Source organism: Rhopilema esculentum, chromosome 20, assembly GCF_057945365.1.
Source record: "Rhopilema esculentum isolate cy_ngs chromosome 20, ASM5794536v1, whole genome shotgun sequence".
In the NCBI taxonomy this organism is placed as follows: Eukaryota; Metazoa; Cnidaria; class Scyphozoa; order Rhizostomeae; family Rhizostomatidae; genus Rhopilema; species Rhopilema esculentum.
The window spans coordinates 9,853,377-9,906,594 of record NC_142834.1 but is presented as its reverse complement, the minus strand read 5'-3'; the positions used below and the strand labels follow the sequence as shown (position 1 = coordinate 9,906,594).

Here is a 53,218-nt window from a genome sequence, read left to right as displayed (position 1 = left end):
GTTACACAATCACTGTGCTAGAAAGTTAACCAAAACAAGGTGAATCATCAAGAATTAAATTCAAAACTGCTAGGCTCTAAAATGAAGATATCTAGGGAACTGAGCTTTCGGGTTACAAGTTGATTGAAGTTTACATTACAATAATTTTGGTCACTATCCCCTTGAGGAGTGTCGGACTCAACGAGCTGTAATAATATTTGCTTACTCGTGTGCAATATTGAAATTTGTTGGTACGAAAGGATGACAGCTTATTTTGTTTAATCAATTGTATGAAAGGTTGCTTTACAAAGATCAGAAAAGAAACTATTTGTAGATATGTTATAACAGCTGTATATAGACTCGGTAACGCAATCGAAATTAGGTTTATGGCTAAAGCTGATCAAAAAGCATTTACGAAAGGCACAGTGTCGTACTGTCTATTGGTCTAGCTAAACAATAGAATTAGTTTGAAAACAATGACTTTGGTCTACAAAAACAATGACATTGGTCTACAAAAGGCGTTATTGGTCTACAATAACAAAACAATGCGTCATGCGTGTTCAATTTCGTTGTACATTGAAATTAAACCCACAAAAGAACAACGAAGATGGCGAAAGTGCGTCTTAAAACTGCAATAAATCATAATTGACTATATGATCATCATAATAATCATAATCATAAAACCTAATGCCCATGCTTTGTTGATTCTAGCTGAGGAATGAATCCCACCAGGATTAGGCATTTCGAGTTACACATTACCATAAAAAATTAAGTAAATTGAATAAATGAATTAAGTAAATTAAGTAAATAAATTAATAAATAAATAAAAATATAAATAAATAAATAAAAAATAAACAGATAAATACATAAATATATCACAGCAACAAAAACATTGATTAATTAGAAAAACCTCTTACCTGAATAAAAACAAAGAATAACACTGACGTAGATCGAACATTGAAAAATAATAAAGTTAATAGACATCATGCATACGTAAACACTTACAAAGAACATTTTTTGTACATCTTCGGTTTGACTTCAATATCCAAACAATATCCACAGTGATGTAATTTTTTCCCTGTTTCTTCTGAATTTTGTTTAAATTTGTCGGTCATACCTCCTTTGTTTTCGTTGCATGCTTCTTTTTTCTCACTATTTGTTTCAACAACGCAACTTTCAGATTTGCGTTCCTTTTTAATTTCACTGTCGGCCATAAATGGCATCTTCTCATCCAAATAATGCCCATAAACGGGTTTCTTCTCTTCTAAAGCATTGCTTTTCGGTTCTTTTGGCTCTTCTTTAGTGTTTGTCTGCCCAGTTGAACTCCTATTTGTTTGGCTTTCTCTCTGATGATCATGGGTGATTATAGATGGTCTATTTTTCATTGCTTCAAACAAATCAGGGGTCATTTGTATCCCTTCTACCCATCTTCTTAAAATTCGACACAATGCTCCTCCAAATCTTGTGTATAAAGGCATATTTGCGACAGCCTTAGGAAACAGACAGCATTGATTAAATGTTTTAATAGCACTTAAATAAAGCCATGGATCGTTTCAAAATCTATCCAAAAATGTCTTTTCATCATTTCAGAACATGAAAATTGAATTTTTTTTTCGCAGACTTGAATTAATTTTTAACGAAACTTGCAAGGCAAAGTTGTTTTACATTAGAAAAGTGTTTATTTCTTGGCAAGAGAATAAAATTTTACCTTCTTAAAAGTGTCCACATGGCCAGGCTCACCAAAAAATGTTCTAAAGGTATCCCTTTAACAAAAAGCGTCACATAAAAACAAAACAAAATATTGCAGCCATCTTGAACAAAGCCAATAAACGAAATCACGTTTGGTACAAATTTCGCAAAATAACACAAATTCAACATTTTATGCTTTGAAAACACATCAAAGATCAAAAGTTGATCTGCAATTGTCGAAATGTCAATTTGTACCTACGTTGTCAGTCATGTAATAGCTATTGGGGAATTGATCCTAATCGGGCCACTAATGACACACTTTGTAACGTTTCCATGTCAATTAGTAAGGTAGGTCTCATTGAACAGCTAGAATTGCAGCAGTATACATGTCTAATTCAATATAAAAGTTGCATTTGACGATAACTTAGAAGTTGCTACTTGGTTTTGCTTCGTTTAAGAAATCAAGCTTGTAAATACCTGGCCATAGATATCAAATGCACAAAACCTCTGCACTAAATAACAAACAGGCATTGAATAACAGGGTGAGCATTGAAAAGATAGCAATAGACAAAAAATTGACACAGACCTTGTTTCTATATTGTAGAAAGGATCCTTTCCTGGAAGCAAACAAGAGAGAATGCTTAACTTATTCGTCTCTACAATTACAACAGATCTTATGGTTATACTGTCTTGAAAACTTCCCAGCGAAATTGTAAATGCGAGGAGAAGTCAATCTACAAATTTTAACAGAGAATTTAAATTTTACCTCTCGCCAGTGAGCCATGCTGGAAAATTTTTTCTCTATTACTTGCTATTGTAGCTATTTGAGGAACGAGGTTCTTTGCAACTGAATATTTTGCTAAAAAGAAAAATAACAAACTTTCTTTTATCCTCAACGAAACATAAAGCCAAATGTTATTATAAAAACTGTACTTTCTGAAAATGAAAGTGCACGTTGATACACGCCCCCCCCCCCACACTAGGAAATGTGTTTTATCGCACGCCTGTTTTATATTTATTCGTTTGTTTTTACCAAAGCGCGGGAAAATAATAGGGTGACCAAATGGATTTGAATCAAGTTATTTAGTATGTTAAATTTGCAGTGCTTGCACTTTTTGCTCGATAAATTTTCCGAACATATCGTTCTATTTGCTTACAATTCCTTCCAAATGGACGAAAATTCTTCTGATTTCCCTGTTACTAGATTTATATGGATTAAAGGCCTTCATTGGTTATTCTCGCTTTCAACTGACTCAAGAAATTGTTTCTGGCGTTGCCTTGAACACGCAAGCTTTATTTAAGGGGGGCCTATTATAGGGGGACCAAAAGGATTAAGCGCGAAGATGTGGCCGCGATAGCAAAGGCGGCCACATAAGGGGTAATTGAAATATGAAATAATTAATTTTCGGGTAGAAAATATTTAGACTATTTAGATTATTTGGCTCTGAAATATGAAATAACTTTGGTTCCCAATATGAAATAACAAAATAACTGAATACATCTTTTAATGTTGTGTTTGAATAATCTATTTGATAACAGCATTGACTCAAGTGACTTTTGATATGTAAAGCTGTCAAGATACCATATTACGCCTGGGTTGCTCTTTTAAATTTTTCAAACTTTTTCGGGGCATTTTCTTACAGGAGGCGCTTAAAAGAAGAGGCAGCTTTTCATACTTCATGATTAGTAAAAATGCCAATAGCATAGAATCTACCGCAAATAGTTTTGGGTTATATTATTTCAACAAAATAGACGAAAATACCAGACAGCATCATAAAAATGTTTTTATCTACATTAATTGTTCCACATCTTTATACTACGAATTCTTTCTAATACAACTAAACAACAGTTTTGTAAACCATTTAAGTTGCAGGATTTATTTGCTGATAAAATCTGTCTTCTAAATCTTCAAATCTCCAAACAGATATTGTTCATTTTTCAATTTTTTTTATCTGAGGCTAGACATATTTTCCGCGAGGTTATTCTTATTTTAAACAAAATAGACGAAGACTGGCCCCTTCAGGTTGTACCCTCCACGCAAAAGACTTTAGACTATCAGTTTTGATACGTGTATGTTTTTCGAGTTTCTTTAGTTGTTACCCAAAAACAAGTTGAGCAAAACAACGATAGATTTATCATCCAGTGTCCTTAGATTCCCCTCAAAAGTACCAAAGGATCATCACAGTTCCAAAGAGAATCAATTCCCTATTTTTACCTAAGTACGGGGCCCTTTGGCTATTCAAGAACACATTCTTTATACATTTTCAATATTTTTATCTGCAAAGTTTGGTTTTGAAGACTCAGTCAATTTTGTATGTGAGTCGGTCCAATGTGTCCTGACATCTCCTTAAAAATATTCTACTTTGGGGGTAGGAATGGAACATTTGACAATTTCGAAATACTTTGCTTTGGTAATTTGAAATATGAATTTATTGTAAGATATCATCATAAATTATGAGATAATGTTGTCCCCTCTTATCGGGCCTCGCAAAACGTCACGAGACACCAAAAGCCATCTATTAGAAAAGGGGGATAAGAAGTAACTGTTTCTAATGGTCCTCACTATATTTCGCAGCAAGCTATCGTTGTATCAATCCAAACATTTTTAAACATCTCACATCAACGTGTTTGTACCCAAGTATTTTTCACATTCCCACATTTTTTTGTAATACCTAACTTTTGCTGAGCCGCAACATTTTTTAATTATTAAAACTCGCATTTTTCTTGCTTTGAACAAAACTCAAATAAACCAAAAACTTGATTCCTTATGAAGCTTGAGCGTTGCATTATTTTTAAACTATTCTTAAATTTCAGCGATTTAGCGCCTTAATATTCTTGTAGACTATTTTCTTATAAAAAGTGTGTACCCTGAATCATTCGAATGGATTAAAAATCGAAAAAAAGCTAGCCCTACTCAAGCTCTACTAAATGAATCGGTTATTAAACCTCACTGCGCAACCTAACTGTGCCCTGACTCTGAGCCGACACAAAGAAGATAAATTATCTGTAAAATTATCCTCTGAAAATTCCCTAGTCATGAATATTACGTCAACCCCTTTTATTATGAATAATTGGGACTGACCATCCCATGAATCATTCTGAAAACTGTACGTAGATATTTTGTCCGCTTTGCGGAGACAATGTTCTTCGAAAACATTTGACAAGTGTAAAAGAACCCTATGACACCATATAAAACTCCCGAATATTTCTTGGGAACCCTATTTGTTTGTTGGCCCAGTGGGAAGTACGGCCCTGCTTACACGGCCATAGAGGTGCCAGTTACACTATATCACTATGTTATTCTACCTCTTTGGTATGGGCACTATTGTTTACATTTCCTCTCCCTCTCTTGTTCTAACTGACAGCAATGACTGACAGTAGCTTGTCCATTCTTACGTTTCTCCTATTCGACATGGGGCTCTATTCAAAACCTTTGGTGTAAAGTGAAAAGCCTTGTCGCAGACCGTTATTTCATTTGAAAGCCGCAATCGTATTATAGAAGCCGTAAACCGTTGCGAATTTATACCGAAAGACGCACCTTTTGTTGAAACCGCGGTCCGTAGATAAACCATGTTTAAATCAGGGGCAGATCCAGAGCAAATTTGAAGGAGGGGCAGTTGGTAGTGGGGGCGCTGAAAAAATTTCAAAAACTGGTGACGAGAGTACGCTGTATACAGCAATTTCAGATACATTTTCGGAAAAAACAGCGTAACTTTGAGGTAATCCTTGAAGAAAATTAACCTATCGGTCTCAGAATCTTTTCCATCTGATTCTCATTCTTCAAAAGGGGCGTACAATTTCCAAAAAAGGGGCGCCTGACTTGCTTCAACTCGTTGAGGGAGGGGCAACTGCCCCTTGCTGCCTCCCTAAATCCGCCATTGGTTTAAATCCGGGGCATATCTCAGCCAAATTTTAACACATTAAGTCATTTTGAACAGAGATCTTTCAGCTTATGTAAACCAGATTATAAACTGTAAAAACAGCTATGTGTACTGTTATAACATTGAATCTGCCAAGTCAGTTTACTTGTCATAGCTTCCATAAACCTTGAAGTTCTTTCTATGCAATTTTCCTGCTTACTGACTGACAACCCTATTTTATAATTCTTAAATCAGAAACTTAATCATCACACGATTGAATAAAAATCCAGCTCACCTTTTGCAAATTGGTCTATTAAAAATTCTTTTGACATATCAAAGAATTTTCTTTTTGAATCCATCTGAAAAGCATTGAAATAGAGCTTAAACTTAATTTTGAAACTCCCAAACTGCAGAACTAACTTCTAATTATGAAAGTCAGCAATTCATATTAATGCAGCATTTCATCACAAATTAAGAATTATTTCATCTAATGACAGTCAGAAACTCTTCCCAAAGTAGATACCCCCAATAATGGTTACATCAACTGTTCGCATAGACACTATTTAAAAAAACAAGGAAAACGTAAAATAGTCAAAACAAATATACATCACCATACCTTCAATGGAAAGTCTCTTATATAGCCAAACTCTTCTGAAAACTTAAAAAACTCATCAACGAATTCAACCTTGTCATCTACACTCTGAAAGGACAAAGCAGAATATCCAATAGAGGACCAAGAAGAATCTGAATGTGTCCAAACTTATGTCTGAGATTACAGAGAGCTGGCAACTCTCCACCCAGTAAAAGTTTGATCATGGCTGGGGCACAAACCTAAGACTGTATCTGTGGTGTTCAATAAAAGCTGGCATAGAATCATCTGTAGTTTGTTTGCATGCTGGCATGGAATCGTGATTAGTTTATAACTAAAATGGTATACAAATAACTGAAATTTAATGGAAAACCTTAAGTATATATTTCCAGTAGTTGGATGTGCCTAGTTTTCACTGCAAGCTTTGGCAAATCAAAAAAGCGTAGAAGCAAGGAAAAAAATAATGAAATGACACTATATAGATCAAAGTTTAAAAATAGGTTAGAGCTATCTAATTCAAAATACCTTTTCATGCCACATACTCCTAAAGGCTTGGATGTGTTTCTGAAAATATTCATATTCAGTTTGAGACATATCCTCCTCAAAAAGTTCATAGTCATTGACCATGATAGGAAAGGGCTTTCCAGACGATGCCATCATTACACCTGTTAATTGAAAAAGGTAATATGTAGTAACTTTGAATTTCCATGATATTCTCAATATTATTAAATCCTATTTCAGTTGAATCAATTTTGTTTCTATCATCTTTGTTAATATCTAAGCATTTGCATTTCCAGAAGTAGGCCTTCTGAATGCTGGAATAGCAAACCAAGTTGTCTCTAAATTTTCATGGGAAGAAACTAGAGTTTCTCAAATTTCTGTGTTTCAAAGAACCACTAACATTATTGATGAACTGAAAAGCATTTAATTTTAAATTCAGCATGTCAAATCTTCAGTAAAAACATGTTTAATCAGAAGGCAATCAAATCATAAATAATGTCTAGTAATTTGGCTACTATTATTTCCAAAATGTACTTTAAACCATGCAAAAATCACTCTGTTCTTGGTTTAGCCCCCACAAGTATTTTAGCCCTCCTCAATATATAATATGCAGCACAGTCCTTGAGTTTCATGAGCAGAATGCTTTGACTGCTAGTCAAAATCACAATTTCTTACTTCAGGATTGGAATTATGGAAAAAGCAACAGTTTGAAGGTAATACATTGTTAAATTTAATTATCAAATTAATTTTTTAATCAATATATAATTATACAATTAATATTTTAAAAAAAGTTACAAGCAATATTTTATGTTCCATGAATGAGTAGTGTTTTCTACAAAGGTATCATCAGGCAGTTTTGAGACATACAAAGCAATAATTATAAAAATAGATATTTTCATATTTATAAGCCAGTCTGCAGAGTATGGCATGTGCACACCAGAGATATTTTTGTGCAAAACCTGTTGCACACCGGGTATTTTTGGGTGTGGCAACTAAGATGGGTGTGGCTTGGTGTGATCCCATAGAAAATGTCAGCTGATAAAAACAAGCACAGTTGTGTATGAACAATTTGAGATATCATGAATCTTACTTGACAAACATACAAATAAAAACTTGCGCTGTCTTCAACAGTATACTTCACACGCATTTTTACGGTGAAATGCAAATTCACAAACTTTAACCACAACAGAGGAAAATAGTCGGTGCACACCAGCACACCAGCACACCAGACATTTTTGGTGGTGCACACCGGCACACCAGGCTTTTTGCTTGTGCACACCAGAGATTTTGTGGAAAAGTGCCATACTCTGCAGACCGGTTTATAAGGTGGCTAGAAGACTCCATTCTATGCTGACAGTATCAGAAGAGCATAGAAAGGAGCTTCCTAAGCCTCCTTTGATATCATTTAATCGAAATAAGAATTTTAACGATTTACTAGTTATGGCTAAACTTTAAAATGAGGGGGCAGGGACCATGCATAAAAGGATGAATGTAAAGTCTGTGGTGTACAATATGTGGGTAGCTGTGCAATCGTAAGCTACATGGTCTGTTCCGTTTGTTGATTAATTTTTTTGGATAGGTAGCCAAGAAAAGAATTCGAAAATTGATTTCCTCTGCCACGGGTCCCGTTCATTTCACGTTCTACGTTGAACGTTATTTTACATTATTTGCAAACTGTTGTTTTGACGTAGATTGTCATAAGTGGGAACCAGGTTGTACAGGGCAGGGGGCACGTGCCTACTATTCAGAAACAGTGGTAAGTTCAGTTTTCCTTAGTACCAGCTTACAGAGGTATACCCCTATTTACACTACACATGTGCCCCTCACTTTGATTTTCCTACGTATTGTAGCTTACAGAGACATTAATGCTTGGAGAGATCATTTGACCATTTCTTTTGGTTTGAATAAACTTACTCTCTGACTTCTGTTTTGTTTTGTCTCAACTGTAATTGTAATCTTAATCCTCATTAACAAGTTCTGTTGTTGTTTGTTTTTCTCACAACAACTTCGTTTTCGTGTCGGGTTCTAAAGGAGGCCAGGGCCATGTTGTCCATTTGCTAACAGCAGCAACCACATGTAAAGGAGCAGGGAGATCGCGAACGAAATTCTGACGGTGGTCTTCTTCCTTTTTTCTGACCAGAGAGTCTTTGCAAAGTTGGAAGCCGTACAAGTCAAATTAGAGATTCCAGACATAGGATTTTATTGAAGCTAGACTGGCTGGCTATAAGCCTGAATAAGTTTTTCTAAAGGCCTACCTTGTTGTCCTCGCTCGACCGGTGGTTGCTTTGTTTGACATAGGCTAGAGAAAAGATCGAATTTTTTATCATCTTCCCCCTAGATGTTAAAAAACAATTTGCCAGTAGATGAGTAATAACACGGATGATATAGATGATTTCGACGTGGACTTAGAGTCGACTTGCCTTGTGGAACAGAAAAGAAATGGCACTGTTAAAAAGGTGATGCGTAATTAACTTCTTTCGAGTTTGTGTGACAAAGTTAATCGATAATTTTTTCGCTATTTTATGCAATTTTGTTATTCTCGGTAGATTAAATTGTCACAAGCAAATGGTACAATTTGCCAAAGTGCAAGAGAAAGAGAGCTGATTTTAAAACGAATGTACGTCACTTCCAGATGTGGTCCAATGGAGGAAAGTTTGCTAAACTGTGCATGTGCACACAGGGAAGACGTTCCGTGCACAATTTTCAAATCTTTGCGTGTGCAAATTAAATTTTTAGTTCAGAAAGAATCAAATGCTTTGTTTTTTGCAGTTGCTCAGATCAGAATCGAATTCAAAACCTTATCAAATTTTGAATCCAAAGGCTTAAACTCCAAAGTCCACGAGCAATGTGTCAAGTTAAGGCATTAGGATAAGACCAGACTAGAAATTATGTATAGGGCTCTATGCGCAGAAAAATTTAAAATTGGTATTTTGATTAACATGTTTTCAAAAGCATATTTGAGTGTGATCAGCTGTTTTATTAAAATTGAAGGTTGATTATACACATGTTGTAATGGACTGACCGAGAGGTATGTAATGGACTGATACGAGAGATAAACCACACAATATAATGAAATTTTATTATTTCCATTAACTGAAACATAAGATAAGGCTCTTAATAACCTCTAGCTTGATCCCCTCCTACTCAAAATCATTACAAGCATTCCTTTTATATACAAACAGTACACAAAAATAGCATGATTATGATTACAAATACATCAAATATGATTACAAGCTCGTGATATCTTGTTGACAACTGAGCAAAGTGAATATGTTATGCCCTCAAGATCAAGAAACAGAACCAAAATTAACCTGATACGTAATGTCTAAACACAAATAATCACTCACTAATCTAATATTAAACTGTTAACAGCGAAAGCATGGCTGGAGAGGAAATAGAGCCCAACATTCATCACACAGGAAAGGCTTCTCCTGAGAGGAAGCATAGACAGTAACAAAGACTGCTAAGGAACTTTTTCTTTTTTATCATTAATTCAGTGTAAATGGTCATTCAAAGTTATCATCAGCTTAATAGTGAAAGGAAGCACTTTCCCATTGTAACTTGTGACTCAACATGGCATAAAACTGTTTGTCTTTTGATTATCGAACAATGGAAATTTGTTTGCAATGCTAGAATCCACTTTCTAAAAGAGCTGCTGTGAAGTCATTTAACCGCTGTCTTTTTTGCTGTATCATAAGAGGTCAAACAAATCGATGTATTCTAAAGTATGTTTGAAAGCTCTGGTCTGCCATTAAACAATATTTTGACCATCTTTGCTAAAAAATAAAAAAACTTCTGGGGGCCAGACCTTTGCCCCCTACCACCATCCAGTTAGCTCCTCTCACAAATTTTTGCATTACTAGTACCATCTTACTTTGCATGCCAGCAACAACTCCTCAGTACTATTTTTAAAATAGTTTAAGATGAATATAATGAACTGTAAATGAAAAGAAAGCAATGATTTCCCATACAAAAGTGATGCCCTGTACCTGATTCCTAAGCCTGGTTTCGATTTTAACTGTTACATGCCTTATCTACTTACCTCCCTATTCTACCAGTCCACTGGAACTCATGCTTATTAGCTATCATGTAAGCAGAAAATTCCTTATTGAATAATGCCAAACTGTCCAGCATGAGCTATGATAAAATGCTAACCAAGTTAGCAATTCATTGCTATGTATATTTGTAGGCCATAGTCAATGATTAATCAAGACCATGTATCATCTTGTTATACAAAATTTGATGCCTAACACTGAGCTAAATTGACAGCTTTCTTCACAAATAATATGTCATTTGAACCACCCGGAAAACTCTCCTGTTAAAAGAACACACAGATCACCTGACATTTGTGACTGCAGGCCTCCTAGTTTGAAGTGGGTGATTGTGTGTCCCTGCCTCAGCATCTGCCTAGGTGAGACAAGGTGCATATTTTGTCATGCATCATCATGCATCTGAGAGAAAATAGAAAATAGAGAAAATATAATCTTTGCAACAACAAAGCTTAAAAATTGCACTAAAAAGCTGTAACATCAATAGTTCTGATATTAAAATTTTTACATGAGATTTAAACTTGAATTTAGAATCAAGTGGCTTCAATGAAAAATTTTGTTTTGAGGCACACAACCAGCCACAACTGAATTCTTAATGTATAATCCTTTGTTACAGAGATTTCTCTTTTTTAATATGTCAGAAATACATTTGCCTTTTAGACAGAGAATGGTGAAGTTGAGCCATTGTTAAAGACACTGAGAAAACCTTCTGACCTGCAACTCAAATTAGGTAAGATTTTTTTCTCAAGATTGTTTTAAGAAGTATTCATATATTGGATCGCCCCAATGGCTTTTGAAAATTCAAAGCAGAGTAAACTGTAAGTGAAGAGAAATGAGAAAAAAGTTTTTCTTTATCCAAAACCCCACATCACTTCTAACAACTGCATTGAGGTAAGTTATGAGTGACTAAGAGTTAAACATTACATTGTGTAACATGAATAAAAAAATTTAAATAATCCAAAAGTTAGTTAATTGAAAGACAAACTTGTTGATAGATGAATCCTTTCAAAGCAAATTAGCTGAATCCTAAAAATCATTCCTGAACTTTAATAATTATTAAATTAGCCTCTTAGTAATCTAGCTAAATTTGATTAGGCATTCATCATTCTGTCAATTATTCTGATTTACTTAATGATAAATTCTTAGAAAGGCAAGTAGAAAAGTCAAGACAAATATCACAAGGCAAAATGGTGTCAAGAGGCAGGTGTGTTAATTTTGTCTTTTGTCACTTGCGTGTGGAATGTGGAATATATGTAAAGGATTTAAAGAAAGACCTTTTGTGTAAGAGAATAGTTCTTAAATATCACATAGAAAGATATGATTTTGATTAAAGAACATAAAGGAATATCAATGAGAGAAATGGGCTGTTCTTTCTGGTAGTTTAACAAAACTGCATAATTATTGAAATTCAGAATATCATCTGTTTAAAGATTAAGAAAATTACTGTTTATGGGTCTCCCATGTAGAGTGTATAGTTTATCAACATGAAAAATGTTTTGAATGTTTTTTTATTGTTTTGCAGCTTGATTGTACCTGGTAAAGGAGGATTCACTGACCTTAGGCCTGAAGAGCCCCCACTTGTAGCTCTATCTTCATCTAGGTAAGCTTATTTACTATAAACTGGATTTACTCATCCCAAAGCATACTTCATAACCATGTCACGGTTAGTAATTACACCAACATTTAAATTTTTGATTTCACAGCCTTTTTCTTCTTAACTTTTTTCAGCATTGATGAAGATTTTGAAGATGTGGAATTGGTATCCCCAACAGATATTATATTTAAACAACCCCAGAGCCCTTATAAGGTGAGAAAATTTGAAGTTAATTAAGGATAATGAAATTTAGAGAAAATGAAAGAAAAATATTATGATTTAGAATTTCGTGATAGCGTCAAAATTTTGTGATAGAGTTAGAATTTTTAGAATTATTATCTGCTCAGAAGGTTAACACTGCTGCCAACAAGCTTTCTGTAATGGAGGTATTTCTAAAGAAATTTTTACCAGATTTCTCCAGTAAAAACTTACCCGCCTTTTTGAACTATTTTTCTTAGCTACCATAATGCTTTGTTTACTTTTGAAGGGATGTTTTTTGGTGTAGAATGCCTCATCTCTGCTCTCTGAAGAATTTCAAAATAGTATTACAATGTAGATTGTATTTCATTTCATGTCTTCTCAGAACCGGGGTTCTTCACCAAACAGCACTTTCTATTCTTCTTTTTTTCATTTAGTGACATGCCCCCTGTTGCCCTTTCCATCTACCACTGTTAAAACTGCTATTTTGTCTTTGCCCCCTCAACTTATAACAGAGACAAAAAACAGATTTGCTGATGAACTTAGATTTTTGCTAGCTTTTTGGTTTTCCCCATCATTTTGACAACTTAATTTGAGAGGAATGACTGGTCAAACAACAGGTTTCATTTGCACCTTCAGGACAGTTGCTTTATCTACTATTGCATCTTTACCTTTTTAGATTTCAGTATTCATACTTGGATAATGCCTGTGTTTTTAGGATCCTGTATGAAGTCCTGTATTTGGTGTAATAGTTTTGTCATAGATAAATGGTGAAACATTAAAATTGTTTGTCTTCATTACACAGCATGGTCCAGAAGATTGCACCCAACAGTTGCTTAAAGATGGATACAGGTTGTTTTTCACTTTTGTGAAGGCCATTTTGCAACATTGCTTGGTTTTTTAACATTTTATAGCAATTTTCTTATTGATCCAGGCATTTGACAATTTTTTTGAAAAATATTGCTTTTTTGTCATACCTTCCTGATATCAAATGTTTGATCAAACATCTGATATACATTAATTTATATTCAAAACATCACATTATAAACATCAAGTTATAACACTGGAGTAGTGAATCGTTTTTTGCAAACAACATCCCCCACCTTGCTGTTTCTTTGAGACTGTCTTATCGACTTGAAAGGCTCTTTAGTTATTGTTGTTGCTTATTTTTCATCGATTACATCAATATGCCTACACAGCTGCTACTCTCATATTAAATGAAGCATTTTTGTGATATGATTTAGTATTGATCTTTGCTCGTCTCTTGCTGCCGACCAATCCTTTTTATTCTAAATCATACAAGAGGAAAACAAGACCTTCCAATTTGTCTGAGTGATTCTTAACGCACAACTTGGTTAAGGGCTACTAGCTTCTTGTGCAGTTAGAGATGTAATGTTTCTCTCTGACTTGCAATAACACGGTTCATTTTTATCAGGTTGGATGAATTATCAGATGACGAGGATTTGGATTTAATTCTTCCCAAAAGACAACCACAAACTTGGTGCTCTTGTGAGAATTCTTGCGTTTTACAATGATACACACATTTCGCTTTTAACATGATATGATTTTGACGTAAGACTTCTTAGTTAAAGCTTCTTTTATTTAATATTGCAAACAAACCACAAGGTAGGGTTTCAAAATAACATAATCTTTTTCAAGAGAAAGTAAGAGTCTTTGTTGCAAAATACCTTTTTCTTATGAAGTTTTGTTGTTTTTTACCCATCCCCCTTCACATTTTTTACATCTTAATACAATGCATTAGGAACTGCATTAGAAATATTAATTCGTCCCGGATAAGATCCTTAACGCACTTTACAAGATGGCATTATACATAGCGTAGAATATAATTGTAGAGTTTGAATTTCGACTTTTGTATACAATGCACAATGAAATTTCCTGCGATTCACTTTAAACACCCTCCCCCTTCATTATTTCCAAATGTCAATTGCTTGAAAATCATGTTGATTAAATGCCTTAACGGCAAAAATGCAGACCATAGATCATACATTATGATGAAAAACTTCTGTTTTTGTTATATTAATCTCGATAACATTTTCAGCGTCTTGTGAATTGATAAATCCAGAAATTTTACGTAAGTAACCTAATTGTATTTATTTGCAACGCAGTTAGTGGTATTATTCTATACAGCCTGCAATTCATCCAACCTTAATCTTTTCATAAAAGTAATCATTATAATATCTAGTTAGTCATAATATAGCAGTTCAGAATTGTAATATTTGTTATGCGTCTCTACTTTAAGTTTCTCAATCTCCAAGAAAATGTTTTGTTTTCGGCTAGTGCTCTTTGAATGCTATGTGATTTTTCCTAATAATTGCTTCTTGTATAGCTGTTACAGAAAGTTTCTATCGCAGAAATATCGATAGAAAATGATGATGAACCTTTTTGAGGAATTTATCTTGATTATGCATTAGCAATTATGTAATGAAGTTTCAGAGTTAACATTTGGCAATAATTTGTCTAATACATTTCCTTTCTTGTCGTTTGCCTTATTCTGTTTCTTGTTTCCTGTTGTGTTTTGAGGCTTAGATGGACTTTTATAATGAAGAGTTTGGAGTAGGTCTCAACGTTATTTGCTCCTGTTATTAAAAGGTTGACATCCATTTTTTCTCTTGTAATGAGGATAGTAACGATTTTCTCGTGTGATGCATTCTTGAGATAACCGAAGTTTTTCAGTGATTGTAAATGGCTTGTATTCTTTGAGCAGGCTGGATAATAACCGTGATAAAGGGGATAGCGAGCTACTGGAGTGGGTACACACGACACACCGACAGGTTTAATCTAGTGTAATAAAAGTAATTTTAGGTTGCCATCTGTCGTGCATAACGTGATATCACAACAATAGGAATATTCAATCTGTACGGCCGCCCCTCCCGCCAATGCTCAGATAATTGGTCAAAAGTGCTAAACTGTAATAAAAGTAGTACATTAAGGGGGGTTGTGGTGCTAAACATAAAATTTATAAATGAACAGATACCAGTCCATTTTATATTAGATCTTATTTTATAGGCATTGATGGGTGTGCTCGACTACAGGGTCCGGGGCATGGTCCTTTGAGAATATTTTGAATATGTCTCTTCTTTGGCTCTTGGTTTTAGATGCATCAGAACAAAGGAAATTACATCAAGAATATTAGAATTTTTGAACAAGAATGTTGTTCAAAAAGTACGCATTCGATTATAACTCTGTATTGACTACATATTTCAGGCTTCTGGCGACTACATATTTCAGGTTTTAAGTTGACCGACCGTTTCAAACTCACGAGGGATGTTTCTCATCCGTACAAGGGCAAATAGCGTTCTGCCTTGCTGGAGTATCTCTCCAATTTTCTGCCCAAGCATACCTTGAATTAATTGTATAAACTCTATATGCGGTCTCATCTTATCTACAGGGATGTTATTTACTACATTCCAGTAACTGTATCAACCACGTAGCTGTAGGTGTCGGCTAGGGGGGGGGGGGGGGGGGGCAAACTCGAGCAAGAACCATACCTCAGGGGGGCAGGCTTTAAAACAAGAAAACAGATATATAACAAACAGATATATTTGGACAAAATCAAGGTCATGGAATTATAAATATGCCAAATTTTCAAAATATAATTTGGAAAAACTGTAGCCAGAGGGGTCAAGCTGTTGTCAAAATTTTCATTTGGGGGCACAGCCCCCCCCCCGTGCCCCCCTGCAGCTACGTGCCTGAACTGTATGTGAATCCAGTGTTTGCGGAAATTTCAGAATCTGTTCTGTATTAATTTATAAATGCTTGAGCTAAAATGGCAACATTGGGAGGAACCCCGAGAAAAAGATTGTACAACTTCTAAGTGAATTATTTAATCACCGAAATGGAACAGGTAGATGATTATCTCGCGCAAGTTTAAGCGAAGGATCCAAGGCCAATAAAGACAGAAATTCAAATTTATTCCCACTATTGTCTTTATTCCAACACCTCATTCAGTTAAGAATTGGTCGAAGCAACTCAGACTTTGCAAATTCTAGCACAATTTCAAGGATACCATAAACCCAATGTGCCCCTTGGAACCACGGCATTGGTCTTTGGGGAACCCTTAAGTCGATATGCATTTATTTAAGGAGGCAACTTTAAGAAACTCCAGATTAATATTTCCAAAAGTTAAGGAATTTTGGTACAATATATTGTTAGGGTCAAATAACGAAGAAACCTTTGATGCATGCTTAATTTGATTTTCATTCTGCAATTTCCGTGACTTCAATTTCTTGCCATACAAAGTTTTATCTTATTCGACTAAAATATTTTGTGAATCTTCACACGGGAAATTTGTCAATAGCAGTAGTTTAATAGATGAGAAATCCTGAATCTTTTTTATTTTGAATTGGAAAAAAGTTTCCCTTCTTGGGACTATTTCCCATCATTCTTTTCGGCCACCATTCCCATGCTGCACTTCGGTAGACTTGGAGGCCAGGTGTTTGTTATATACAGTTCTTCATATCACAGTTCAGTATAAAGAGAAAAGCGTCATTTTACGAAGTAAGTCGACTTTCGTGTCCTTGACCGATGCGTCTTAGGTATCACAATCAGTTGCAGTGTTTCTTTGAAATCCTTTTCGTTGTTTTTTTCTACAGTGCAACGAAATCAACGCACTCATATCGTACCATGGCCTAACCACCAGGCCGTTAGGCTGACCCAACCTAGGAAGTTGTCGTGTTTGTAAATCCCTTTTGCGATAGTAACCTACAATAAACAAAATAAAAAAACTGGAAAAGTGAGCTACAGTTTTTGATGAAGTAGTGGAAGTTGTTCTAATTTCAAATCAATCCTCTTTTAGGGATACACTTCGAAACACACAATGCAAGGTATTGCTAATTTTCAATTTATTTTCAATCCATTATTAGTCGATAAAAATTGTTTAATTTATATTAACATTGAAAAAAAATTATTGTACAGCAAATGTATGACAGCATCTAGCCTGTAGACATGAATAAAAGGGAAAGCTGTGGGTGAAAAATGCTATAAGTATTAACATCTAGAGTCCTGTTTATAGATCAGGGGTTGGCAACCTATTTGGAGAGTGGGCAAGATACTTCAAATCTTTTGTTAAGCCGGCCAAAGGTAAAAAGACAAACTATTATAATAGTTGTAAGTAAATGATTTTGATAATAATAATGAAAAAATCTCATTTAATTTCAACTACCAGTTACAAACCTCCCTATTACATACATAGTTTGCAACTAGCTAGCCTGTGTTTACAAGCTAAGACTATTCCAATCATAAGTAAAAAAGGGAAAACTGATGGAAATAGAATTACTATTACTAGAAAACCATTTACTTCAATATATTTTAACACAAATTTATCCAATACAGCCCCCCCCCCCTCCAGTGCACCAGCAACTCAGATATGACATAATAAGGAAAAACGTGATCCCTGCTTAACTTCCATGAGTGCAACCTGCAAGAATCTTTTTTCTTGCACTTGTTAACTTTCCTGTTTTTGAGTAGGAAAAATTTGTCACCACAGACAGTTAAAACATCATACTTGACAACCGAAAACAATAACATTGAATTTTGATTTATCATCTTTCGGGCAGCCACAAAAATTGTCTTCCCAGGGCCGACTCTGGCCTGCAGGCTGTAGGTTGCCCACCCCGATGTAGATTATGCCAGAGATATCCTTCATAGACTTATGATTTCCCATTGTATTCTATTCTACCCTAGTACTCAGCAAAGAGAACTAAAAGGGGAGGATTTCCCATCAAGTTTCTTTATGTGTGATTGAAAGGCAGTGAAATTCATCAGATTTTGTGCCTAGACACTCTATACAGTGTTATAATGATAACACATTGGATTGCCAATGGTTACTTTGATCAATTAAGTAACCTCAAAAATAGGTTGTTTTTTTGGAAATTGATCTCGTAAAGATGTTTCTCAAGAAGTGGTTGTTGCAAAACTTTTTTCCTTAACATTTATTGACGAAATTAAAGTTTAAGCCAAAATGATTTTTTAATTAAGTGTAAATTACATTGATTTTTCTGCTTGTGGAAAAATATTTTTAGATCATTAAAGCATGTTTGTTAGTGACCACAACAGTTCTTTGTTAAGACGTTTTGGTGAATATTGATTGAGACAAAAAGTATTTGACTAGTGAACATAAGACGCTAATAACAAATTCATGCTGTCAATCCCAATATTGTTTAAAGCACTAGGAGAGCTCTTCTATCTAGTCAAAAGTGTTGTGTTCCTACCAACCAAAAAAATTCTCTTGTTTATGAATTTACGTGCCAGTGTGATTCTGGCTACGTAGGATGCACAACCCAAAGATTAGAACATGTTCATTCCAACATAAGAAGCAAAACTGCCCCTCAAAGAGAACATCCTCCTCGATCTTGTAGGTCTACAAACATTGTTAAAACAAGTGATTATGCCATGGGCCAGATTGTGCAAAACTATAATGACAACATGTTTCAGATAATTGGCAGAGCCCAGCTATCTTTCCATCTAGCAGTTTTATAATCGATTTACGTGCAAACAAAAAAGCGGTCATTGTGTGGACAGAAGGACTTAGGCATGTGACACTAATTGGTCAACTATACCAGTCTTGTGCTTGCGTTTTCTGATTGGCCAATTCGATCCACAACTGGGTATATATTTTCCATCGTGTTCTTTCGGATTCGTATTCTGACGTTTTATGCTCTGAGTCCAGATGAAAAAGCTTTTAGCCAATATGATATGAAATTTTTGCTTTTTTCAAAGCCATTTTCAAGTTCTGTACGGCAAAAAACTGTTCAAATCCTTTTTTATGATATTTAAAAGAGGAAAAGGAAACATAATATGCCAAATACTACAAATGCTTATAAAATGCATGTCAAAAAAGCTTTAAAAAAATTACTGTCAAATTATGCAACCCTAGTTGACAGAATTTTGTTCCTCTACGAAAGCTGTAATAAAGTTCTCTAAAATTACCAATTTTCACAGTTTGTAATTTATTGGATTTAACTGAACTTTTTCAAGTGTAGGTAGTAGAAATAAAAAAATATTCTTTTGCGCCTGTCATTTGAAAGACAAAAGCTATATGATACTCATGTACCACAAAGTTTCAAAATCACATGGAAAAGCAGCAAACATCAATAGTACTAATATTACCGATTTTGCTTCAGCCTTGAACACCTTCTGAAATCTTTACATAGGGGCCTGGGATTATGGTGAAACAGTTGCACCTTATAGGTATGCCCTTACAGGGTGCAAGTGGAAAGCTTTTTGGTGGTTCACAGCAAAACTTCATATCTAAAAAAACTGTTCCTAAGAGAGTGTGAGTGATTAAGTTGATTTACACTCTACTAAAAAACCATTAATATTATATATGTACCAATTTAATCTAGTTTTTCATTCCTATTATGAAAGTGTTAAGCATTTTATTATTTAGGCATTATAAACTCATATATATGTCCTATAACCTACAAAATTCATGTCCTTATTGTTTCATTTTTCAACATTAATTAGTAAAGTATTTTTTCAATATTTTATTTGTTATGGATCAAACTTGGTTGAACAGATTTTTAGTTTCTTTCAAACATTATAAGGGCTGCACTTTAGCTATCATTTTGTTTTTAAATCTGGTTGTAGCAATTTTCTGTAGACAAAATCTTGAATCAGAAATCATGGCTTACTTATCAACACTTTAGTAGGCAAATCACTTCTTGTTTATGAATAAAAAACTTAATGTTGTTTGAATAAAAGACTATAATTGGCATCATCATCAAATGTTCAAAATAAATAGCCTGCTTTCTTTGTTATATTTTTTAGTTTGAATGTAAACATTTTTTGTTACTTTCCTATAAAGCTTTCTCGCTGGCTTAATATTTCTTCCCTAGCTATGTATTGTAGACACATTGAAAATCATAGTAGAAGATAACAGTGCTTCATTTCAATGGCCTTTCTGAGTTCACTAAGAATCCTTTCTTAAAAGTTTGCCTGCAATGTGGACAAGCACTTCAAATGCTGACACAAACAGAAGACAAAATTGCTAAAATCACTTAATTTTATGGAAACCGGACCATACTGATTTCAAAAGACCTACTGAAACCAAGCATAAGTCCACTTTTTTATTGATTTTCACAAAAGCCACATTGCTGAAAATGTTATAGACAGCTCCCATCAAAGCTGGCTAATTGCAGCTGTTGTCTCTGTTTTTTCTTAAGCCCTCTTCCCTAATAGTTAAATAAGTTAAAATTATTTCTCAAACAAAGTTGAAGCTTTTAATAACATTTCCTACATTTCCAATTAAGAAATTACCCGTTTTCTTTGGCGCCAAATATCAATAAGCAAGGAGTCTTGGAAAAAGAGGGGATCAAGAATAAACTAAAAATTTATCAAAAACAAGAATAGGATTATAATGAAAGAAATGGCTTGGATAGATAAAGATACCACAAAAATATGTTTTGTCTTTCTTTGAACTTGTTCAGTATAATGATAAAAACAAAATAAGGAAGTTTAAAAATCTGCTATGAAATTGAATAAATAAACTCTGAAAAAATTAATAAAAGTTAGTTTTTAATAATGCTGAGGGGCTTGACAAAAATCTGAAATTTGATAGAGGACAACACCAGTTTGACATTGGAAAGTACACAATAATCTTAGTTTTTATTATGTATAATGTTTAGGATTATATGGGGCATTGCGAGAGTGGTAGAAAATATCAACATTCAAACTTGATGGTATTGTCGTTAATAATACTGTCAGTAAATATTAATGGTATTTAAAGAATTTTATTAACGACAGATGGCAGTAAAAAATTAATGATAAATGCAGTCATTAGATAAAATTTAACAACAACAAATGTGCTGATCACTGGTGGATTCAGGTATTCCTGTTACACAGAAGTCTTCTAATATTTCTTTAATATTAATTTAAAAGTTAATGGATATATGGAACAGAGTACTCATTAAGCAAAGTCTGTAGTTTGCCAGGTTTTTCTCATTAAGTCTGCATTTTTTATGAGGGTTTATGTCCTTGTGAATTCTGCATTAAAGAGTAGAATATGCCACTGATTTTGTATCTTGCTTCTACTGCCTGGTCTCGGGATAGCTGTCTTAGCTGATCTGCAACAAAGTCCCCAAATATCTGTGCTGAATCTCGCAAGACTGTAATATTACTGTGGATATCAGGTGTTATTATTGTTTGCCTCTCATCATCTGATTCTCTGATAATTCCAACTGCTTCTCTTTGTTCATATTGCATATGCTTAGGTTCATCTTCATGCATGTATTGCCTTTTTGGCCCTGATGCAAATCTTGGATGGGCTGTGTTTTTTGGAACCTTTGCTTGCTGTACAATGCATGGTGAAAACTTTCTTCTTGCTGGTACCATTGTATGTGGTACAGATGAAGATGGAAAATCAATTTCTGAGTCAGCCTCACTTGCGCAATCAACCCCTTCCAGTATTTCAACATGATTAGCTGGTTCATTTTCATCAACTATTCCTACCATAGAATTCTTGTTGTGTCGCATGCTGACAAACCTCGTTCTTGGTTTTATATGTTCATCCAACCAGTGCATAAAGTTCATATTGCTAAGTCTTGCCTGGACTCTAACCATTGCTATTTGTGATTTTCCAGAAGTTTCCCTTCTTTGGATGGCCATTTTTGCTCTTTGGTAGCGGTCACGCAAAAGACGAAATTGTTTTTCTGCCTCTTGACCTAAAGAGATACAGATCCTTTGTGTTATGTTATCTGGTTAACTGATGAAATAACAGTAGAAAATCGTGTATATGAATTTAAAAAGGTGTGGCACCTGATACCTAAACTGCAGTTATAATGTAGAAAGTGGTATTATAAAAGTAAGTCAATTGAATGTGTCTATGCATTAAAGTAAACAAATCTGAAAAGACTTGAAGTCAATAGTTATGATTTTTATCTAAGCATCAACTGCAAGTTAACAATTCTGGATATATTACTGTAATTCTCTAATTATTGTATTACAATATATTCAGGGAATTACTTTCAACTTCATAAAATTCAGGGAATAATCGCATGAATTTTATTTCCAGGCATTTCAAGTGTGCCCCCCTTTTCTCTTGATTGTCTAGCAGTTGTTTTGAGCATTTAAGTTTGCTTTACTGTTATTTTAGGCGAGAAAAACCATGCAAAACAGATTTTCTATATTTTCCTAACATGATCTTTGAAAGTGCTTCGCGCTATATGCACACACATGTAAGCTGAGATGTGAAAGGAGAAGCACGGGTGTGAAGTTTGTTTGTTTGTTGCATGTGCAGAGATGGGTGGGGTCCCAGGCAGGCTACATCACATTCTTGAATTCGAGCGTTGTCCATAATATAAAGGGTAGTAGCTCATCTTTTTTTAAAATATGGAAATCATTTTTGGAAGCAAAATCAATTTTCTCCTGAAATTTTCGGCTTCAAAGAAAACGTTGCTAGTCAAGCGAAATCTCGAGAAGTCGGTAATATAATTGGTATTTTTTAGCAAGACGCAGAATAATTTTATGAGTGTTTTCGAGCGAAATAATAGTATTTCCACGGGGAAAATAATCCTCGACAACTTAGTTACCCTTCAGGATACCTGGATAAATAAAGGCAATATTATTCATGACTGCGTAGCCGTTTAGGTTGCCAGACACACTATTGTGCGTCAATTTACATAAAGGAGCACTTCGAGTTTGCGGTTGGTGCAGTTTGCTAAATTTGACTTGCAAGGACTAACACGAAACCTAATCCTCGCCATTCTCTATAATTTATCTGGTCGAGAGAAAGAATCACATTGAAGGTTGACCGAGGATGTTTTGTTTGAATTTTTGTTGTTCTCACTGAAATTTCCATACGTACCCGAAACCAATCCGACTTCTCGCGCTACAGCTTGCCATGCGTTATCCTTTACGTCCCTTTCATGAAAGTCTTTATATGATTTGTCGTAAAGAACTGGGTGCCTCCGCACTGTGGCTGCCAGCATTTTGTCAAAATTTAATCCATTTGATGAGCTCTCGCTTTCATTCTTGTCCTCGCCAATGCATTCATCTTTGATTTCGGCCATATTGCGGTTGCCGCCGCTGTTGTTTTTCTTGAGTACGCAACTTGCCTTTTATGCACCTTTGGAATACTGTTTACGCAGTTAACTGCAAACTATTTGGCACTTTTAAGGTGAACTAGGAAGTCTTGTCGACAAGTTGAGCTTCCGTTACTCACTTGAACACGAACTTTGTGTCTGGAAACACGTCGTCAAGTTTTGCGGAGACTTCAGTTGTAATGGTAATTTGCGCACGGCTGTTGCAGTGATGAGATATGTCATCCCCTGCATCTTACTGGTGGTTTTAAATAGAGATAAAGGAAATGATAAACTTTCTTGCGTATTGCGTTTGAAAAGATTCGAAGGGGATTCCCGCAAAGCTTTGTTACAGATGTTGGCGGTTCGGTTCTCGGCATTCATGTTGGCCGCAAAGCAAACTTTGGTTCCTGCTTGACATCAATCTATTTTGATCGTGAGTTGATGGAGACAGCGTTTGCAAAAATGTTTTTCTGATAAAGACATTCTGTTTCTTTAGCTCGGAAGTTTCTGTTACGGCTGGTTTACGTGGCCATAAGCCCTCCGATTTGCGGTTAGGATGTGTTGTTGTACTAAGCAACAGGTAGTTTCAGCAAGGACAGACAAAGAAGTAAAAACATTTTTTCGAACCCGATCGAATTGCTTAAATTTGCACTGAATTTTCTATTCGTGACAATTGCTTGTGAATCTTTATCTGTGAATCTTTTGAGAAGTCGACGGTTTTCCATTTTTTGTCTAGTTTTTCTTATCAGATTTTCTGTGAAAATTTGAAAAAAATTTCATTTCTTGCATTTTTGTTAGAAACTTAGCTCGGTACACTTTTTTTTACAAAAGCAACCCTTATAAGACACATCAAGCCGAGATTTGCCCAAAAAGTAAGAGCAACACAAGGAACAGGGTAGGGTATTCAGCAAACATCGGAGCCAAATGTTCTTTAGAAAAAGCGCGTATTAGTACTCAGTTTGGTAGTTTCTCGATTAACTTTGGTACGAAAAGCCCCTCAAAAGTTTCTTAAATATCAATGTGCTTAGAAATATTTTTGAATAGAATAATAACACACATAAAAGTAAGGTGAGAAAAGCGCTTCCAGTGTGAGAACAAAAGGTCTTCTGGAAGGTCTAGATGCGAAGAGTATAAAACACTAAAAAAGGAAATAACATAGCAAAGCATAAACACGTAAGATGTAACATAACATAACATAACATTAAATAAGATAACAAAACATAACATAACTTAACATAACATAGGATAACATACATAACATAACATTACATAACAAAACATAACATATCTTAACATAACATAACATAGGATAACATAACAAACATAATATACATAGCATAGCATAGCATAGCATAGCATAGCATAGCATAGCATAGCATAGCATAGCATAGCATAGCATAGCATAGTATAGCATAGCATAGCATAGTATAGCATAGCAAAACATAGCATGGCATAGCATAGCATAACATAACATAACATAACATAACATAACATAACATAACATAACATAACATAACATAACATAACATAACATAACATAACATAACATAACATAACATAACATAATACAACATAATACAACATAATACAACATAATACAACATAGCATAGCACAAACATAACATAATCAGGACATTAACAGAACAAACCAGACCACCTAGTCAGTCGTAAAGAGTTTTTCGTTCTATTTTTTATGTAAGTTGAACAAGAAAATATTCATTTTTTGTGTTCACCAAAACGATGGTTTTATATTTTTTATCTCAGGGGTCGGTTGTTTAAAGACGGCCTCTTCTTGAAAAATATTTATAACGAGAAGCGTCGAATTGATGTAAACCCTTCTCTGTCAGGTTTTTTAGTTTCTGTTAAAAGAGGTCTGCTGCAGCATATTCTGATCTCATTGTGGAATGTCATCAAATGCATGTTTAACATAATAATTTTTTTCCTTTAAAACCGCATCAAAAACATATGTGGCTGTACACACAAACCGAAGTTTTGCATAATAAAACGCACCGCAAGAACATGTTGGTATTAAGAAATTTATAAAGCGTACCGCAAAGTGAGAATACAGTTGTATCCACGAACTCTTTAGCACGGGAGACCGTGTGCCGAATCTCGCCTAAACTTCTAAAACCGCGTTTCGAAGCATGCTACATAAAATCGTAATGAAATATTACATTGATTTAAAATTAGCTTAAACGAGAATTAAGCCCTTCCTGTTATCTGATGAAGGGCATCAACTACACATCTTCGAAAGGAACTGACGTTCACTCGAGGTTGTAGATACTATTCTTCTTCCTTCACTTATTCTAAAGAGCGGCTGGCCGTTCCTTCCAGTTCTTGCATAAAGTAATTCTTCAGATAAATAGCAAATATACCTCTATTAAAATTTTTTATACTGCATGAGTATTTAATAATAAATATTTTAAGTTACTTCTTCCTATTTTAACCCAAGCTCGATTCCCTGCAAGATCAACACGCTGCTACCTTCCCTTACATTGCTTATAAGATTGGCAGGTCTTTTTTCAAACAAGAATCAGTAAATCTTGCAAAGATTATATAAACAATAGGCCAGTCCGAAAAATTAATTACCCTCTCTTATTTTTTATCGTAACATTCTAAATAGTCAAAGCTTAATGCAGTGGCGTAACGGAGATGTCTAGGGCCCTAACAAAACAGAGACGATGCCCCTATTTACGAACGGCGAGAATGTCTCACCCAACGATGTGGAGTAGATCAAAAACCATAGCAAGATGCAAAATTATAATTTTTCTAGTTAACTGTATAATGAAGGGGGGAGGCTGAGTTAAAGAATCTTCAATGGAAGAACTTTTGAAGTTTTTAAAAAAACGGTGAACTTGGGCGAATATAGACTGATATTAAAATCATTTGGTGCCCTAACCGAGTCGCCCTAAACTGCGTTACGCCAGTGGTATTCTTTAGATATTTGAAAAAGAGCCTTAAAAAATCCCAATATGTTCTTAAATTGTAATGATATAAACCTCCATTTTCTTAATAAACTTCCAGAAAACCAATCACGCGCTAAATACATCCACTTGCAGTACTATTTACATCACTGCAAACTATGGTATGCTCGTAGCATTTGTCCAACTGAAGATCCTCGTAACTTTCACCTTTCTTAAAGGTCGTTGCTGAGTTTCTGAAGGCAAAGTCTATCGCTAGTATAGCCCTTTCAGCCAAATATCACAGTAGCATGCCATTTTTTAGTGTTTCAGGTTTTTCATTCCAAATGCTGCTGCATAAGCTCTGCTTTATGTATAAACCTACACCCTTCTCGAATTCATTTGTTTTAGAGAAAGCATTTCTCTGTTTCAGGTGTTAAAAGGGAATTAGGAGATGCTGGCAGTTCTGGAATGGGTGGAGCAAAAAGACCTCGTCAAGATAACAGAGGCCGTGACATAACCCTCCGTTTTTTACTGCAGAGCAAAGTAAGTTTTCGTTTGCTAGCACTTATTCCAGCTATGTAGTCTTAAAATTACTAGGATATTCTCCAGCTATGTACATCAGAAGTTAAAAAGGAGGGGCTAGACAGGTTTAAAGGTAAAATAGGCGTGATGCATTCATTTGCGGAGCTTTGTTTTAGCGACGGTTCAAACAGTCGTTGTTTGTTTCGAGTGGCCATTGCATTAATGGTTTTAGGGCCTTTTTTGATGGAGCGGGCTGGCCCGACAAAGCAAGCAAGCCTATTGATCAGGGCTGGTTTGTAATGCTTTCATGCCGAGGCAGGTTGGCCCTGGACATTGGCACCCAGATTAAAAGAGCTACTATGTGGGAAGAAACGTGATGTTATGGACAAGATGCTCATGGGAAGATTGCAAAATTTCTCTTTGTAGCATTGAGAAAAGAAATGGCCACTATAAACAATAAGCTGGAAATGGCTTTTTGTGAACTTTAGCAACGAAGGCCTCTTAATGCAAGAATATGGTATCTATTACAAATCAGTTTGCTACAATGAGAGGGTATAAACCTGTAGCTGAGAGGATAAATATTACTCTAACCTATTTGCAAAATGCTCACAACTTTTAGAGTTATCCCCTGTACAACAAAGACACCTTCTTTATTGTTGTTTCTGCTGTGTGTTGTGTTTTGGATACAACTTGTATAACAATAGCCTCCTGTTAAATTTTGTTTGCTGGAGGCTTTAACCAAAATCCAGAAAAGTTTTCAGTTAAGACGGGTTTAGGGCTTGATTTCAAGACCTATTTTGTTTTTTATGGTATTCCTCAAGTTCTCTGACCATGTGACAGTTGCCTTTATTTAAAAAATGCCCAAGGGCCACCACGTGCTTCTTTAAACTGTTTACTTCGAAAGTGTGTAAACCTCTTGTCATTTTTGCTTTTCCTTCGACCCAATATTTGCCAAGACCCTGTCAATTATTTTTTTATACATTTATACTTTTAAAAAGAGCACATGCATATTAGCAAAGTTGAGTCTATTAATCTTGGTATAATGGCTTGAATTGATTTAAAATTATACCTTTGTTGTTTTAGAATGCTGGAGGTATTATTGGCAAGGTGAGATGGTTACCTATTCAATTGTTTTTCACTCTTTCTTTGGTCTTTTTGGCAAGGAGAAGTATTGATAGTTTTATTGGAATTTTTATTGTCCGAAATCACGATGTTATATAGGTTTTATAGTTGAATTCTTTTTTGCCAATAAAGTTTTTCTTTCATTAAAATTTCCAGTTGCTGACCCATTTTGAGTGCTTTGACTTTTAGAATTTTCAGAATATATTTACTTAAACGTTACAAATATACAAATCAAATTATTTCCTCTTGTTTACAATAGTTTTATTACATTTTCTTTAACCTGTTTTTATCTTTAATTCAGGGTGGACAGAACATAAAAAGACTAAGAAGCGAGGTTAGTATTTATAGTTAAAATTTATAATTTAAAATCATTTTTGGTCACATTTCCCCCTTCCGTGTAACCTCCGTTTACCCAAAGCTTAAGCTAGAATTATGGGCGCCTGATTTGAAAATTTGATAATGAAGAGATTACATCAACAATAAAACAGAACGGATTTTCTCACCCTCCGACTTTTTTTAAGGCTTATCTATTACTTTCTTCCTGTCCATTCTAAAAACGCAATTTCTTATTAAAGCTTTGCTCGCCACTTCCTATAATTTGAACTGGATGATAATAGGTTGAGAAGGCCAGCTAAAACGTAAGCAAACATTGACAAGATAGTACCCTGTTGATCCTTGGCTTGGGTTGTTGTGCCTTTTCACTTGATAAAGAAGCATTAAAGACCTAATTTGAAAAAATTTGCTAAATGCCTTAGAACTACTTGTACCGTAGCATCCTCATGGTAGCATATGTTGCAAAGCGTCTCGTTGTCTTTAAGTTCACCTTATTAATCCCCTGTGTGACCTGTTTAGGTCAGAACTGCTTTTATCTGAATCCTGGAATTCCACGATTTTCGTTTTACTAATGCTGTAATTGTGACTTTATAGTGGGATAATATATTTGAATAATTTTTTTCTATTTTATATAGGCTTATTTGTGTTCATTTTGCTAACTGAATGCATATCTTTTTCCTTTCCTGCACCCGCCGTCAATCCCTGACCTACTTGAAACCCTGGTTGGAAACCCTTCCATATCAATGTCGATGTCGCCCTGATCTTCTCTGGCCCTCCCTTAACAACCCATTAGTACAGTGCAACAGTCAATGTTCCCGACTCCATGTCTTCAGAGCGGTAGGTCCCAGTTCCCTGGGATTTTTTCCTTTTACAAATTCGGAAGCCGTTCCTTAGCTGGTCCCTATACTCTTGTTTTAGATCATCGCATACAGTCGCTAAGTACACTATGCTAGAATTGTAAGCATGAAAATGTGGCGTTAAAAATTATCACTCAGGAATCATCACTTTCCACAAATTTTGATTCTTGCATAACTTAAATATTTTTATTAAATATTTTTTTCCAATTAATGTTCTTAGAGAGGTTTTTAAAACATATGAAGATGCAATGGGATGTGTTTTGATTGCCTCTCTGGTTGATGATTTTCATAATTGAAGATCTTACTTTTCTGGGCAACATTTTCAGGATATCATCTTGAAACTACCACTCAAAACTCAGGCTATTCGCTGTCAAGGAATATCACAAAAGAAAAAAATATGAATTATAAGTGACAATATGTCAATAGAAAAGTTGTTTTTTTATTGCAGTCTGTATAGGCATGACCATAGGCTCACAGTTGCCACCTGCCCATTTCTCTACTTAATTGCAAGTAGGTGCCGCCATTATAGCAAACTGTAGATTTTGAACAGCGTTCTTTGTCAATCAAGTGCTCTACTGCAATTGCACTTAACGTAAAGTCTGTCCGTTATCAGCTCTAAGCTTTTTTCTTTCAACAATAATAGAACAGCCAAACACTTTTTGGCAGCATTTCGGACACCCAACTTTAAGAATTTTCAGTGGATAAATTCTCGTGCTTAGATGAAAATTTCGAGCATCCTCAATAGATAAAAAATTAATTCATTTCCTCCGCGTGGTTATCCATCCCCACGATATTATCCATAACTCTTTTTATTACATATTATAGTTCTGGGGTAAGTCTAGTTCATAATTCCACTAAAAAGTGGTTTTTCCATCGTCATTTTCACACCTGTGTGTACCAATTATTTTCAGCATATTGTCGATTCAATCATCTGACGAAAATGCCGTTGCAATTCTAAAAGAGTGTTTTCCACAAATGGGAGAGGCGAGTATTTCTTAATTTTCGTCCTTGTCTAAGCTCAATCAAGCGAGAAGTTAGGTTATAAAGTATGTTTTTATTTACAGTTGAAAAGAGATAGCACAAACTCGTAGATTAATTTTCATTCTATTTAGACTGTTGCCAAAACTGTTAGGCTGTGATGTGTTTAAGTGAGAGGGAATTATCAAAACATATTTTTTTCTTCTAATTTTCCACCCAAGGCTTGCTGTTTTCTCACGTTGTCCTTATTTTTGGGATATCGAGCCCTGGGCTCTTCAAAGACTGTTCCTTGTTCTCCTCATTGTTAATACGAACATGCCAATATTGCCAGTGTTTTTTTAAGACTGAAATGTGCCTACAGCTCGGGTCCCCTTAAGTCATAAAAAAATTGTCATTTATCCTGGTCTTCATAGAAGTGCTAATATTATGTAACGCAGGTTAAAATGCTGTTATTCATAAATTTGAAATGATAAGTTGACTGGTATGTTGACTGGTATTCAGGTTTTTTTATGTTAATATGACCTAATCTCTCAGAAAGTTCTGTATAATTTATTTATAACCTAAAATCGTCTTCATCATCTTCGATAAGGCACTTTTTACTCGGAGAATTATTTCGTGTTGTGTTGTGTTAAGAAAATATGAATCATTTGGAAGCATTATCATATTTATGCACTTGAAAATTACTGTGTTTCTTTGTTTTTCAGCCGCCGTATTCTGGTTTGAACAAGCAACCAAATCAAGGTCAACACGAAATCAACTTCTTGATTCATTCAAGCCAGGCGGGAAGTGTGATTGGAACTGGCGGATCGAAGATCAAAGAACTAAGAGAGGTTGGTTTATTTATTAAGATATCCTTACTAATTATCTTTCTTTCAGTTTTTAGGACATTCACCCTTGATTTCTTGTGATCAAATTTTGTATCCCCATTTGATGGAAACATCCCAGCCTACTTATTTAGAATTGGCGTCGCTTTAGAATTTTACATAAACAAATTATATTTATTATCGCTCTGTACAAGTATGTTCCATATCGATGTGGCTAGATGTAATTTTGGTAGGGTTTGTTACAGGATATCTGAAGCCGTGAAAATAGATTAATTTATCTAACTATTTTATATCTTTTTAACTCTAACACGCTCTCCAACAAGTTTCGAAAAATTAGCAACACGGTAACTTTATTGAACCTCAATTTTTTAATAAAAACATATTTTTTCATGATATCACTGTTGGACTATTTTAATTTAAAAATGCCTTGTTTTTTAAATAAGCTGTATGATTCTTTTTATTTTAGAAAACTGGATGCCAGATAAAGGTATTTATATATAATGTTTTATTCTTACTGCTACAATTTTAGGCAATTTTGATTTTTTACCAGTTATGTACGGTTGTATGTAAGTTCTTGGCAACAAGTACCTTTAATTAAGGAAGATAGCTGTAGTAACATTGTAATTGGCCAACTGAAGATTCAGTCAGTGTTTTGCTTCTTCTACCTGTAGTAGTTTAAATGCGGTCTTGTTCACTCAATTAGTAACAAATTTTTATGTAAGGCTATTTAGAAATGTGTGAATAAAGAAGAGGCCATGATAGCAGGCTGTTCGATGGATTCCGATGAAATACTTGCGGCAAAAAATCGATAAAATAGAAGTAAATAAGAAACACCGCAGCGCGACGAGAATGAACAACAAAAAACACACATTAATCAGTTCTGGCTAATATTGCCCCAGCATACGGGACTTCATCCAATTTAGAAATACTGTGTTTTTGTCTTCTTAATTTACTACCCCTTTATTTGTTCGGACGCTTGAGTATCATGGCAATTGAATACCAACAGTGCAACACCTAACTTGCTGTAATCCTTTCATGCGGTTCCCCTAATATATGAAATTAGATGTATTACAGCGGTTGCACATTTTCTGTTTTTGCAATTTTTCGAGGCAACGCTCAAAATGAATCTGAGAGTTTAAAAAAAATGAAGTTGAAGTCAGGGATAATCGATTTTAGTTTTAGTGTCATACTATGAAAATATGTGACGATATTTTTTCTTTGCTTTAGATCTTTTCAGATTGTCTCCCTGGTGCTACCGAACGTGTCGTTGCCATAGCTGGTATGTCTTGACGATTATCTTGCACTAACGGTTCTGTCGCACTGGTCGCAGAACAGTGTGATCCAAATTCCTTCCCTTGTTACCACTTTGGGTCATTTCGTGTTTTTTCATCTTTTTGGATGTTACTTGACTTTATGAAAAGCGGGCGTGAAAACCCAACTAGAGGTTGCTGATCCTAGGGAAATGTGACACCTTTACGAACAAGATTTTTGAACGGAGCGCCTTTTAGTGTCCTAAAGGGGTTAAAATATCTTGAAAATATCGGGAATCTTCGAAAGCCTCCCAATATCACTATTTTTGCTGTTTTTCCCCAGCGCAGTGCTCGCAATAAATGCTTTCTTTGAAGCGGTTACATTTGCATAGCAGAAGGGCTATATCCTTTTTGCATCTTTTTTATTTTTACTCTAGGAAGGTATCCAACACTAGGAAGGTATCCTTCATGATAATTCTATGACACCTGTTATCTTATAGTTTTTGTTTGAAATATAAGACTTTGACACCTATTTTCTAAATAACTTTCAATGCCATGTGCCAACAAAGAAAATTGACATCAACACTTGATTCTTTATTTTACAGGTAATCCAGATGAAGTCGTGAGTGCCATGGAGAATATTCTCGAGACGATGTCGAAGGTAATTCGTCTTATTTTTAGAGGCTTTTCTTTATATTTTATCAATTTTCTTCAGATCTTCTGGATTCAGAAATGTCTTTGTTCATAGAAATGATCAGTTGGACTAATCCATGATTGGAATCTATGACATCATTGTTTTACTGATGGCTACAAATCTCAAACACGTTTATTGTAAGAGCAATTTAGATCAAATAAGAGAAGTTAAAGCAATTTAAGACTGCAGTTTTCACTAAGATTAGGGCGTAAAATTGGTAGCCGCTTGTACCACCAGGATTGTCAGAGAACTTGCGAAGAATTAATAGACAAAGGGGTGTCTATGCAAGGATAAACATTGCCAACATATTTCTTCATCAACAGACACCCATCAAAGGTCCAGTGTCTCTTTACGATCCTACCCCTCAAGACGAATATGATGATTATGGTGGATACGGAGGAGGACCGCCCATGGGAATGAGAGGAGGCATGCGCGGTGGTGGTGTTGGGATGCGAGGAGGTCGTGGAGGTCAAGTTGGACGCGGAGGTGGGTTTGGAGGCGGTCCAGGTTTTGGAGCCAGAGGCAGAGGACGTGGACTGCTTCCTGATGAGAGTGTTTTCAATCAACAGATGGTATGTTTATGCACATTGTGAGAAACTTTAATAAAGTTGAATTGAAATTACCAATGTTTAAAAATGCATGGATATGTTGCTACTGAAACAGAATATTGTTTTAACCACAGTTATAAGTTGCTTCTTGGTTTTAATTGTTGACATAACTATTGAAAATATCTAGCTAAACATTTGAAGGGGAGAGTGCACTTCTCCTAGAAAATGTGTTTCTTGAATTGCCTGGCCACATACCTATCCTTGTTAGTGAAACATTGCTGCTATGGTAAAGCACAAGATATATTTGTTAGTATGCACCTTATCTACAGTGCTGCACATTTTAGGGTTAGCTGGAGAATCTTTTGTATTAGAGAATAGATTAGCACTCGTGCAGTATTTAAAACTATAATTTAAAATCTATCGGAAAAGAGACTTCTCGAGAAAAAGCATTTATGATCTTCTGCCATATTTTACAGCTGCGCTTCAAGCGGTGAATCATTTTGAGAGTTATTAAAAAAGGCTTTCGTGATGTTTTCTATGTTGTGTTTTTATTGAAAGTATTTTCGCTGAGAGATTTTATTGGCCGTTTTTTGTATGAATGCTAGCAAATATTCTTTCTTATCTCATTGTAGAACGATGAAGGAAATTACACAGACTTTCAAGGTATGGATATGACTGTAGCAGAGTAATTTGAAATTTGACCCCTATCAGTTGTGATGCAAAGAACGGAAGTAGTTGTGTCTTTTTAGTAGGAAACTGCTGTTATGCGGTTTACTGACAATAAGCGTGTTTGTTAATTATATGCCTGTGAGTTTTTAGGTCACAATTCACTGAGAGCTTTTCAACAAAAAATAAAGAAATTGTACTGTAGGTCTGGTTAATTTCAAACCATGATTGATTGGAAAATATGTTGTCTCTTATCATTCTACAACAGTTAATACTCAAAAGTGGTATTCCATATTTTATTGAAATCATATTATGAAGATTTTCAAATAAGAGGCCTCCGGATCAACTACTTCACTTTTTAATGATAACCAACGCGACCCGATGTTTTGGCTTCTTGAGTTAATATAAACTTCTGCCTTGTAGATCCATCTGGTCAGCAAACCACACAGGTCACCATACCTAAAGATGTAAGGAATTGTCAATTTAAAAAGCACTTTGTCTTTTCTTTTCAACAGAATCTTTAAAGTATTTTTTTGTCTTTGTGATTTAGGAATGTGTTTATGTTTGACCTTGCTAAAATTATAGTTCAGTGAGCAATACTTAGTTTAATTATAAGCCCGTAAGTGCCAAAATCAGGCAGCAAATTTCCGCAGGTTAATCAATCAGGATAGCTTAGCTGTTGTTACTGTCACGGGGAGTTTTTATTACGTCAGCGAAGCAAAAATCTGCAAAATTTCAATGCATATGTTGAAGGGCTTTGGTTGTACGAATGCCTTGTTGGAACAGTAAAACCTCCAATATCGGACACTATCAATAACGGACACCACCCAATAACTGGCACCTCCAAAAAAAGAGAACCTTAAAATATTACCTTGAGACAACAGACGGGAGCCATTTGCTGAAGTAAATAGGGCGGAATGGTACTTTGCTGAAATAACATTATCTCTGAGCACCTTGTCTCATAAGTAATGTTCTAAGGCCATTGTGTTTGCAAGTCGTTTCTCTTGTTGACAGGTAATTTATTTTTTAGTTGGCTGGTGCAATCATTGGTCGCGGTGGTGAAAGAATCAGGAGCATCAGGTATAAAGCAATTTACTCTAATTTTTCATACTCTTCTGACACAAATCGAATGGTCTCATCTTAGCGAAAATCGAGATATGTATGTCCAGGGAAAGTGGCAAATTCCTGACAAGTTTCATTAACGGCTCCATAGGATAAGGTACTGAAAATTATTTTGGTGATTTTGTAAATTCGTTCTCAATTTGAATTGCCTTTGTTGGACGCGACCTTTTTCAGTCATTTCTCCAATCCAGGTGGTAGGGTGTGAAGCTCTGTTGCCTATTTTGCCTAGTATTAAGTACTTTAAGCCATTTGTTAACAATTCTGAAATGTTCTTACTCGAAGGTGGTTCACTGATTTATCAGTCAGGCTGTGACAGTTTAGGTAGGCGTGTCCCCGCTGCAAGTTACCTTTCCTCACAGAAAGGGTAATGATGCTAGTTAAAATTGATAATTTTTAGACAACGCTCCGGCGCCGATATAAAGATCGAAGAACCAGATCCAAACATCAAAGACCGCGTCATAACCATTAAGGGAAATGAAGAGCAGATACAATATGCTCAGTTTCTGATGCAGCAAAGGTACGAATCTTGCTTCAGCTTTTAATATTACTTTAACAAATAAAAGCTTCACTACAATCGACGGGGAAACCACGCCAGGAATCAGCCAGGTATCTGAAGCTGTCACCCTACTGCCGAAGCTATATTGCATAAAAAGGTTCTGGCTTCATTCCCTAAAAAATTGGTTTCATCTAAAGCCCGTTTATTTGACAGATCAACAGTAAAATCAACTGCGTAAACCTAGGGATGGGTACAGCTAAATTTTAATATGAAAAATGCATGATTGTGCAATATAGCCCGCAGTTTTTGCAGAGCATTTTAACCAAATAGCAGCAGGATTTTTGAAAATTGCAACCGGTATGCTGTATCTTTTGTTCCAGATCGTTGCCTTTTTATTAGATCTGGTACTACTTGCATCACGCGTAAGCATTGCTATAGTGTTTTTACCTATCTTATCTTTTTAATCTGTCTATGTTGGCTATATATCTAGTTGAATATACAGTTCACTACACGTTTATAGCGTAATTTTGATAATGCTAATCCGTATAGACGAAACATTGGTCTAATATTTGGCATGTGATCTTCAACTATCTTTGCTTTCTGGCAAGTTAAAAATGTCTACTTCTTTCTTAGCGTTCGCATGTATTCTGGGAAAAAGAAGTACTGATTCAGTGCCGGTGGAAAAGAACATCAATTGTTTATATTACGCTGCATTATAACTTAAGAAGTTGTTTTGCAAGGGACAACAGTAACAGTCGTGTCTCACTGTGATAGATTACAGAAACTCGGTCTGTGTAGCGAATCCATCCAGTTCAAACTTTTTTATATAACTTTAATTTTGTTAAAGAAGTTAGCGTACACACATCTGCTTTTATTTTGTTACATGTAAAGTAACTTTTGTTAGGATAGTTGCATAGGCTTTGACCAATCTTAATCCTTTGTCTGTTATTATTCTCAGCCTGGCGTCTCCGCAAAGGAAAGGTCTTGCTTGAAGCCCTTAGCAAAGTAACGTACCAACCAATTCGACCATTAAATGAAGTGTTTTCAACCAAAGAAATAAATTTTCTTTGAATTTACCTACACGGTTATTTTTGGAATGGCCTTTAATTTAATAAAGACGTCTGTTTAAGAATATACGCCAAATAAAGTTTAATGTACCGCGAATTTGCGTCAACTTTTTTGTAATTTATTTTCTCGACATTGTTTTCTTTTTTGCTTTCCCCAAACGTTGCCTATGATATCATAGACGATTCAGTCTTGAGATCTTAAATCTGAATGACTGTGAGTAGGTTAATTTATGAACTGTTACTTTGAACTAGGCACAGGCTTTCAATTTTTAAAATCGTGTGTTCATCGTCTCTATTAGATGACGCTAGATGACGCACCGCGCTGTGACGCGTCCAGTGTGAATACCGCTTTAAAGTGGAACTGATAAAACACGCAAGTTGGCGGATAAGATCTTTTTAAGGCATAATTGGCGATCTATTCACTGACTCACTTGTCCGGAATAGCCAAAATCCATATTTTTGTAGATATATTCACCACAGGGCCAGGGGGTAAAAATGTATCATAAATTAAGCTGCCAGGAAGCCCTATTACTGAACAATATGCCGTGAGTTTGTCAGAAGCTCTTGTTTGGTTTAGTCTTCGATGTGAAGTTTGCTAGAGAGGAGTTTTTTGCTTCCTCTAGGGCAACTGAGTGGTAAAATCAGAGCAATGAGAGATAATTTATGTTTCAGCGCAAAATGGAATTTGAAACTGAAGTTGACCTGATTGTACTTTTAGGAATGTTAGACAGGAATTATATAGGAATGTTAGACATGATTTTTTAAACAAGGGCGTAAATTTCATGCTCTCTTTGGGGGCGTAGAAGACTTTGGGGCCCCGCCACAGTTTGGGGGACGTAGGAATATCGCCCTGCAAAAAATCAAAGCTAATCGACTAAATAATGACAACAGTAATAATAATGTTTTAATTTATTATTTTTTTTTCTTATCATCATTTACATTAGTAATACTTCGATGGTGTTAGATTTAAAGAACAATTATAGATGGCAACAGGGGACTTAGGTTGAAGATGAATAGAACCAGAAATACACCTGTAAGGAAAAGAAAGGACAGGGAGCTTGATGACAGAAGTGGTCTGGGAGTTTGCTCCTGGTAAAATTATTAACAACCACACCCATTCAATCCTCTCTTTAACACGCTTAAAAGATGTTGTTACTCAGCAGCGCTTAAGGTCAGTCAAAAGCAAATGAAAAGTTTGTCTAATGTCGTGCAAGTCTTTTTTAACAATAAGGAAATCAAGAAAGCGACATCAATTGACAAGAACAGTTAGAAGTTCTCCCAGACAAAATGGTGTTTGCCGACTATTTGGGCGGTTGCAACCACATCTGATGGTCCACTAATTAGTACTCTCGAGTACTTTAGTTACAAATAGTGTTTTGGGTTTGGTTAATATGTACTGTATTGGTAAACATTATCGGATCAATGGACTGTCAATTTTTCGTGTTGGTTGGCCAACTCCGAAGATTTCTTGGGATAAAATTATTTCCTACCGCCGTGCCTAACTGACTTTTCACGTTTTCTATCTAGACAATACGTATTCAGAAATATAGTTTTTGGTCACATTTACTTAAAATCTATTGTTCCACTAATCTCTTCTTGTTTGATTTATCAAAATATGTTTATTTGCTGCTTTCATGCACTTGATTATTTTAGCTCTTTCTCTAGCTATCCAGTCTAGCTTTGCTATTACACACCAAAATTTATTCGACTGCAAATCAAAAGTTGCTGACTTTGGAGGGGGTCAACTGTCGCGAACAGGCGAAGAGTGTATGGTGAGATTTTTATTCTTAAAAGGATTATCATGCTATTAGCTACCCAAGACAATATGAATGAAACAAAAGCATCATTCATTGGCTGCGACAGAATCATGGTCCCAAGTGTACCATATCCCCTGAGAATCGAAAGAAAACATTCAATAATGCAAAATTGAACAACGCAAGGTGCATGCCAGAAATACAACATGGACGTATTGAAATGCACAATTTGTGTTTGGAAACTAACTTAATTCAGCCAAAGCTACGCAAGAAATAGGCCTACAAACATTTCATCTGGACTTAACCACGTTGCGATAGCCATGTTGCACCAACGTTATTGGAAAAACGATTAATTTTCTGCCAAAAGCCACGTTACTTGACAATTAGCCCATACAGTGGAAAATGTAAATGAGGTGTATTTAAGTTTTTCTAATCATATTGGAGAAATGATAAGCTGATAGAAGACAGCAAAGGAGTCGAGATTCATGAAGGCAAGATTCACAGTGAGTACCTTTCCTTTTTCTTGTATTTCGGCAAGTTAGGGACGGGTATATTTGTGTAGAAACAACACTGAGCACCTACATATAAACACACAAGTCCGGTGCAAAAATGCATGATGTGCGACAATAAAATTTGGTGAGGCTCCCTGAATACTGCGTGAGGCTCTTTTTGCTTGAGTTTCATCCATTAATAATGGTTATGAAATTGATCCTATTTGCTAGTTCCGTGTATTTTAAATCCTCCAAGTACATGTATTCTATGAGTAGTTGGATAAAAATTAGGCCTGTTCAACAGAAGAAGCGCGCGCACGACAAACAACTATCATTATTTACGCATACGTGGCTTATCAGGTCGAATGGCTCAAACCAAAGACAATTTTGTCCTCGAAACCTTTTCTTACGCTTTCAACGCACAAGGATCCGCGTGGATTTTCCATCGAAGAAACTCGAGGTATTTTCAACGACTCGTTTTTGCGATGTATCGATTATTTTACTAAATTTTTCATGCACGCACGACCAACAAGTATCGTCATTTACGCACACGTGGCTTATCGGATCGAATTGCTCAAACCAAAGACAATTTTATCCTCGCAAAGTTTTCTTACGCTTTCAAGGCACAAGAACCCATGTGCATTTTCCATCGACGTAGCTCAAGGTATTTTCGACCACTTTTTTCGCGAAGTATCGTTTATTTTCCTGCCTTTTTTCACAATTTTCAACATTTTTTCCAAAGATTTCTTTCTGGGACAAAACTTTCCAAGAAATTCATTTACATTTCGAGGAGGATTGCAATTCGCGGATTTTACAGCTCTAAATTAGAGCCAGAATCAAAGACGCGGTTTTTCCAAAAATAATACACCGAGTACGGAATTATCATTACAAAGAAAAGATATTTCTCAGTCTTCTTTTAATATATTTGTCAAAAGAAGACCATTTTCTCTCAGCTGAAATTTGGTCATAAAGTAAAGCTATGGGTTTACAAAAATGGTCGGAAATTTACTACAAAAAAGTTTAGTTTTTTAATCCTGTTGTTCGTTGCCTCCAGAAATCTAAAGTGCAAGCAAGACCCATAACTCAATCTCCTATAAATATATTTTTCAAAAGAACACCATGTTCTATAAGCTGAAATTGAGTCAGAAAGTAAGACTCTAGGCTTGCAAAAATGCTCAAAAATATACTGCACAATATTTAGTTTCTTTATGCCGTTTTTCGTTGCCTAGTGGACTTTAAAGAATAAGCAAAAGCTATAACTCAATTTTCCATTAAAATATTTTTCAAAAGAACAGTATTTTCTATCAGCTAAAATTAGATAAAATAGTAAGGCTATAGGCTTACAAAAATGGTCGGAAATTTACTGCAAGAAATTTAGCTTTTATATCCTGTTTTTCGTTGCCTATAGGACATTAAGGTTATGGTAAACGATAAATCTCTGACTCTATCTAATATATTTGTCAAAAAAACTTTTTCTATCCGCAAGAAATTTGGTCAAGAAGTAAGGCTATAGGCTTACAAAAATGGTCAAAAATTTGCTGGAAAAATTAAATTTCTTTCTGTCGTTTTTCCTTTCCTATAGGACAGTAAGGTCAAGGTAAACGATAAATCATGGTCTCTAACCAATATATTTGTCAAAAAAACACCATTTTCTATGAGCAAAAATTTGGTCAAAAAGTAAGGCTATAGGCTTAAAAAAATGGTCGAAAATTTATTGCTGAAATTAAATTTCTTTCTTCCGTTTTTCGTTTCCTATAGGACACAAAGGTTATGGTAAACGATAAATCTCTGTTTCCAACTAATAGATTTGTCAAAAAAACACCATTTTCTATCGGCAAAAATTTGGTCAAAAAGTAAGGCTATAGGCTTAAAAAAATGGTCGAAAATTTGCTGGAAAAATTAAATTTCTTTCTGTCGTTTTTCGTTGCCTGTAGGACACTAAGGTCAAGGTAAACGATAAATCATGGTCTCTAACCAATATATTTGTCAAAAAAACACCCTTTTCTATCAGCAAAAATTTGGTCAAAAAGTAACGCTATAGGCTTAGAAAAATGGTCAAAAATTTGCTGGAAAAATTAAATTTCTTTCTGTCGTTTTTCCTTTCCTATAGGACACTAAGGTTAAGGGAAACGATAAATCATGGTCTCTAACTAATATATTTGTCAAAAAAACACCATTTTCTATCGGCAAAAATTATTTCAAAAAGTAAGGCTATAAGCTTACAAAAATGATCGAAATTTTACTGGAAGAAATTAAGTTTCTTTCTGCCGTTTTTTGTTGCCTATAGAACACTATGTTTAAGGTAAGCGATAAATCATGGTCTCTAACTAACATATTTGTCAACAAAACACTGTTTTCTATCGGTAAAAATTTGGTCAAAAAGTAAGGTTATAGGCTTAGAAAAATGGTCGAAAATTTATTGCTGAAATTAAATTTCTTTCTGTCGTTTTTCGTTGCCTGTAGGACACTAAGGTCAAGGTAAACGATAAATCATGGTCTCTAAGTAATATATTTGTCAAAAAAACACCATTTTCTATCAGTAAAAATTTGGTCAAAAAGTAAGGATATAGGCTTACAAAAATGGTCAAAAATTTACTGGTAGCAATTAAATTTCTTTCTGTCGTTTTTCGTTGCCTATAGGACACTAAGGTTAAGGTAAACGATAAATCATGGTCTCTAACTAATATATTTGTCAAAAAAACACCATTTTCTGTCGGCAAAAATTTGGTCAAAAAGTAAGGCTATAGGCTTAAAAAAATGGTCAAAAATTTGCTGGAAAAATTAAATTTATTTCCGTCGTTTTTCCTTTTCTATAGGACAGTAAGGTTAAGAGAAACGATAAATCATGGTCTCTAACTAATATATTTGTCAAAAAAACACCATTTTCTATCAGCAAAAATCAGTTCAAAAAGTAAGGCTATAAGCTTATAAAAATGGTCGAAAATTTACTGCAGAAATTAAGTTTCTTTCTGTCGTTTTTCGTTGCCTATAGGACACTAAGGTCAAGGTAAACGATAAATATCTGTCTCTAACTAATAGATTTGTCAAAAAAACACCATTTTCTATCAGCAAAAATTTGGTCAAAAGGTAAGGCTATAGGCTTAAAAAAATTGTCGAAAATTTACTGCAGAAATTAAGTTTCTTACTGTCGTTTTTCGTTGCCTATAGGACACAAAGGTTATGGTAAACGATAAATATCTGTCTCTAACTAATAGATTTGTCAAAAAAACACCATTTTCTATCAGCAAAAATTTGGTCAAAAGGTAAGGCTATAGGCTCAGAAAAATGGTCAAAAATTTGCTGGAAAAATTAAATTTATTTCCGTCGTTTTTCCTTTTCTATAGGACAGTAAGGTTAAGGGAAACGATAAATCATGGTCTCTAACTAATAGATTTGTCAAAAAAACACCATTTTCTATCAGCAAAAATTTGGTCAAAAGGTAAGGCTATAGGCTCAGAAAAATGGTCAAAAATTTGCTGGAAAAATTAAATTTCTTTCTGTCGTTTTTTCTTTCCTATAGGACACTAAGTTTAAGGGAAATGATAAATCATGGTCTCTAACTAATATATTTGTCAAAAAAACACCATTTTCTATCGGCAAAAATTAGTTCAAAAAGTAAGGCTATAAGCTTATAAAAATGGTCGAAAATTTACTGAAGAAATTAAGTTTCTTTCTGTCGTTTTTCGTTGCCTATAGGACACAAAGGTTATGGTAAACGATAAATCTCTGTTTCCAACTAATAGATTTGTCAAAAAAACACCATTTTCTATCGGCAAAAATTTGGTCAAAAAGTAAGGCTATAGGCTTAAAAAAATGGTCAAAAATTTGCTGGAAAAATTAAATTTCTTTCCGTCGTTTTTCCTTTCCTATAGGACAGTAAGGTTAAGGGAAACGATAAATCATGGTCTCTAACTAATATATTTGTCAAAAAAACACCATTTTCTATCAGCAAAAATCAGTTCAAAAAGTAAGGCTATAAGCTTATAAAAATGGTCGAAAATTTACTGCAGAAATTAAGTTTCTTTCTGTCGTTTTTCGTTGCCTATAGGACACAAAGGTTAAGGTAAACGATAAATCATGGTCTCTAACTAATATATTTGTCAAAAAACACCATTTTCTATGAGCAAAAATTTGGTCAAAAAGTAAGGCTATAGGCTTAGAAAAATGGTCAAAAATTTGCTGGAAAAATTAAATTTCTTTCTGTCGTTTTTCCTTTCCTATAGGACAGTAAGGTCAAGGTAAACGATAAATCATGGTCTCTAACTAATATATTTGTCAAAAAAACACCATTTTCTATGAGCAAAAATTTGGTCAAAAAGTAAGGCTATAGGCTTAAAAAAATGGTCGAAAATTTATTGCTGAAATTAAATTTCTTTCTGTCGTTTTTTGTTGCCTATAGGACACTAAGGTCAAGGTAAACGATGAATCATGGTCTCTAACTAATATATTTGTCAAAAAACACCATTTTCTATGAGCAAAAATTTGGTCAAAAAGTAAGGCTATAGGCTTAGAAAATTGGTCAAAAATTTGCTGGAAAAATTAAATTTCTTTCTGTCGTTTTTCCTTTCCTATAGGACAGTAAGGTCAAGGTAAACGATAAATCATGGTCTCTAACTAATATATTTGTCAAAAAAACACCATTTTCTATGAGCAATAATTTGGTCAAAAAGTAAGGCTATAGGCTTAAAAAAATGGTCGAAAATTTATTGCTGAAATTAAATTTCTTTCTTCCGTTTTTCGTTTCCTATAGGACACAAAGGTTATGGTAAACGATAAATCTCTGTTTCCAACTAATAGATTTGTCAAAAAAACACAATTTTCTATCGGCAAAAATTTGGTCAAAAAGTAAGGCTATAGGCTTAAAAAAATGGTCGAAAATTTGCTGGAAAAATTAAATTTCTTTCTGTCGTTTTTCGTTGCCTGTAGGACACTAAGGTTAAGGGAAACGATAAATCATGGTCTCTAACCAATATATTTGTCAAAAAAACACCATTTTCTATGAGCAAAAATTTGGTTAAAAAGTAAGGCTATAGGCTTAAAAAAATGGTCGAAAATTTATTACTGAAATTAAATTTCTTTCTTCCGTTTTTCGTTGCCTATAGGACACTAAGGTTAAAGTAAATGATAAATCATGGTCTCTAACCAATATATTTGTCAAAAAAACACCATTTTCTATCAGCAAAAATTTGATCAAAAAGTAAGGCTATAGGCTTAGAAAAATGATCGAAAATTTGCTGGAAAAATTAAATTTCTTTCTGTCTTTTTTCCTTTCCTATAGGACACTAAGGTTAAGGGAAACGATAAATCATGGTCTCTAACTAATATATTTGTCAAAAAAACACTGTTTTCTATCAGCAAAAATTTGGTCAAAAAGTAAGGCTATAGGCTTAGAAAAATGATCGAAAATTTACTGCAGAAATTAAGTTTCTTTCTGTCGTTTTTCGTTGCCTATAGGACAGTAAGGTCAAGGTAAACGATAAATCATAGTCTCTAACTAATATATTTGTCAAAAAAACACCATTTTCTATCGGTAAAAATTTGGTCAAAAAGTAAGGCTATAGGCTTACAAAAATGGTCGAAAATTTACTGCAGAAATTAAGTCTCTTTATGTCGTTTTTCGTTGCCTGTAGGACACTAAGGTTAAAGTAAACGATAAATCATGGCCTCTAAGTAATATATTTGTCAAAAAAACACCATTTTCTATCAGCAAAAATTTGGTTAAAAAGTAAGGCTATAGGCTTAAAAAAATGGTCGAAAATTTATTGCTGAAATTAAATTTCTTTCTGTCGTTTTTTGTTGCCTATAGGACACTAAGGTCAAGGTAAACGATGAATCATGGTCTCTAACTAATATATTTGTCAAAAAAACACCATTTTCTATCAGCAAAAATTTGGTCAAAAAGTAAGGCTATAGGCTTAAAAAAATTGTCGAAAATTTACTGCAGAAATTAAGTTTCTTACTGTCGTTTTTCGTTGCCTATAGGACACAAAGGTTATGGTAAACGATAAATCTCTGTTTCCAACTAATAGATTTGTCAAAAAAACACAATTTTCTATCGGCAAAAATTTGGTCAAAAAGTAAGGCTATAGGCTTAGAAAAATGATCGAAAATTTGCTGGAAAAATTAAATTTCTTTCTGTCTTTTTTCCTTTCCTATAGGACACTAAGGTTAAAGGAAACGATAAATCATGGTCTCTAACTAATATATTTGTCAAAAAAACACTGTTTTCTATCAGCAAAAATTTGGTCAAAAAGTAAGTCTATAGGCTTAGAAAAATGATCGAAAATTTACTGCAGAAATTAAGTTTCTTTCTGTCGTTTTTCGTTGCCTATAGGACAGTAAGGTCAAGGTAAACGATAAATCATAGTCTCTAACTAATATATTTGTCAAAAGAACACCATTTTCTATCGGTAAAAATTTGGTCAAAAAGTAAGGCTATAGGCTTACAAAAATGGTCGAAAATTTACTGCAGAAATTAAGTCTCTTTATGTCGTTTTTCGTTGCCTGTAGGACACTAAGGTTAAAGTAAACGATAAATCATGGCCTCTAAGTAATATATTTGTCAAAAAAACACCATTTTCTATCAGCAAAAATTTGGTTAAAAAGTAAGGCTATAGGCTTAAAAAAATGGTCGAAAATTTATTGCTGAAATTAAATTTCTTTCTGTCGTTTTTTGTTGCCTATAGGACACTAAGGTCAAGGTAAACGATGAATCATGGTCTCTAACTAATATATTTGTCAAAAAAACACCATTTTCTATCAGCAAAAATTTGGTCAAAAAGTAAGGCTATAGGCTTAAAAAAATTGTCGAAAATTTACTGCAGAAATTAAGTTTCTTACTGTCGTTTTTCGTTGCCTATAGGACACAAAGGTTATGGTAAACGATAAATCTCTGTTTCCAACTAATAGATTTGTCAAAAAAACACAATTTTCTATCGGCAAAAATTTGGTCAAAAAGTAAGGCTATAGGCTTAAAAAAATGGTCGAAAATTTGCTGGAAAAATTAAATTTCTTTCTGTCGTTTTTCGTTGCCTGTAGGACACTAAGGTTAAAGTAAACGATAAATCATGGCCTCTAAGTAATATATTTGTCAAAAAAACACCATTTTCTATCAGCAAAAATTTGGTTAAAAAGTAAGGCTATAGGCTTAAAAAAATGGTCGAAAATTTATTGCTGAAATTAAATTTCTTTCTGTAGTTTTTTGTTGCCTATAGGACACTAAGGTCAAGGTAAACGATGAATCATGGTCTCTAACTAATATATTTGTCAAAAAAACACCATTTTCTATCAGCAAAAATTTGGTCAAAAAGTAAGGCTATAGGCTTGAAAAAATTGTCGAAAATTTACTGCAGAAATTAAGTTTCTTACTGTCGTTTTTCGTTGCCTATAGGACACAAAGGTTATGGTAAACGATAAATCTCTGTTTCCAACTAATAGATTTGTCAAAAAAACACAATTTTCTATCGGCAAAAATTTGGTCAAAAAGTAAGGCTATAGGCTTAAAAAAATGGTCGAAAATTTGCTGGAAAAATTAAATTTCTTTCTGTCGTTTTTCGTTGCCTGTAGGACACTAAGGTTAAGGGAAACGATAAATCATGGTCTCTAACCAATATATTTGTCAAAAAAACACCATTTTCTATGAGCAAAAATTTGGTTAAAAAGTAAGGCTATAGGCTTAAAAAAATGGTTGAAAATTTATTGCTGAAATTAAATTTCTTTCTTCCGTTTTTCGTTGCCTATAGGACACTAAAGTTAAAGTAAACGATAAATCATGGTCTCTAACCAATATATTTGTCAAAAAAACACTGTTTTCTATCAGCAAAAATTTGGTCAAAAAGTAAGGCTATAGGCTTAGAAAAATGATCGAAAATTTACTGCAGAAATTAAGTTTCTTTCTGTCGTTTTTCGTTGCCTATAGGACAGTAAGGTCAAGGTAAACGATAAATCATGGTCTCTAAGTAATATATTTGTCAAAAAAACACCATTTTCTATCAGCAAAAATTTGGTTAAAAAGTAAGGCTATAGGCTTAAAAAAATGGTCGAAAATTTATTGCTGAAATTAAATTTCTTTCTGTCGTTTTTCGTTGCCTGTAGGACACTAAGGTTAAAGTAAACGATAAATCATGGCCTCTAAGTAATATATTTGTCAAAAAAACACCATTTTCTATCAGCAAAAATTTGGTTAAAAAGTAAGGCTATAGGCTTAAAAAAATGGTCGAAAATTTATTGCTGAAATTAAATTTCTTTCTGTCGTTTTTTGTTGCCTATAGGACACTAAGGTCAAGGTAAACGATGAATCATGGCCTCTAACTAATATATTTGTCAAAAAAACACCATTTTCTATCAGCAAAAATTTGGTTAAAAAGTAAGGCTATAGGCTTAAAAAAATGGTCGAAAATTTATTGCTGAAATTAAATTTCTTACTGTCGTTTTTCGTTGCCTATAGGACACAACGGTTATGGTAAACGATAAATCTCTGTTTCCAACTAATAGATTTGTCAAAAAACACCATTTTCTATCGGCAAAAATTTGGTCAAAAAGTAAGGCTATAGGCTTAAAAAAATGAACGATAATTTGCTGGAAAAATTAAATTTCTTTCTGTCGTTTTTCGTTGCCTGTAGGACACTAAGGTTAAGGTAAACGATAAATCATGGTCTCTAACTAATAGATTTGTCAAAAAAACACCATTTTCTATCGGCAAAAATTTGGACAAAAAGTAAGGCTATAGGCTTACAAAAATGGTCGAAAATTTGCTGGAAAAATTAAATTTCTTTCTGTCGTTTTTCGTTGCCTGTAGGACACTAAGGTTAAGGTAAACGATAAATCATGGTCTCTAACTAATAGATTTGTCAAAAAAACACCATTTTCTATCGGCAAAAATTTGGACAAAAAGTAAGGCTATAGGCTTACAAAAATGGTCGAAAATTTGCTGGAAAAATTAAATTTCTTTCTGTCGTTTTTCGTTGCCTGTGGGACACTAAGATCAAGGTAAACGATAAATCATGGTCTCTAACCAATATATTTGTCAAAAAACACCAATTTCTATGAGCAAAAATTTGGTCAAAAAGTAAGGCTATAGGCTTAGAAAAATGGTCAAAAATTTGCTGGAAAAATTAAATTTCTTTCTGTCGTTTTTCCTTTCCTATAGGACAGTAAGGTCAAGGTAAACGATAAATCATGGTCTCTAACCAATATATTTGTCAAAAAAACACCATTTTCTATGAGCAAAAATTTGGTCAAAAAGTAAGGCTAAAGGCTTAAAAAAATGGTCGAAAATTTATTGCTGAAATTAAATTTCTTTCTTCCGTTTTTCGTTTCCTATAGGACACTAAGGTTAAGGTAAACGATAAATCATGGTCTCTAACTAATAGATTTGTCAAAAAAACACCTTTTTCTATCGGCAAAAATTTGGTCAAAAAGTAAGGCTATAGGCTTACAAAAATGGTCGAAAATTTGCTGGAAAAATTAAATTTCTTTCTGTCGTTTTTCGTTGCCTGTGGGACACTAAGATCAAGGTAAACGATAAATCATGGTCTCTAACCAATATATTTGTCAAAAAACACCATTTTCTATGAGCAAAAATTTGGTCAAAAAGTAAGGCTATAGGCTTAGAAAAATGGTCAAAAATTTGCTGGAAAAATTAAATTTCTTTCTGTCGTTTTTCCTTTCCTATAGGACAGTAAGGTCAAGGTAAACGATAAATCATGGTCTCTAACTAATATATTTGTCAAAAAAACACCATTTTCTATGAGCAAAAATTTGGTCAAAAAGTAAGGCTATAGGCTTAAAAAAATGGTCGAAAATTTATTGCTGAAATTAAATTTCTTTCTTCCGTTTTTCGTTTCCTATAGGACACAAAGGTTATGGTAAACGATAAATCTCTGTTTCCAACTAATAGATTTGTCAAAAAAACACAATTTTCTATCGGCAAAAATTTGGTCAAAAAGTAAGGCTATAGGCTTAAAAAAATGGTCGAAAATTTGCTGGAAAAATTAAATTTCTTTCTGTCGTTTTTCGTTGCCTGTAGGACACTAAGGTTAAGGGAAACGATAAATCATGGTCTCTAACCAATATATTTGTCAAAAAAACACCATTTTCTATGAGCAAAAATTTGGTTAAAAAGTAAGGCTATAGGCTTAAAAAAATGGTCGAAAATTTATTGCTGAAATTAAATTTCTTTCTTCCGTTTTTCGTTGCCTATAGGACACTAAGGTTAAAGTAAATGATAAATCATGGTCTCTAACCAATATATTTGTCAAAAAAACACCATTTTCTATCAGCAAAAATTTGGTCAAAAAGTAAGGCTATAGGCTTAGAAAAATGATCGAAAATTTGCTGGAAAAATTAAATTTCTTTCTGTCTTTTTTCCTTTCCTATAGGACACTAAGGTTAAGGGAAACGATAAATCATGGTCTCTAACTAATATATTTGTCAAAAAAACACTGTTTTCTATCAGCAAAAATTTGGTCAAAAAGTAAGGCTATAGGCTTAGAAAAATGATCGAAAATTTACTGCAGAAATTAAGTTTCTTTCTGTCGTTTTTCGTTGCCTATAGGACAGTAAGGTCAAGGTAAACGATAAATCATAGTCTCTAACTAATATATTTGTCAAAAAAACACCATTTTCTATCGGTAAAAATTTGGTCAAAAAGTAAGGCTATAGGCTTAAAAAAAAGGTCGAAAATTTATTGCTGAAATTAAATTTCTTTCTGTCGTTTTTCGTTGCCTGTAGGACACTAAGGTTAAAGTAAACGATAAATCATGGCCTCTAAGTAATATATTTGTCAAAAAAACACCATTTTCTATCAGCAAAAATTTGGTTAAAAAGTAAGGCTATAGGCTTAAAAAAATGGTCGAAAATTTATTGCTGAAATTATATTTCTTACTGTCGTTTTTTGTTGCCTATAGGACACTAAGGTCAAGGTAAACGATGAATCATGGCCTCTAACTAATATATTTGTCAAAAAAACACCATTTTCTATCAGCAAAAATTTGGTTAAAAAGTAAGGCTATAGGCTTAAAAAAATGGTCGAAAATTTATTGCTGAAATTAAATTTCTTACTGTCGTGTTTTTCGTTGCCTATAGGACACAACGGTTATGGTAAACGATAAATCTCTGTTTCCAACTAATAGATTTGTCAAAAAAACACCATTTTCTATCGGCAAAAATTTGGTCAAAAAGTAAGGCTATAGGCTTAAAAAAATGAACGATAATTTGCTGGAAAAATTAAATTTCTTTCTGTCGTTTTTCGTTGCCTGTAGGACACTAAGGTCAAGGTAAACGATAAATCATGGTCTCTAACTAATGTATTTGTCAAAAAAACACCATTTTCTATCGGCAAAAATTTGGTCAAAAAGTAAGGCTATAGGCTTACAAAAATGGTCGAAAATTTGCTGGAAAAATTAAATTTCTTTCTGTCGTTTTTCCTTTCCTATAGGACAGTAAGGTCAAGGTAAACGATAAATCATGGTCTCTAACCAATATATTTGTCAAAAAAACACCATTTTCTATGAGCAAAAATTTGGTCAAAAAGTAAGGCTAAAGGCTTAAAAAAATGGTCGAAAATTTATTGCTGAAATTAAATTTCTTACTGTCGTGTTTTTCGTTGCCTATAGGACACAACGGTTATGGTAAACGATAAATCTCTGTTTCCAACTAATAGATTTGTCAAAAAAACACCATTTTCTATCGGCAAAAATTTGGTCAAAAAGTAAGGCTATAGGCTTAAAAAAATGAACGATAATTTGCTGGAAAAATTAAATTTCTTTCTGTCGTTTTTCGTTGCCTGTAGGACACTAAGGTCAAGGTAAACGATGAATCATGGTCTCTAACTAATAGATTTGTCAAAAAAACACCATTTTCTATCGGCAAAAATTTGGACAAAAAGTAAGGCTATAGGCTTACAAAAATGGTCGAAAATTTGCTGGAAAAATTAAATTTCTTTCTGTCGTTTTTCGTTGCCTGTGGGACACTAAGATCAAGGTAAACGATAAATCATGGTCTCTAACCAATATATTTGTCAAAAAACACCAATTTCTATGAGCAAAAATTTGGTCAAAAAGTAAGGCTATAGGCTTAGAAAAATGGTCAAAAATTTGCTGGAAAAATTAAATTTCTTTCTGTCGTTTTTCCTTTCCTATAGGACAGTAAGGTCAAGGTAAACGATAAATCATGGTCTCTAACCAATATATTTGTCAAAAAAACACCATTTTCTATGAGCAAAAATTTGGTCAAAAAGTAAGGCTAAAGGCTTAAAAAAATGGTCGAAAATTTATTGCTGAAATTAAATTTCTTTCTTCCGTTTTTCGTTTCCTATAGGACACTAAGGTTAAGGTAAACGATAAATCATGGTCTCTAACTAATAGATTTGTCAAAAAAACACCTTTTTCTATCGGCAAAAATTTGGTCAAAAAGTAAGGCTATAGGCTTACAAAAATGGTCGAAAATTTGCTGGAAAAATTAAATTTCTTTCTGTCGTTTTTCGTTGCCTGTGGGACACTAAGATCAAGGTAAACGATAAATCATGGTCTCTAACCAATATATTTGTCAAAAAACACCATTTTCTATGAGCAAAAATTTGGTCAAAAAGTAAGGCTATAGGCTTAGAAAAATGGTCAAAAATTTGCTGGAAAAATTAAATTTCTTTCTGTCGTTTTTCTTTTCCTATAGGACAGTAAGGTCAAGGTAAACGATAAATCATGGTCTCTAACTAATATATTTGTCAAAAAAACACCATTTTCTATGAGCAAAAATTTGGTCAAAAAGTAAGGCTATAGGCTTAAAAAAATGGTCGAAAATTTATTGCTGAAATTAAATTTCTTTCTTCCGTTTTTCGTTTCCTATAGGACACAAAGGTTATGGTAAACGATAAATCTCTGTTTCCAACTAATAGATTTGTCAAAAAAACACAATTTTCTATCGGCAAAAATTTGGTCAAAAAGTAAGGCTATAGGCTTAAAAAAATGGTCGAAAATTTGCTGGAAAAATTAAATTTCTTTCTGTCGTTTTTCGTTGCCTGTAGGACACTAAGGTTAAGGGAAACGATAAATCATGGTCTCTAACCAATATATTTGTCAAAAAAACACCATTTTCTATGAGCAAAAATTTGGTTAAAAAGTAAGGCTATAGGCTTAAAAAAATGGTCGAAAATTTATTGCTGAAATTAAATTTCTTTCTTCCGTTTTTCGTTGCCTATAGGACACTAAGGTTAAGGGAAACGATAAATCATGGTCTCTAACTAATATATTTGTCAAAAAAACACTGTTTTCTATCAGCAAAAATTTGGTCAAAAAGTAAGGCTATAGGCTTAGAAAAATGATCGAAAATTTACTGCAGAAATTAAGTTTCTTTCTGTCGTTTTTCGTTGCCTATAGGACAGTAAGGTCAAGGTAAACGATAAATCATAGTCTCTAACTAATATATTTGTCAAAAAAACACCATTTTCTATCGGTAAAAATTTGGTCAAAAAGTAAGGCTATAGGCTTACAAAAATGGTCGAAAATTTACTTCAGAAATTAAGTCTCTTTATGTCGTTTTTCCTTGCCTGTAGGACACTAAGGTTAAAGTAAACGATAAATCATGGCCTCTAAGTAATATATTTGTCAAAAAAACACCATTTTCTATCAGCAAAAATTTGGTTAAAAAGTAAGGCTATAGGCTTAAAAAAATGGTCGAAAATTTATTGCTGAAATTAAATTTCTTTCTGTCGTTTTTTGTTGCCTATAGGACACTAAGGTCAAGGTAAACGATGAATCATGGTCTCTAACTAATATATTTGTCAAAAAAACACCATTTTCTATCAGCAAAAATTTGGTCAAAAAGTAAGGCTATAGGCTTAAAAAAATTGTCGAAAATTTACTGCAGAAATTAAGTTTCTTACTGTCGTTTTTCGTTGCCTATAGGACACAAAGGTTATGGTAAACGATAAATCTCTGTTTCCAACTAATAGATTTGTCAAAAAAACACAATTTTCTATCGGCAAAAATTTGGTCAAAAAGTAAGGCTATAGGCTTAGAAAAATGATCGAAAATTTGCTGGAAAAATTAAATTTCTTTCTGTCTTTTTTCCTTTCCTATAGGACACTAAGGTTAAAG

General features: G+C 34.1%; 4 protein-coding genes across 5 annotated transcripts; 2 read left to right on the top strand and 2 right to left on the bottom strand.

Moving 5' to 3' along the window:
- Positions 1 to 1,749: 1,749 nt before the first annotated feature.
- LOC135687329 (uncharacterized) lies at positions 1,750 to 8,630 on the bottom strand. The gene is made up of 6 exons (XM_065203865.2): positions 8,465 to 8,630; positions 6,643 to 6,783; positions 6,145 to 6,228; positions 5,824 to 5,887; positions 2,435 to 2,527; positions 1,750 to 2,285 (listed from the first exon to the last, which is right to left on the bottom strand). Exons 1-6 carry the CDS (start codon positions 8,498 to 8,500, stop codon positions 2,122 to 2,124), a joined length of 582 nt encoding a protein of 193 aa, XP_065059937.2. The 5' UTR covers positions 8,501 to 8,630; the 3' UTR covers positions 1,750 to 2,121.
- A 44-nt stretch (positions 8,631 to 8,674) lies between these two features.
- Positions 8,675 to 14,941, top strand: LOC135687337 (protein FAM219A). The gene is made up of 7 exons (XM_065203876.2): positions 8,675 to 9,074; positions 11,328 to 11,397; positions 11,814 to 11,871; positions 12,190 to 12,267; positions 12,396 to 12,474; positions 13,265 to 13,311; positions 13,895 to 14,941. The coding sequence occupies exons 1-7, from the start codon at positions 8,982 to 8,984 to the stop codon at positions 13,992 to 13,994; spliced, it is 525 nt and encodes a 174-aa protein (XP_065059948.1). The 5' UTR covers positions 8,675 to 8,981; the 3' UTR covers positions 13,995 to 14,941.
- Positions 14,942 to 16,859: 1,918 nt separating this feature from the next.
- On the top strand, positions 16,860 to 36,747 carry LOC135687331 (heterogeneous nuclear ribonucleoprotein K). Of its 2 annotated transcripts, XM_065203868.2 has the most exons (18): positions 16,860 to 16,977; positions 17,276 to 17,303; positions 26,832 to 26,944; positions 28,007 to 28,030; positions 28,347 to 28,379; positions 29,172 to 29,215; positions 30,147 to 30,219; positions 30,918 to 31,043; positions 31,504 to 31,524; positions 32,265 to 32,316; positions 32,893 to 32,948; positions 33,305 to 33,553; positions 34,162 to 34,192; positions 34,619 to 34,662; positions 35,226 to 35,275; positions 35,715 to 35,834; positions 36,194 to 36,235; positions 36,447 to 36,747. In XM_065203868.2, the coding sequence occupies exons 2-17, from the start codon at positions 17,297 to 17,299 to the stop codon at positions 36,210 to 36,212; spliced, it is 1,062 nt and encodes a 353-aa protein (XP_065059940.1). In that variant the 5' UTR covers positions 16,860 to 16,977; positions 17,276 to 17,296; the 3' UTR covers positions 36,213 to 36,235; positions 36,447 to 36,747. The 2 variants fall into 2 exon arrangements, with proteins under 2 accessions (XP_065059940.1, XP_065059939.1); XM_065203867.2 differs by lacking the exon at positions 36,194 to 36,235.
- LOC135687333 (uncharacterized) lies at positions 19,005 to 24,671 on the bottom strand. Its single transcript, XM_065203871.2, has 2 exons — positions 23,282 to 24,671; positions 19,005 to 22,139 (listed from the first exon to the last, which is right to left on the bottom strand). Exons 1-2 carry the CDS (start codon positions 23,484 to 23,486, stop codon positions 21,436 to 21,438), a joined length of 909 nt encoding a protein of 302 aa, XP_065059943.2. The 5' UTR covers positions 23,487 to 24,671; the 3' UTR covers positions 19,005 to 21,435.
- Positions 36,748 to 53,218: the final 16,471 nt, after the last annotated feature.

Coding starts and splice junctions, on each gene's coding strand:
- LOC135687331 (XM_065203867.2), top strand. Junction 26,945..28,006: donor GTTTTTTACTGCAGAGCAAA/GTAAGTTTTCGT, acceptor TTGTTGTTTTAG/AATGCTGGAGGTATTATTGG. Junction 31,525..32,264: donor AAACTGGATGCCAGATAAAG/GTATTTATATAT, acceptor TCTTTGCTTTAG/ATCTTTTCAGATTGTCTCCC.
- LOC135687329 (XM_065203865.2), bottom strand. CDS start 8,500: ATGATCTCTCCAAGCATTAATGTCTCTGTAAGCTAC. Junction 5,888..6,144: donor TAAGAGACTTTCCATTGAAG/GTATGGTGATGT, acceptor AATGCTTTTCAG/ATGGATTCAAAAAGAAAATT. Junction 2,286..2,434: donor GCATGGCTCACTGGCGAGAG/GTAAAATTTAAA, acceptor GTTTGCTTCCAG/GAAAGGATCCTTTCTACAAT.
- LOC135687337 (XM_065203876.2), top strand. CDS start 8,982: ATGAGTAATAACACGGATGATATAGATGATTTCGACGTGGACTTAGAG. Junction 12,475..13,264: donor AACCCCAGAGCCCTTATAAG/GTGAGAAAATTT, acceptor TTCATTACACAG/CATGGTCCAGAAGATTGCAC. Junction 13,312..13,894: donor TTGCTTAAAGATGGATACAG/GTTGTTTTTCAC, acceptor CATTTTTATCAG/GTTGGATGAATTATCAGATG.
- LOC135687333 (XM_065203871.2), bottom strand. CDS start 23,486: ATGGCCGAAATCAAAGATGAATGCATTGGCGAGGACAAGAATGAAAGC. Junction 22,140..23,281: donor AGAAGTCGGATTGGTTTCGG/GTACGTATGGAA, acceptor GTATCTCTTTAG/GTCAAGAGGCAGAAAAACAA.